Raw genomic sequence first — 72,089 nt, forward strand, 5'->3', positions numbered from 1 at the left:
CACTTACAATTATCGATGTCATTAGGCAGTGGTTGAGGATGCAACTGAGTCAAAGAGTGGGTTTGAGAGTGAGTGAGTGAGTGGTTCAGAAGGGTCGGATGGCGAGAGGCATTTGAAGGATGGCGTTTGCACGATGGGGGAAGAGGTTGAGAGGCGAGTGGTGACTGGAGGCTAGGGTTTTTTCAAGGAAAGTTATGAGGGTGAGGTACTGAGGTAGCAGGGGGGAATAGGTCAGATGATATTTAGTCAAAACGACGCCGTTTTGCTGTGGAAGAATAAAGTCTCGTACAATCTAACCAAAACGACATCGTTTTGACTAGAAAAACGATGTCGTTTTGGCTGAATTTGGGTTGGGTTTTGCCTTTTGGGCTGTACTGCTTCCATTTTTGGCCCTTTTGAGCTTTTAAACCCAATTTTTTTTCCTTATGGGCTTTTTTCTCCTAAATCCTGAACTAAACCCTATTTTATAAAATACTAAATTTAATTTTAATCTTTATCTTTGTTTTAGGCTTTCAACCCTAAGTTTTTTTATTTATGGTTTTTATAATTGTTAGTATTAATTATTATTAGATATTAATTATATGTTATAATATTATACGTTTAACATTTTATCATATTATAGTGTCTAATTATATGTTATCAACTTATCATTCTATTTATTATTTTTATAATTTTTTCCATCACTCAATTTTGATTGTTAGTATTGATTAATGAAAATTATTAATTAAATTGACTTGTACTATATTGTCTAAAATTTAAATATAATTATTATACTAGTATTATTATACATTTATACTTGTACTATAGTAATGATTATTGACAATCACATATTATTGTACTATAGTATTACATGTTATTAACTCATTATACTTGTATTATAATAGACTACTAGTGTCTTCCTTATTCTTATTATAGTCTATAGACTTGTACTATAGTGATTAATTACATATTATTATATTAGTTTCTAACTTATTTCTAACTTAATGATATACTAGACTTAGTATTATATGTTATTATACTAGTATTATTATAATCACATATTATTGTACTATAGTATTACATGTTATTAACTCATTATACTTGTATTATAATAGACTACTAGTGTCTACCTTATTCTTATTATAGTCTATAGACTTGTACTATAGTGATTAATTACATATTATTATATTAGTTTCTAACTTATTTCTAACTTAATGATATACTAGACTTAGTATTATATGTTATTATACTAGTATTATTATAATCACATATTATTGTACTATAGTATTACATGTTATTAACTCATTATACTTGTATTATAATAGACTACTAGTGTCTACCTTATTCTTATTATAGTCTATAGACTTGTACTATAGTGATTAATTACATATTATTATATTAGTTTCTAACTTATTTCTAACTTAATGATATACTAGACTTAGTATTATATGTTATTATACTAGTATTATTATAATCACATATTATTGTACTATAGTATTACATGTTATTAACTCATTATACTTGTATTATAATAGACTACTAGTGTCTACCTTATTCTTATTATAGTCTATAGACTTGTACTATAGTGATTAATTACATATTATTATATTAGTTTCTAACTTATTTCTAACTTAATGATATACTAGACTTAGTATTATATGTTATTATACTAGTATTATTATACATTAGTATACATGTTAATTTTTTATTATACATTGGTTATTATACATTACTATTATGTTATTATACCATAGTTATTATACTTTAGTTATTATACATTAGTATTACACGTTATTATAAATTTATACATTTGTCTTTATAGTATTATACTTTATTATAATAGTATTACATGTTATTATAATCTAGTTATTATGAATTGGTTATTATACATTACTATTACATGTTATTATACCCTAGTTATTATACATTAGTATAATAGTATTACATGTTATTTTTATAGATTAGTGTTTATACATTAGTATTAAATGTTATTATATATTAGTATTACAATTAGTCTTTATACATTAGTATTACAAGTTATTACATCAGTAATGTTTACATATGTCATATACTAAACTATTATTAGTCAATTTAGTCAATTTATATTATAGTATAAATATATTATTTTATAATAATAAACATTTCATTATTTAACTAACTATATAAGTTATAGTTATATAAAATATATGATGCATGTATAGAAAAATACATATATTTTTATAACATATGCACAATATTGGAGGCGTTGTCGGAGGTGGATTCGGAGCAGAGCCGAAGCTAGAGGATAAATTCGGAGGAGGAAGAATCGGAGCCAGATTTCAGAGGCGGAGTCGAATTTTTAAATTTTTGCTCAGTCCTACCTAACATTACTCTTTAGCACTATTTTTATGAGACTTTCAGACAATAAGGATCTCATGTGAATCTACCTGGTTTGGGTATTGAGAATATTTCAGGTATTCTAAAAATATCTCACTTCTGTTTATTATTTTATTATTATTTTTCACTTACTTTTCACTACTATTAATGACTATTTAATATTCTATTATTACTTTTTTTACTACTATTCACAGAATATCTGAAAATACTCATTACCCAAATCAAAGGGGCAATATTTTAACTCGTTTTAAATTAAATAATCCAAATCAAAGGGGCAATATCTTTTTATTTTATATTCCATCCTCGATTGCATAATATCTACCCTTAAATCAAATAAGAAAGAGAGAAAGAAAAAAAAAATAGTTAGAACACCTCGATAAACCATTTTCTTCATTGGGATGAAAAGATATCATGGATATATGAAGTTAGGAAAATGCTATACACCATACTACCATTCTACTTTCATCTCACTAAATATGATGTGACACATTTTATCATTAAATATATATTTATTACATGCTTCTTTATCATCTAATGATAATGAATGTGCCACATACTACTTAGTATGTTTAAAATTAGATGAGAGTGTTGTGTATAACAACATTACTCAGGAAGCAAACTCTTTAAACTTCTAAAACAGAAGTTAAGGAAAATTGTTATTATTATTATTATTATTATAACTTCTAAAAAAAGGGAAAATTAGTATAAAGGAAAATAAGAGTTTAAAAAAAAGGCCAAGTACAAAAAAGTCTTTAATTATACAGTTTTTGTTTTTTTTTATTCCTTTTAAATTTCAATTTATCATTTCATAGTTCGATAATTAAATTGGCCATTCATATTCCGTCAATGTAATTAAAGGCGGTTTTACCACACGATACCGAAAGCCATGTTACACCAATTAACGAACGACCTATTTGATAATATAATAAAACTTAAAAGAATATTTAATACTGTGCCACTCGATTTAATCGAAGAAGTAGATTGATAAGTGTAAATATGTACTTTTTTTTTTCCTCTCTTCTTTTAATTATTTTTTACAAAGTTTTAAATATTTTTAAAAAATAAAAAAATATGAATTCATTAATATTTACTTTCTTAACCATTAAGTAAAAATAAAAGTAAAAAATTTAATCGATTACTTTTATCAATTCAACTAGATTTTTCCTAAACAAAATTAGCCATAAAAATAATTAAATCAAAACAGAAAAAAGTTTGTAAAATAATAAGAGGCCATATATGGGGTGACCCACTGAACCATTCCATATAGTAGTGATTGAGATCAAACCAGTCCTAACTTTGATTGATTTTTTTTTTTATTTTTAAGTTATTTTTTGTATCTTCATTCTCTTTTGTTATATGTCTCGGTTTAGATAATACTCGGTTCTAAAATTTCTATTAATTTTAGGAAAATTATAAGTATTAAAAGTGATAAAAGTATTACATTTTGAAAAATAATTAATTGATAAAATAGTTTAAAAAAAATTTTAATATCATTTTTGAATTTGATAATATGGAGAAAAAAGAATAAAGATAAAGGACGGCGGTATATGAAATTACTATGAGCCCAAAAGCAGCCCAAGATGAGCCTAGGCTGTGTTCTATATGGATCGGCCCAATTTAAACATCGAGTCCAGTAGTCCACCCCTTTCTCCATCCAAAAAAACAAAATTCATGAAAACTGTCTTAAACCCTAGCCTCTCTGTTTCTCTGATCTCGCTCTGTTTTTTTTTTTTTTTTTTGTTCTCCATGTAGATTCGTATAGCGACGAACACCAAAGATTCAAACCCGACACAGCCTCACTCCACAAACCCATTTCAGTGATTCGAAGCATTCCACTCAATGGCATTCATTACTGTATCTAAACCCCACCAATGGACGCTTAGGGTTTTTCCCAACATTCCCAGAACCTCAAATACTTCCACCCTTAATCTACTCCGCTTCTTCTCCTCCACTGATGACACAATCTCCTCCGTTGATCAGAATCCAAACCCAGATCCCGAACCGGGTGCGCCTTCCGACCCAAAATTCGAAGTCGAAAACCCAAAGACGGCAGATGGAGAGCCGAAGGTCTACCAGAGAACTCCACGAGGTGAGCGTCGGAATCCAGAAAAGATAGAGGATGTTATATGTAAGATGATGGCGAGCCGGGCTTGGACAACCCGGTTGCAGAACTCAATCCGGGCATTGGTGCCCGAATTCGACAACTCCCTCGTCTGGAATGTATTGCACAGTTCCACTAACTCGGAGCACGCGCTACAGTTCTTCCGGTGGGTCGAGCGGGCCGGGCTGGTCCATCACGACCGCGAGACCCATCTGAAAATGATTGAGATTTTAGGCCGCGCTTCGAAGATCAACCACGCCAGGTGCATACTATTGGATATGCCGAAAAAGGGCGTCGAGTGGGACGAGGACATGTTTGTTGTCCTCATCGAGAGCTATGGTAAAGCCGGGATTGTTCAGGAGGCTGTTAAGATTTTTCAGAAAATGAAGGAATTGGGTGTGGAGAGGAGTGTCAAGTCCTACGATGCTTTGTTTAAGGTGATTTTGAGGCGGGGGCGGTATATGATGGCGAAGAGGTATTTTAATGCGATGTTGAATGAAGGGATTGAGCCTACTCGTCATACATTCAATCTTATGCTTTGGGGATTCTTTTTGTCGTTGAGGTTGGAGACGGCGAAAAGATTTTACGAGGATATGAAGAGTAGAGGGATTTCTCCGGATGTGGTCACGTATAACACTATGATTAATGGGTATTATCGGTTTAAGATGATGGATGAGGCAGAGAAGTTGTTTGACGAGTTGAAGGGGAGGAACATAGCTCCTACAGTTATAAGTTATACTACCATGATAAAAGGGTATGTTTCAGTTGGTCGAATCGATGACGGGTTGAGATTGTTGGATGAGATGAAGTCTTTTGGTGTTAAGCCCAATGCTGTCACATACTCGACCTTGTTGCCTGGGCTTTGTGATGCTGAGAAAATGTCTGAAGCTCGAATGATGTTGAAGGAGATGGTTGAGAGACATTTTGCTCCTAAGGATAGTTCCATCTTCATTAGACTGTTAACATGTCAGTGCAACTCTGGTGACTTGGATGCTGCTGCAGATGTGCTCAAGTCAATGATTCGGCTGAGCATACCTACTGAGGCTGGTCACTATGGGGTCTTAATTGAGAACTTTTGCAAGGCTGGTGTGTATGATCGGGCAATTAAGTTGTTGGATAAGCTGATTGAGAAGGAAATCATCTTGAGGCCACAGACTTCTTTTGAGATGGAGTCTACTGCTTATAACCCAATGATTCAGTATCTGTGCGAGCATGGGCAGACGGGGAAAGCAGAAATATTTTTCCGTCAACTGATGAAAAAAGGTGTTCTGGATTCATTTGCTTTTAATAATTTGATATGTGGGCATTCCAGAGAAGGGAATCCTGATTCTGCTTTTGAGATTCTAAGGATCATGGGTAGGAGAGGGGTTTCTAGAGATGCAGATTCCTTTAAATTGCTTATCAAGAGCTACTTGAACAGAGGTGAACCAGCTGATGCTAAAACAGCTTTGGATAGTATGATCGAAGTTGGGCATCTCCCAGATTCCTCACTCTTCAGGTCAGTGATGGAGAGCCTATTTGAAGATGGGAGGGTTCAAACTTCAAGTCGAGTGATGAAGAGCATGGTGGAGAAGGGGGTGAAGGAGAACATGGACTTGGTTGCTAAGATCTTGGAAGCCCTTCTCATGAGAGGTCACGTTGAGGAAGCCCTGGGACGAATTGATCTACTCATGCACAGCGGGTGCTCGCCTGATTTTGATTCTCTTTTTACCGTTCTTTGTGAGAAGGGGAAGACCATTGCTGCTCTTAAGGTGTTAGATTTTGCGTTGGAGAGAGACTATACTGTAGACTTTTCAAGCTATGAGAAAGTGTTGGATGCTCTCTTGGCAGCAGGGAAAACACTCAATGCATATTCAATTTTGTGTAAAATTATGGAGAAAGGAGGGGCCACGGATTGGAGTAGTCGTGAGGCTCTGATCAAGAGCCTTAATCAGGAGGGCAACACAAAGCAGGCTGATATTCTTTCTAGAATGATCAAGGATGGGGAGAAATCCCATGCCGGCAAAAAAGGGAAAAAGCATGCTACTGTTGCTGCCTAATTTGCTGCCCTTCATTTTCCTTGTCACTTTGAGGTGAGAATTGAGGCTTGAATTTTACTTTTAGAACGAGGAGAAAAAATCTCCTCCTCATTGGAATAAGTTTTAAACATTGAAATGTTATCTGTTTGTATCTTTGTTACAATTTCAGGGTTGTAATTCGTCTTGACAAATTTCCTGTTTTTTCTTCAATTTACTTTTGAGGTGGTAGTGGTAATAGGAAGAGTAACTGACCAATTTGGTGACAGATAGGGTATTAGCTACATCATGCTTCTTATGGTTTACATATATAACTTCATTTGGTTGGTCTGTGCCACCACATTGGATCCCCCTTGGTCCTTGCAATCATAAGTTTGCTGCTTTCACAGCCTTTTCGAGCTCGCAGAATATCAGCGGAAAGAGTACCTTGCTTCCTGTTTGTACTTTGGCGCCGTGCTGTGCTTGGGAAACTTACTGTGAAGAAGACATAGCAAAGCATTTAGCCCATTACTTGAGCCGTGATTACCTTTGCCTGCGGGTCATTGGATGATGCAAATGCTAATGTAATTTAACTTTTTCAGAAATTTTTGTTTATTGTTATTGTTCTGATTGTCAGCAAATTATATATTGAGTTTATATTAAAACTCAGCTCAATGCAGCCTTTATATCCCAACTTCTTATGCTCGTGTATATGGATCTGAGTACTGCCCATTGCAAAGGTTGAAATTTTGCTTCAAGATATCATTTCTTTATATCAGGCTTGCCTTTTCCTTTTGCCAGCCAAGGCGAGACCCACCCAATGCTGTTACTCCTTCAACCTATGGAAATGCATGTTTGTAATTGGTTGCATGTGTTCTGGATGTAGCTCAATTTGTGAAAAAGTTGGAAATTTCATGTTGAAAACCACACAACCATTACTAATCTCAGCATTTTGTAGGGGTATCATCTTGAGAATGGTTAACCTTTTGTCCCTTCCATTACCACCCTCTGTATAATCCCCCCTTCCTCTTTCCCTCTCATCACCTCTCTTTCCCCCGTACCCAACGCGGCAGGTTCTCAAAAGCCTCCAATCTTCCTTGGTGGGATGTTTCATTGAGCTGGAAGAACCTAACAGCCTAGCCATATACGCCACCATCAATGCAGCATTGAACTTTGCAGGCGAATTTCATATTAAAGACGAGCAAAAACCACTACCTGTATTCGTTTATCAACGGTCGAAGAATGAAGGAGCGAATGATCAATGGAATATCGAAGGCAGGGGAGTAAATAACAGAGTCTAGCCAAGCCACGCAGGTTACTGAGATATTCTGTGAATAGTAATAAAAAAATAATAATTGAATATTAATTAGTAGTGAATAGTAATAAAAAATAAATAAAAAATAATAATAAAATAATAAATAATAGTGAAGTATTCTCAAAACATCTCTAAATACCTGAGAATACCTTAATACTCAAACTAGGGTCTTCATCAAAGTTAAAGCAAATCTAACATGGCAGTTATTTTGTATAATTCACACAACTTAAAATGCTACCGTTAGAGTATTGCCAAGTCCAAATCTTGACTAGAATTTGAAGTTTTAGTTATAGTCAAAACTTTTGGAGAGATTAATCTACATTAGGCTAGCCATCCTAAAATCAAATAGTAATATAATATTATATATTTTAATAATATTTCACAAATTTTTATTTTTTTAATATTTTACAAATATACTTCATATAGTTCTTCAAACTGAATTCAACCACCAGATGCCAAAAAATTCAGGCAAAATATATTACATACTGTTGAAAAATGAAATAGAATAGGTAGAAAATAACAGGACTATTTATCAAAATTGAAATTGATCATATGGTCTTTAAAATAATTAAATAATATAGACATTAAAATAAAATATAGATTTTTGAAATAGATGTAAGATATTACAAAACAGAAAGGGCATGAAAAGTAACATTTATATATAATATATAATGGGTCAAAAAGTTTAAAACTCACACACCTGATATAAGATTAAAATATGATAATTGTTAGAAACGATTAAAATATTACTTTGACTAGTGAATAGTGTTTAATCAAAAATAACTAAAGAGCTTAATTTATTGTAAGAGTTGTGCTACACAGAAACTCACACTCTTACACATTAATTAAAAATATATAATTTTATATTTTTATCTTTATATTTTATATTTCAATTTAATATAAAATACGAGAATAAAAAAATAAAATTATATATTTTTAAGTAGTGTATAAGTACGAGCCTCATGTATAGAATTTTTCTTTATTGTAACTATATATTGAGGTTTAGTAGTTCGACCAGTCAAATGCCAATGCTTCATTTCTTCAGATTCTCCCTCGCCATCGAGTCGTCGTAGCCAGACCACCACCACTCTACCACGCAGTCATCAGGTTAGTGTCTCTGTCTCTTTCTCTTTCTCTGGCCCCCTTTTTTTTTTTTCAATTTTTTGGTTCATCGTCACATTCCATTGTTGCTCTGCTATGTATTTCTCTTTCAAATGTTGCCCTGTCATGGAGTCATTGTGAGCCTGTGAGTTCTCTCCCCTCTCTTGCTCTCTATCTCGTACATTCTTAAGATTTCTAAAGTTTTTATTTGCTTATCTTTAATTATTTGAGGATTTGGGCTTCGTTTTATTTTTTATATATTTATCTACCAGGAAAAACTCGTTGGCCCACCCTTCTGCCTGTAGGGCGGATTGGTGTAAACTTAGCTATGGTCACGCCGTGTGCAAGGCAGAGGGATAGGGCTAGGCAAAATATGCCGAGCAGTGGCGGGTAGCACCCCTAGGTTTGGGCTCGATTAGAATGTGATCTTTAGTAAATTAGTTAAACTGGAATGCTAAAACAGATTTGATTATTAAACAACTCAAACTTGCCAAATCTTGATTCGGCTCATGAACATAGTTTGGAAAAGCTCAACTCAACTCGTTTAGCTCATTTATATGTATTAGTGTATATGTGAATACAGACATACATATATATATATATATGTAATTAAAAAACTTTATATGAATATAAAGTTTCTCGAAATTTTCTACTCTCAACCCAAACATCTTCACGCCAAAACAATTTCAATTGTCAAAACGTCTTACCTATTTTCGTAACAAACAAAAACTAAAATAACTTCTACAAATTGAAAACAAAAACCTCTCACAAAAATTTTCTTCCCGGGTCCACTTCTCAAATCCCAATAAACATATCTCTAAAACATTTTCTCAATCCAAACATATCTTTTTGGGTCTCACCGCTTTTACAAAACCCCATAAAACCCATCTTTAAAAGTTTTATATAAAATTGCATTAATTGTTAAAAGAATATCTTACATCTGAACATCCCCATCAATAATTCATTGGCAAAATGGGAGAGGACTCCCGCTAAAGAATTCACTGGCAACTTCTAGCAAATCATCTATCACGATATCCCATTAATCTAAATAAAAACTTGACCCAAAACTATCTAATGCAGGGCTACTATCCATGAAAATCTTTCAGAGCTTTCTTTAGTTCATTAATTGTTGGAGTTTTGCATAGAGATTATCGGGGAAATGATTGACTCAAAACTAAAATCAGATGTGTTTCCTCTAGAGGAAAGCATGTCTTCAAAGAACAAAACTGCAGCGTCATGAATTTTTTCGAAGAGTTCAATACTGTCCCATCCTCCGGTGTCATTTTTTTGACAATAGCACTTTTCCTTTATTGTTGGAGTGCAGCATGGCATCTCCTTCATTGAGCCACTTTACCTGAGCTTTTTGTTTCATAATGATTTAGGCCTCGTTTGGTTACACAGATAAGATGAAATGAGATAAAAAAATTTGTGAATAGTAGTGAGATAGTTTGTGAATAGTAGTGAAATGGTTTGAGTTAAAATATTTTATGAGGTTTTGGGTAAGAAGAAAAAAAAAAGTCGAATAAAAATATTATAAAATTAAAATATTATTAGAACATAATTTTTTAATATTGTTTTTGAGATGAGATGGGTTGAGACCATCTGTGAATCCAAACAAGGCCTTAGGGTCCACACATGACAATTCGACCAAACTTTTTTTATAAGTAAAATTTTATTGAATCAATTAAATAGGCATAGCCCAAGTTCACAGCAAGTATACAAGATTGAACACCTAGTTACAAGCTAGGAGTTAGAAATAGGTATAAGAAAATCATGAAAACTAGCTCCATTAAAGACAATAGCGGATGCCAATAGAATTAAGGTAGGGATCTTCTAAAGATCTTTTTTGGTCCTTAAAACTCTGTCTATTCCTTTTAAGCCAAATGCACCACATAGGACATAAAGAAGTCATTTTCCACATGGCGGCGATATGGTGGTTACCCGAAATCTCAAACTAGCAAGGAGATCCACCACCCTCCTTGGCATCACCCATGAAATTCGAACCTATTAAAAATCTCCTTCCTAAAAACCTTGTCACCTCACAATGAAGTAATAAATGATCCACATACTCACCACTTTTCTTACATATGTACCACCAGTCCCATGGTCAAGATCTTTCCATGGGAAGCAGTCCAGCCAAAGAAAGCCACTTTGGGAGGCACCTTAGTCCTCCAAATACACTTTAAAAAAATGATCAAGGTTCTGACCTGACATAACCTTGTACATGGATCGGACTGTCAACTTCTTGTTCCTAGGATGAATCCAGAGCATCCTATCCACCTCACCACAACCAATACTTAACACATACAACAAGATGAACAGTGCAGAAATATCACCCTATTCCCTATCATGGGCAACTCAAAGAAAGTGAACATCCCACTGTAAGGAGCCACTGCAGCTATCCAAAAGGTCTTCCACCAAAGTCTCCTGGACGCGAGCAATCCGAAAAGGGAAGGAAATGCAATCTTCAGGGACATATCACCACACCAAATGTCTTGCCAAAATCTGACCCTGGATCCCTAGCCCAACCCAAATCTAAAGTGACAAACAAAATACCCCACCCATTCCTAATATTTTTTCACAACTCTACACCATGCACACCTCTTTAAGCACCCCCCCCCCCCCCCCCCCCCCCCCCCCCCCCCTACAAAAAAAAAAAAAAAAAAAAAAAAAAATCACTTCCATATTTGGAATCAATAATAACCCTCCATTAAGACTCCCCTTCCTGATTATACCGTCATAACCATTTCACAAGGGAAGCCTTATTAAAATTATTCAAATTTCGAACTGTCACCCTCCACTTGAGATCGGGGAGCAAACCTTATCCCAATTAGATCTTTTTTTGGATTAGGAATCCCCACTTACAATTCAAGTTCTGTCAAGAATCTAAAGATGTTATAGGTCCTGCCACAACATTCTCCTTTCTTTATAAGTACAGCTTGCATAGATAATTGATAGTACAAATACAAAGTCATGATAGTTAAAATACCAGAAACAGATCATGAGGTGATCTGTAATGGATTAAAGGACACTTAGTTATCCCATAATAATCATATCTTCCTGTTTTCTACTTCATTTGAGTTGTAATTATCAAATGAAGCTTTTTGGCAATGTGCTTTCATAAATGATATAAAAGGTTCAAATAATTAAAGGACACTTAGTTATCCATAATAATCATATCTTCCCGTTTTCTACTTCATTTGAGTTGTAATTATCAAATGGAGCTTTTGGCAATGGGCTTTCATAAATGATATAAATGGTTCTAATAATGTAATAATGAAAGGTTGATGTTTCTCATTATTTCCTTAACTTTCCAACTGGTGCTAAGTTTCCCACCCCTTTTATATTCCAAACAAGTGATCTGGGAATCATGAGTGTACCAGTTTGATTTAGGGATGATTATTTCCAAGTGGTTTTAGACTTTTCTTTTGAGCTCATTTCTCAACAAAATTATAAGTTATATCCGAATTAGATTCATAATTCTTTTGTTTTCTGATAAAGGCTTGAAGATCTTGCTTGTCGTATAGTCTTTAAAGAAGAGAAGGAATTTGATAAAGATAGGCCTTGTGACCTTTGTCTCTTGTGAAGCTTTATCCCCCATTACAGCCTCCTATATCAAGTCCAACTTCTCATCCTCATCAGATATTTCTTCCACTGGATGTATTTTAAACTGAATGGAGCCTGAATTACAACCTATGACATTTTCCGACGAAAACAAATAAACTCCGTCCTCTTTTCCCTTTCTTGCACGACACTGGGATGCTTTAGTATCCTTTCCTCAACCTTTAACCCCTCCCACAGTGTTCCCTTTCCACTTGATCCCTGGACCAAATTACTTTTTTTTTTTTTTTTTTTTATAGAAGTAATAAGATATTTTATTAAGGCAAGTAAATAAGTATAGCCCAAGTATACAAAGAGTATACAAGTGGAAACACCTAAATACAAGCTAGGGACTAGGAGCTAGGAAATGCTAAAAGAAAATCATGTAGATTATCCCCATTCGATACAAGAACATTTGGCCAAAGACAGATTTCAAAAGAAAAACTCTCTAAATTCTCCTGACGAGCATTCTCTATCACCAAAACACTGCCCATTCCTTTCCAGTCTTAGGCACACATCAAATATGAATCATCTTCCAAATAGTAGCAATGCGGTGGCTACCCATAAATCCTTTCCAACAAGCCAAGTGAACCACTACCTCTTGGGCATCACCCAAGCAATACTTGACCTACTGAAAATCTCGTCCCAAAAAGTCTTTGCCACCTCACAATGCAGAAACAAATCATCAACTGATTCACCATCTTTCTTACACAAAGAACACCAGTCTAAGCAGATTATACTCTCTTCCATGATAGGTTCATGAACTTGTACCACATTCACCATTTTAGCACCCATCTTAACAGAATTAAGAATTCGTTTTCGAATCAGCCTGCACTGTCTACTTCCTTTCACCAAACACTTTCGCCCCATTGTGATTTAACCCCTTTGAGGCCAATTACAAACACTTGGGAAGTGCTGTTAGTGCTTGCTGACTTGCAGAAAAAGGGAACCCTTTCGTATACCACCCTCTGCCTAAATCCTTTGCTTTTCAAAATGCCAATCCAAAGTTTGTCAATTAAGGTTTATATATATAAACTTTGACACATCCTAGCACAACTAGTTTAGGTAACATTAATGGTCACTTTATCCGCTTTGAGGAAACTACCCGTGGAACTTGCAAAAGCCTTCAAAGGTAATCTTAATTTATATGGATCATGCAAATTAATTGTAGGTTTTGTAGGTGAATTTGCAATTGATCTTTTTGTTAGTTGTGTCTCTTCGGATCAATCCAGTTTAAATGAAATTTAAGAACAATATGTCATAACCCTTGTCTCTAATATTTTCAGATATAGTTCAGGCCGAATTCTAACATTAATAACATGTGAAGGTGTTTGGGCTTCTAGTTTGAAGCCGAAGAGGCCTAAGGGCTAGGGGTGGGCAGTAGGGCCCCGCCCCTCGCTACACCGCCCCATTGGCCCCGACCCCGCCCAGGCAAGTCGGGGGATTTGCGCCGCAGATGCGGGGGGCAGGTGGCCCTGCCTGCATCTACGGCCCCCAGCAGAGGCGGGGGACAGAGGGGGCCCAGCCCTGCTATATATATATTAAAAAAAAACCCATAGACAAAACTTTGGGGTTTTTTTTTTTAAACACCCTAGACGAAACGACACTGTTTTGTCATTATAGACAAAACGACGCGAGGCCGTTTCGTCTGGGTTAATTAATCTCCCCCAGCCCCTCCCCTTCTCGAAAATTCTCTCAGTCTCTCTCACGACTCTTATTTCTCTCAGTCTCTCTCCACTCATCTCCGTCGCCGCTGCTGTCGCTCTCTGTGTCCGTCGCATCATCGTCGTCGAAGGTAAGCCCCAAATCCGAACCTCTTAGTTTTAGTATTTTATGTTTTTTGTTTGTTGAGTTATGGAGATTGGAGGAAGGTTAGGATTAAATGGAGATTGAAGATGGGATTTGTGAGATGTGTGCTGTAGAAAATCTTGATTGTGCATGTTATTTGTGAATGTGAATTTTTGTGATTCATGAACGGTGAATCTGTGATTGTGATTTTGAATTTTGAATTATTGTGATTCATGAACGGTGAATCCGAAACCCTAAATCAATTTAGAGGTTTTAATTAAATTCTCTAGGGTTCGATTCAATTATATATATTATATTATATATATGAAGCTAGCGTGTTGGATACATATTCTTAAGTGTCAATCTACGTAATAATATTTTTTATTTTTAAAATAATATTTGTACAATAAAATAATTCACATACTCATATTGGAGGAACTTTAGTGAATATAATTATATTACTTCAGATAATTAAGACTTGAGAAAAAAAAAAAAACCCACGTATATTCATTTCCTTTTCCCAAAATTTTTAGGGATAAAGATCTTGTAGAATTAACAACCTGTTTAGTGGTCATCCATGAATAAAAGTAATTAATTATTATTTAGATAAGTGGACGCTTTCTTTTTTATGTTCTATGTATTTTTAAATAATTTATTGGATGACTTTTTTTCGTTGATTCATATCAACTACCTTTAAATTTAATAGTAAAGGTTTTGTCGCATCAACTTTTTAAAAATTAATAGACAAAAGATGATAAATCTATAAATTGATAAATATTAATGTGTCGTACCATTAAATTTAAAATGGTGTTTGGGATTTAGATAAAAACTCATTTAGTAGTGTTCCTATTACCCCCTGAGAGATGGATGGGTAACACACACACACATATGTTTTTTTCCTCTTTCTAGTGTGTAATAGATAATAAAATAAAATAAAGACATTAATGAAATAATTTATTCATAGTTACAAAACTAGCAAAATCTTTTTGTGCTATTCATAATTCCTCCTTTTAGTTTTATTTTTGGTGCATATTCTTGCAAAAAATGCAATTCAATTAAATAAGCATTGCGCATTATGCGTTAGTGATGAAGGATCTCAGGTAGGAACCCTACATGCTCAGGAGAAAAAAAAAATTAATTACGATGAAATGCATCTTTATATATTAGATGAGTACTTTTGTACCTACATGAATTTGTTATAACAAAACAGATCAGTTTATGCCTCTATGTTGATCCTTTTCTGAAAACAAAGAATTAATTAATTAACTTTGAGTGATTGTTACATGGTTTTAATTGTTTGAACTTGGTGTGATGTTGCTTCATTTCAGATTTTTGTCAGTTTTGGGGAATGGAAAATCCATCAAATTGTAGTGCTAGCTCTCCTACCCCAACACCTATCCCTACGGACCCTTGTCCTGGCCTGCCCCCTTGCCCCCATAAAGCAAGAAACATGTTTCTATAGTATGGACCCACTTTACTAAATTAGAGGGTGGTGATCTCAATAACCCCAAAATTAAAAAAATGACGAATGAGAGTAGTGGGGGTACAACGTTGAAGGGGTATACTAAGTATGATCCTGAGGAGTGTAGAAGACACCTAGCTCGTATGGTCATCATGGATGAGCTACCTTTTCAATTTGTGGAGAGAAAAAGATTCCAAGCATATTCTAAGTATTTGGAACCTAGGGGGCAGTTGGCATCCATACTAAGAGCATTAGTATTGGCTTATGAAAAATATCTAGCTAGCTAAAATTTAGCTAAGGTCCTTATATTTTGAGCCTTATTGACTTAGGTGTTGTTTGGGAAACACATCCCATCCCTTTTATCTCAAAATTTTTCGTAATTTCCTTTCCAAACATAATTTAAACATAATCACTTTTCAATTTCAAATCTTTAATGTTTTCATCTAACTTATCTTAGGTGCAAAAATGACTTTGGGATTTTCTTTTTCTCTCCGTACATTTTTCCTCTATTCGTTAGTTTGAACTGTGTTGATGTCTGTGGGAGATTGACTGAGTGATCTGTGAGTGCATGGATAGGAAAATGGTAGCTTTGAATGTTGTTAACATTGAATTTAAGTCTTTTGTGGTGGCGAGAGATGGTTCTGGGGTGCTTATCACTGAACGTGGCTGGAAGTTTGTAAAAAAACTACACTTGGGATCAATTGCAACAAGTTGGCTCATCAAGACACTGGATGACTGCTTGAAGTTGGGGAAAAGAGAGTTCTACACAGCTCATCGGGAAGGAGATAGGGGCTTTATAGCTCAAAGATGTTCCAATCCTCAAGGAGCATTCATGGCCTTGGTGGAATATAAACAAGGGGTCGTCGAAACTGTATTTTTATTCCTGAGGATCGAGTGGGAGCGGGATGGAGGAGGTTGGCGGAGGTTTTGAGGGAGGCTAGTAAAGTAGGGCATGCTGTTGGGTTGGCATTGCCAGCGTCGACGGCAGCGCTGCCTCAACACTCCAACGTCGACAGTAGCCTGGTAGCTTTACAGAAACCGAGCTTTCTGGACATTGCTTGAGGTATTGTTAGACTAGGCTCTAACTCTGACATGCGTGGGAGGGATGTTGGTTTGGTTGGGGTGGAGAGGAGTGGGGAGGATGGCAGGGGACGTGCTGGCCTCAACAAGGAAAGCATCGTTTGTATCTTGTCAGAAATGTAGGCTCAAATCTGTACTCTGCAGAGTAATATGGAGATAGTGAAACGCAGCGTTGAGGAGGGGGTGGAGGGAGTTGGGCTTGGGTCAGGTAGAAGGGCTTAGTTCTAAAGGGAAAGGGCCCTCTGCTGATGGGCCTGTGAATGCCCAGCAGCCTAACTTGCAGGCCCAACAGGCCTTCTGCGTGGCTCAACAGGCCCAGCCTGTCAAGCAGCAGGTCGCGGGGACAGTTTGGAGGCGTCGACCATCGAGAGCCGAAACTCCATCGTCGTCGGGTGGGTCTCAACCCCCATCGACAATGGGTCAGGGGTCGCCGTCAGAGGTGGTGGGCCTATCGTTGACGTCTAGGGTGCCAAAATGTACATTGGCAGAGTCCCGAGAAACAGAGGAGAGCAAGCGACGTGATGGGAACAACTGTCTGACGCCGGTGATTGCGCAGAAATGGTCGTACGAGGTGGTTGGGGGCCCCGCTAACTCATTTGTGCCCTCACAAAAAGGTTCGATGGAGGTCGCGATGGTGTACCTACTATCCAATCATCGGGACCTGCACATAAAGGTGTGATGGAGGTCGCCGATGTCCCCTCGACGTCATTGCATCGGCTCTGTCCACTAGGGAGTGAAGTTTCAGGGGAGATGGCTGCGGATCCAGTATCGCAGGCCATTCTCTCGTCGGGGAAGTTGGGGTGCGCACAGACTATGCCGCCGGTCACCGTCAAATCTTCAAGCGTAGCTCAAGCAATGCCCCTGGCGTCGAAAGTGGTAGAGGGGGTTTTAGAGGCATTGGAGGTCGAAAAAGATGGGTCCTTTGGAAAAATTTTGGAGGATGGGAAGTTGGATGAGGGGTGTATCACTCGGGAGCTATGGGTGGTGGATATGGAAGGGGGGATTGATGGGGTCTTTGGTCATCATCAGTGGTGTTGAAGGAGGCTGACTCTATGGTTCAATTAGTGGATCAGCTTATGGTCAGCGATATTGAGGGTGATAAGGATGAGTTGGAAAGCCCTACCCCGTTACGCACTATCACTCTAAAGCCAATGTACAATTTAACAACCGATTGGCTGTTAAAAAAAGTAGAGGAAGTTCAAGAGTGTGTGAGAATATTGTTTGCTAGGTATGAAGACCAGTTTATGGCCCTTTTGATTGCGATGGAGGCAGGGAGACCTACAGTTCTGAAATTAGCAGTGAAACGGGACCGAGAGTTGAAATGTCTCAAAAGCTCTATTAATTATGATAACAAGGAGGGAAGTGTGGGGAAGGAGAGGTTGAAGGGTAAGGGGACTTCGTCATTTAATGAAGCCTAAAATCCTTTCTTGGAATGTAAGGGGGATCAATGACGTGAATAAATATCTCCGCATTAGATCCCTCCTCCATAGTTGGAAGGTTGACATTGTCTGCCTTCAAGAGACTAAGTTGTGTGGTGTTGATAGATACATAATTCATAGCTTGTGGGGTTGCTCCTTTGTGGGGTGGTGTTATTTAGCTTCATCGAGAGATTTGGGAGGTGTGTTGGTGATGTGGGATAAGAGAGTGGTGGAGATCATAAGGATTGCATGGGGGTGTTCTCAATGGCTGTATCTTTTAAGAACATTGAGGATGGGTGGATGTGGGCATTAGCGGGGGTGTATGGGCCCAATGTAGATAGAGATAGAAGCTTTTTGTGGGAGGAATTGGTGGGTCTTCATTCCTTATGGGATTTACCCTGGGTTTTTGCGAAGATTTTAATATTGTTTGGTTCCCTACTGAGAGGGCAGGAGCTTCTACGTCATAAGGTGCAATGGAAGCCTTTTCAGAGTTGGTCTTTGACCTGAATCTTATGAATCTTCTTCTGGTTGGGGGGGGCCTACACTTGGTCCAATAGCTGAGGGGTGTCCCGGCTGGACAAATTTCTAGTCTCCTTTTCTTGGGAGACGCAATTTCCGGACCTAGGTCAGAAAAGGCTGCCACGTGTTTGCTCTGATCATTTCCCAATTTTGCTTGATTGGGGTGGTATTCGTGGGAGTAAACGTTCCTTCAAATTTGAGAATATGTGGTTAGAAGTTGAAGGATTTGTAGAGAAGGTAAGGGCTTGGTGGGACAATTATTCTTTTAATGGTACCCCTAGTTTCATAGTGGTGGGTAAACTTAAAACCCTTAAGTATGATTTAAAGAAGTGGAATGAAGAAGAATTTAGACATACAGAAGTGTAGAAAAATATCCTTTGGGATGAGTTGCAGGCTTTGGAGGAAGGGGTAGTTAATGCGGATTCTTTATTAAGGAAGAAAGTGGTGGTGACCGAAATTGAGAAAGTTTTGTTGTTGGAAGAAATATCTTGGAGGCAAAAATCAAGGGCACTTTGGTTGAAGGAGGGGGATAAATATACTAAGTTCTTTCACAATGTGGCTAATTCACATAGGTGCAACAATGTTATTGAAGTCCTCTATTCCGGTTCAAATGTGTTACATTCTTCCGAAGAAATCCAAGACCACATAGTGCAGTATTATGAGGATCTCCTTACTGAAAAAGAAGAATGGTGTCCCAAACTAGATGGTTTACTCTATGATCAGCTAGATTCGGATGTAACAGGTTAGTTGGAGAGGCCATTTGATGAAAAGGAGGTGCATCTCGTGGTGAGAAGTATATGCAGAGACAAAACCCCGGGTCCGGATGGCTTTTCTATGGCTTTCTTTCCAGAGAGTTGGGACATAGTAAAGGAGGAAGTGATGCAGATTTTTCATGCTTTTCATTCTAGTCAAAAGTTTGAGAAGTCACTAAACGCCACATTCATTGTTCTCATTCTGAAAATAGTTGGTGCATATTAATTGAAAGACTTTCGGCCTATTAGTTTGGTAGGTGGGATATATAAAATCATATCAAAGGTGTTAGCTAATCGTATGAGTTTGGTGATGGACAAACTTATTTCCAAACCTCAAAATGCATTTGTAAGGGGTCGGCAAATCCTGGATTCAGTTTTGATAGCAAATGAATGCTTGGATAGTCGGTTGAGAGAAGGCACCCTGGGGGTTCTTTGCAAGCTCAACATGGAAAAAGCCTATGACGATGTGTGTTGGGATTTTCTCCTCTATATGCTTAGAAGATGTGGTTTCGGGGATAGGTGGTGTGAATGGATTAAACATTGTGTCTCGACCGCTCGGTTCTCGATCCTAGTCAATGGAAGATCATGTGGTTTTTTTCAATCTTCAAGAGGTTTGAGACAAGGGGACCCGCTATCTCCTTTCTCTTTTGTTATTGTAATGGAGGCATTGAGTCGTATGGTGGAGGCTGCCGTAAGGGGGGGATTTCTTGCTGGTTATTCAGTGGGCAGCAATAGTAATACCAGCTCCATTTCTCACTTACTATTTGTAGATGATATGCTCATTTTTTGTGATGCTGTCAGTGGCCATATTCAAGCTTTAAGGGTAGTTTTGTTGTGTTTTGAAGCTATTTCAGGACTCAAGGTGAGCTTGGGGAAGTCGGAGTTGGTTTTGGTGGGAAGGTGAATAATATAGCCTCTTTAGCGGAGTTACTAGGTTGAAAAATTGCCTCTCCTTATGAAATATCTTGGACTCTCCTTGGGGGCGTCTTTCAAAGCAAAGAATATTTGGGATGGAGTGGTAGAGAAGGTTGAGCAACGACAATCGGGCTAGAAGAGGCTATATCTATCAAAAGGGGGGAGATTAACCCTTATCAAAAGCACTATTTCTAACCTTCCCACTTACTGTCTTTCTCTATTTCTATTACCGGTGGGTGTGGTGAACCGGATAGAAAAGTTGTTTAGAGCTTTCTTGTGGGGTGGCATGGGGGAGGAATCCAAACTTCACCTTGTGAGTTGGCAAAAGGTGAGTTGTCCATTTGCGAATGAGGGGTTAAGGGTGCGAAATTTGTGTGTATTTAACAAGGCACTATTATGGAAGTGGTTGTGGAGGTACCAAATGGAAGGGAACTCATTGTGGAGAGAGGTTATTGATCATAAGTATGGTTGTGTGGGGAGGGGGGGGGGGGTGGTGCTCTAAAGAGGGTAGGGGGTTTTATGGAGTAAGCCTGTGGAAATTCATAAGGAAGGGGTGGAACACCTTTGAAAAACATCTCAAGTTTGAGGTGGGTGATGGAATACGTACCCGTTTTTGGTTCGATGTATGCAGTGGGGAGAGTCCTCTTTGCATGGCTTTCCCAGTTATTTTTAACTTGGCTGGAAATCAGCAAGCTCCAGTTTCAGAAGTTCTATGTCATGCCAATGAGATGGTAACTTGGAATGTCACTTTTACAAGAAATGCTCAGGATTGGGAACTAGAAGAGCTGGCATATTTTTACAGTTAGTTGTTTTCAGCAAAGAGGGTGACCGTATGTTGTGGACTCACACGAGGAAAGAAAAATTTACTGTTAAATCCTTCTATAAGGTCTTGACAGTCCTACAACCCACTTTCTTTCCATGGAAGAGTACATGGAAGGTATTAGTTCTATCTAAAGTTGCTTGTTTTACTTGGACAGATGCTCATGGGAAGATTTTGACGGTTGATAATTTAAGAAAGTGAGGTATGATGATCATGGAGTGGTGCTATATGTGTAAAAAGAGTGGAGAATCGGTAGATCACTTGCTCTTACATTGTGAGGTGGCTGGGGAGCTATGGGCTGGTATTCTTAGTAGAGCTGGGCTGAGTTGGGCTATGCCCAAGAGTGTGGTAGATCTATTAGCATGCTGGAATAGATCTCATAGTAGTGTCCAACTAGCAGCCGTGTGGCAGATGATTCCTTTGTGCTTAATGTGGTGTTTATTTTTGGAAATGAATGACAGGTACTTTAATAACAAGGAGCGTGTAGCGGGGGAAATCTGGAACTTTTTTGTTTTCTCTCTTTTCCAGTAGTTTTCTGCTATTGTACTGAAGGAAGGGAATGTTCATGAGTTTTTATCTTCTTTCTAGCCTACTAGACTGTAATTAGGTGTTTCATTTTGTATACTTCTTGTGTACTTGGGCATCGCCTAATTTCATTCACATTAATAAAGATTATTACTTATCAAAAATAAATTATTAAAACTTTCCTAAACTTCTAAACAGAGCACAAAAACAATTTAACTTTTCAAATCCTTACAAAAATTATATTAAAAAATTATATATATTTTTTATAAGTAAATAATAACTCCATAAAAAATATTAAAAAATTATATTCTAACAATATTTTAACTTTATAATATTTTTATTCAATTTTTTCTCTCTCATTTCTCAAAACCCCATAAAACATCTTTCTCAAAACTATTTCACTACTATTTAAGATTTATCATCTCATCTCATTCTCCAACCATCCCCTTAATCATTTACAATTCAAAACAGATTTGAGCTGCGGTGTCAGGTAAATTAAACTGGACACAAGGTAAAGATAATTTATCATTTCTCTCTCTCTTCTCCTTAAACACTTAGGGTTTTGCTATGCATTAGTTACTATTCATCCCTACATCTCACACCTGACAACTTTTTCTATATTTTTTCATAAGGTGTGGGGTGTGTAATGAATAGTGACTGATAAAAAGAATTATTCAAACACTTAACCCTTTTCATCTCTATTTCTCATAACCATCCATTTCGCGGACAAACCTGTCCGCTAAATCACATATTCTCACCATTTGCAGTCCAGCGAGCTAACGACGCTGCCCACACCTGTCAACCATCAATTCTCCTCCATCTCCAATTCTCTTCCATTGTTGAGTCACGAGTAAATTTCCAGCCACCACTTTGTTTTTGGTTTTTGGTTCTGATTTTTATTTTGATTTCTTCTCCATATCTGCCCAGTTGCACTGTCCACCTACTGGCTTTAGGTTTAAAGTTTGTGGTTTGTATTGTTCCTTTAAAAATGACAAATGATGCGTATTAGTTTTCTGGGTTTATTTTGTTCCTGTGTGTTCTATTGACCAGGGGTACATTTGCAATTTTCCTCTGTGTTTTGTTAGAAGATGGACTCATGATACACTGTCGCCACTACCTGAGGATTATGATATCTTGCTCCTAGAGCCGTTGGGCGGTTATGAGTTTCAAATTTACTTATTTTCCTTTTCTGCTCATTTTGTGAGGTAGAGAAATTGTTTGACGTATGGTTTGAAATTAGTGACACTGCTTAGGCTAAGAAGAGTTTTGAACTTGTAGACGAATCTCACTAGCCTAATTGGTCTTTGTGTTATTGTTGATTTAACAATGTAGAAGAATTTATTGATTTTGTACACACATAATTTTTATTGTTTAAGGCATTCCCACCATCTTCTAAGGCCAGTGTTTCCATTAACAAAACTACTTTATTACACCCACTGAATGTCATTTTTTTTTATGTTAATCATTCTTAGGCTCTTTTTGTCAAAAGGTATATGAGTGCAGTTCATTGCTCTGAAATTATTGGCTACCCAATCAATCTTAAGTTTCTTTTGTGATTATTGTGCTATTTTATGACTTCTTTTGAGTTAAGTTTTAGGAAGACCTATGCATCAATACTCATGAAAACCTTATTTTAAATGAGTTATTTTAAAACCTTTTTTTTTCTTACCAAAAAAAAAAAAAAGGTAGCACATTGCTATTGTGAATTACTACCTCATTTTATACAAAAGTCAACATGATTATGCATGATGAACTCTCGGTGTTTGATATTATCGTGCAAGTCCATTTTCTTAAATTTTTCGGCTAAAATGCTCCCATTTGAAAGGGTGGGAAGACTTTTTAATAACGATGGGTGTTTTAACTTTTGGCTTAGAGCAAGCAAGCCTAAGACAAATTAGCATGGCATTCTCATAGATACATAAAAGAGAAATTATTCAAGATTGCACATATTGAACTCATGATTTTTATTTTATCATGTGGTCTTTTAAGATATTTGGACAATTCATTAAGAACCATAGAAAACTAATATTTGCAAAATGGATTGTGTTTGTGTACTAGTGTGGTATCAGTGAAGTGGTATCGGATATTTAGTGTACTGTTGTGTGGTATTACATTCTTGACCCAACTATTATTGTCTTTGTTATACCCTCTTTTCTGTTCTTTTTTTTTTTTTATGTTAACAACCTTTTTTTTCTTTTCGATTATAACTTCTATTTTTATTTATTTAAGGATGGATTCCCAGACGGGTGAAGATCCCTTCTCTACCACTACTCTCTTGCAAGAGGGTGAACATGGAATTAACAATGAAACTATGGGGACCTCTACAAATCACAACGTATATGCCCAAGATACTCAAACCCAAGCACATATAGGATCCACTAGAAAGAGATCTCATAGGGGTGGAAACTTCATAGTGGAAGAAGACAATCAACTTGTATCAACTTGGCTCAATATTAGCTTAGATGTAATTCAAGGAAATGACCAAAGAGCCACACAATTGTGGAATAGAATTTATGAATACTTCCACAAGTATAAGAAGCCATGTAGTCCTGAACGCTCTGTGGTCTCTTTAACGAATCGGTGGTCAACAATCCAAAAAAGTACCAACAAGTTTTGTAGGTTCTTATTTCAGATTGAATCAATGCATCCAAGTGGTGTTAACGAGTAAGATAAGGTATAAATGAGTTGCTATTGGTAGTGTTGAATTATTTAATTATTAGATACTTTAAGGATTCTAATTATCATTATTTTTGTCTATCTTCAGATTCAAAAGGCGAAGAATATGTATCGGGAAAACCAAAAGGCAACATTTCAATTTGAACATTGTTGGTATCTACTAAGACATCAACCAAAATGGCAGACACATATGGATCAATTGAGATCGAGGAGGAAATCAAAAAATTTCACACATTCTCCTGATACTCTAGAGTCGATACATCTTGGGGAAGATCATTGCTCAGAGGATGTGTTTGTGGACTTGGAGAGACCACATGGTAAGAAGGCTGGGAAGGAGGAGAAAAAAAGAAAGGCTCATGAAACTTCACTTGTAGAAATGTTGAGTGAATTGAAGGAAGAGAGGAAGATATTGAATGAGGAGAGGCAGGAAGCACTTAGAATTGCAAAGGAAGATCGGCAAGAGTTACTTCACATCAAGAAAAGAAAGCTTGAGTTAGAGATCATGGTGATAGATACAAGCAAACTATCTCCTATGCAGCAACAATATATTCATGAACGCCAATTGGAAATCCTTGCAAAGTATAGGACTACATTGTCGTAACCATTGGAAAACCTTTATGTTTTGGAACATTTGCCATGGATGTTATTGCTTTCAAACAATTTAATTTTCTATGGATGCTATTGTTTTGGAACATCTTTATTTTCAATGGAGGCTATTGCTAACCAATTGTTCAGATATCATTTATCCATGTCAAGAAATGAATACACACATTACTTATTAAAAAAAAGAAGTGAATACATCACACGCAAACTACATAATGGAACGACAAAATTTAAAGTTCTAAATTCTAACGACCTCCTATGCATTTGGCTTAAATACTTGAAAAGGTTTGATTGGAGTTGAGTTTGAGTTTCCAGATCTCTAATGCGATGATGTCCCGAAGTTCTTAAATTCAAGTTTGTACTCCTATGATGTACATTGGTTTAGGGGGATTCTCTATGATTTGTTTGAAAACGGAATTATATGCTCTAATGTATGAATGGTTCATGAATAATTGCAAACCATGCTTGGAACACTCAAAATGTGTGAGGAGCCGCCTACGCAAAAGGGGACAGACCATTCTTAGAGTTAAGTGGAAGGCAAAGATGAGAAATACTCAGCTGGTCTAAGACTTTTAAGGAATTAGCTGCAAGCGATGTAAAGTGTAGCTAGTCCAGCACATGGGTCAGCAAGCACCTTGCAAGCGCTCTGCTGACGTATCCCAAAGTGAGGTGGAGATAAGTGTACTATTTCACTAAAGGTGAGCACGAGAAGGTCACTTACCGAGAAGGCGATAATGAGGAATTGCAAAAGCCAATAACTCTAACAAGATGAAGAGTTACTTGCTAAGGCGAGTAGCAGCCTGGAAGAGACTAGATAAGTAAGGGAGCTTTCCGAAAGTGCTAAAAAAGGTGGTAGGACTGCATGCAAAACCACTACTCCAACTGGAGTGGTTCTGCGATGAAATGTGAAGGCCTGACGACTCCCATCGTTTGAACGTAGCAGTACAACTCAAGCCACGATCGAGACCCTCTTTCGAGGAAAGTCAGAAGACCAAGCATGAGGATCATGCTTGGCAATCTTGCCTCTGTCATCCTACAGTATGACATGGAAGAATTAATGAAAATCCTTAATGCAGATCCAAAGTTAGAGGAGTCAAAAAGGACATATGACAATCCTACCTTATTTAAAGAATCATGATGTGGGACGAGATCTCACTTTTGAGACCTTATTCGTCAAAGAGCTTGTGAAGTCAACTACTTCGGAAAGCGAGGAGTAGAGCGGTGACGAGAGGATTTTCTACATAGGAAGGTAGGTTAGCTTTTAAGACAGTGTTAGAAAATGTGGGGTGAATATTGTAAGTACAAGATATTGCATTATTTCTGTAACTTCTCTCCCCCATTCTATAAGCATGAAGATATATTTCAATCATTATGTTTATGCCTATATTTATGCATTGATTTCCAATATTTTGAATGTTTGAATGCGTTAATTGTTTTTAACACATGACTATGAATACCTATGTAGGAATCCAATATCTCTATGTAAGAATATCCATCTCTGTGTGTGAATGTCTATCTTTGTGTGAGAAGTCAGTAGCATGAATCTATAATCATAGGAGGGGACAGAGAATTCCTTAAATCATTCATACGAAACATTGCGACATGCTTCACACGAGAAGGAGAATGCCTCGTAGGGATTGGGGTAAAACGATGTCGTATTTGGCCTCACCTAATAGTCAGGATTTAGGATCCCAGGGTGTCACGTGTTGATGTCTTCAGGTAATTGGCTGGGTAGAAGCATCCCCGATGCAACAAGTATCTTTGTGTGAGAAGTCTGTGTGACAAATATCTATGAGATAAGTACCTATGTGGTAGAAGAATGTTACTGGGGCTAAAATAGGTTGAAGACTGATTTTTACAAGGTTTTATACTTATATTGAAGACATATTATTCCTTATCATATTAATACTAAGGTGTTTATGTATTTAGTATAAGAAAAAAGGGCAATATCCCATAAGGTGATTCCTTATCATGTTTGAGGATGCACGTAACTATAAAAGTGAGGGTAATTCCTCGCCACACATATATGTGTCCATCCAATCTTTTCATGAAAGTGTTCATAGCATCTTCGGTAGCATTATCTCTTATTAATAGCATTGTCATAGCCTCCTAATCTACCTATGGTTTCATTATTAGAACTATAGATTTTGATGCAGATCCAAATCCCGGCATGATGCCCGAGGAAGAAGAGTCAAACCCACTCGAGTCTTGAGTGAGGAGACCAGTAGCCGCCGTAGTTATCCTACACCTTCTATTAGAATATAAAATGCTAAGTCAGGTGACTACTAGTAATCAGTCCACCACTTTGAGACAACTAACTTTATGTACATTTGGACGATGTAATATCTCTAGATTTAATGAAGGGCAATAGGCCCCTTTTGTTGTAAGGATTAATATTCTGATATTTAAGAGCTAGCATTGTCACCACAACGTATTCTACTTAAATTTCTACGACATAAGTACATATCTTTCACGTGTATTTTCCTTAGAAAAATTACATGTCTATTTTAATTCCTTCTTGGGTGTTGACCGTTAGCCAACATCCTTGACACCACGATCCTCACCCAGACCTTCATGAGAAAATGGGTGCCACAAAATGCATACTCTAAATCTTTTCATGCTGACTCTTGAACTATAGTATAATATTTTCACTTATTTCTTTGTGTTACATAAATTGTTTTTATGAATGTTTCCTTGTTGATGTTATTATGAAACCTTGATAAACAAAAAAATGCATGTCATATGTAAAAATCATCCGACGCCACAACTTCTAAATAATTGTTGGTTCATGCACTTGGATTGGACAATTCTTCCATTTTCTAGGGCATTAAATCAATATTTCCAACATCTCTAGAAATCCATGATTTCAGCTAGCAATCTCACCACTATTCAGTGGCGTTAGTTGTGTAGTGCTTTCAACAATCCTCAAGTGTTTGTCAATAAGATTAGTCATCACACTCTATAGGCAAGCATCTTAATTATTGTGGTCATCTTTTGAAAGAAAGAAAACCAAACCTAAACCTTTCAATTACATTTTTTTGGACATTTGTTTTTAGTACTCAACCATGTAGTGCTTTCATGGATCATTAATTATTTGTCCATAAGATCAGTTGTCACTCGCAAGCATCCTAATTGTTGTAGTTATCTTTTGAAGGAAAGACATCTTGAGGCTTTCACTAACATATATTTTTTGGACAAAGTATGGTTCGTAGACTTCTACTGTCCAATGAATATGGAGAAATAGTTCATGACTCATAAGCAACCTTCTCTAATAGATATTGGGAGGATATACATGTGGTTCAACAAAATAATAAAGCAAGACTTTGGTTTCTTTGAATAGAATTACATATGATGAATTGACAAGGTTGAATAGCACTACGACGTGATGATAGTCCTCTTTCATTATTTAATTGTTCTTCTTTCACAATGAAAGATGAATTTTATTTCCAATTCATCATTGGATGAGGAGTCAAATAGAAAACCGTCAAATTCAAAAAAATGATCCATAGAGATGAAACTAGAAGGTGGATGTAAAAATAAAATAAGCAATGAATGAACAATAGACAGACTTGGATTTAGGTAAATGAAACTAGAACAAAAATGGTAATATTATTGAAAGAATTAGATCATTAAATAAAGAAACGATAAAAAACAATGTTTTTATGCTTTAGAAAAAGAAACAAAAGGTAAGAGCATTGGTATTGGCTTAATCAAAAGTCCAGCCAAATGCAAATTTTGCATATATATCGTTGAAGGAGTGGCTATAACTCCTCAACTCAAGATTTGAGATACAGTGAATCTAATTCATTCTTCAAATTTGAAGTGATATTGTTCACAGGCCAAAGGAATTTTTTATTCCAAAATGCAGAAGAACAACTAAAGCTAACATATGTTGAGAGCTAAAATGGATTAGATAAAATAGCTAAAACATTGATTTTAGCTAGAGTTTTCTTACTCATAACTCCCGCACACCACATAGATTTTTATTTGGTAACTAGAGCTTTGCTATCAAATAAAAATATGTGTGGTGTAAGGATGATGAGTAGACTTTTTTCCTTTAGCTAAACCAATATCATTAATTGAAAGTGGTAATGATGGTGAAGTTATCTTTGAACAAGTGTCAAATAGGTTCTTACGCCTAAAAGTATAATCGGTCTAGTTTGAAGAGAAATTTTTGTTAAAGACTCACCCTACCAAAATCAGATAAAAAGAAATTGGGTTGTGTTTATTTCAGCCCAAGTAAAATATGTGCCCTTCCAATTTTGAAAATGACATATAATATATCAACTATTTAACTTTATTTTCCCATTTTGTTCTTAAAAATAGCGCAACGAAAAATTAGGAAAAAGTAGCAATTAGCATATTAGGGACTTATTCATAAGAAAGGTTTTGAAAATACATTTAAACCACATTTTTGTTCTATTAAAAAATGTGCACCATCACCATTTATCCATTCATAAAGGTTTGCAATCATCATAATAAAATTAAAAACAAAGAAAAAGAGAAAAATAAATAAATGAAATATCCTAACTTCAAACTCCAAATAAATAAATAAAAAATAAAAATAATTTAATAAAAATTGTTACAATACAAGCATCTACCCATAAACCACCTACTTATAAAATAATAGTAAAAAGTAATTTACAACTAAAATAAGACAAAATATATCTAACCACCACCCAAATACTAAATTGAAGTTAACATTATAATTATATTGATACAACCCACAGCTGCAAGGCCACAACTCAACAAATCAGAAGATCCAATCAAACGATTTTGGTGCAAAACAAAATATTAAATATTTTAGTTTCAATAATTTTTTTTATGCTAACCAAATTAACTAGTATAATAGTATATTTTTTTCACCTTAATCATCTTCAATAGGTGTGGACATTGTCTCGGATGCCTATGTGGAATTTTCAACCTCCCTAACAAACTAAATTATAGAAACTCACATAATAGATAACTGATAAAAATATATCAAAACAAATAAGTTTTTCATATGCCTTTATCAAGCTTTTCAAAATCCTCCGCATCATCCATTAAATATCTAAGACTAATTGGAGCAAAAGAATAATGAAGTCAATTTTGTTCACAAATGAGGGTATCTACCATAATTCGAGACAAACTACTTTAGAAGGGATCAAGTACATAATTTACCATGCTAAATATGAATACATAGGCCATTGTAGATACTGGTAGGAGATCAAATTTTTCATCATTTTCCTCACAATTTTTAGATAGGTATTTATCCACTCTTGACTTGCTTTCCATAGAGTCAACTCTACTACTTGTACTAGTTACATCTTCAGTTGAAAAACTTGTGCGTTAATATTGTGGAGAAGAACTATGATGACCTTCTTCAAACTCAACGTATGCATCATATATATAGGTCAAAACACTTTTCACCTTCAATTTCAATTCAATTGCTATTGTAGAATTATGAGTATACATTGTCTCCAACAAATACTAAGATATTGCAACTTGTACTAAGAATCAAGTACAAGTCCAACATACAATAACATATTCATATTATCAAAGTTACCCCAATATTTGTCAAATTTGTGTCTCATATTTATTGCCATTAATCTCAATACATGTTCTTCTTCACACTTTATGTCAATTGTGTCTTGAATTGTAACTAATTACATAAAAAAAAAAAGTTGCAAGTTACATATTGACCACCTAAAAAATGCAAGGCTGCATTATAAAAGAGTTTAAGAAATCTCACAAACAATCTTACATTATCTCAATCATCTTTTTTGGAAAGCCCTAACTTCTTTGACATTATCCTCTTTACCCCATTATCATTGTCATCATCATCACCTTCCTCATCTCCAATACTAGGAATGAACTCCACATCTTCTTCCTCTAACAGTTTAAAAGCCTTTCGAAATTCTTCTGCCCTCTCCAACATAAGATAGGTAGAGTTCCATAACACCTTTCACCTTGGTAATATACTCATCAAACGCTTTCAATCCCTTACATATAATCAATTTTAAGATGTGGGCACATCTAATATGCAAGTATTCATATTCCAAAATAGTGTCCTTCTTATGCTTGGTCTTCTTTTTGAAAAAGGTAATTACTCCATTATTCGAACTTGCATTATCAAGAGTGATCGAAAGTATTTTTGGTCACTTCCAATTAATCAAGCACATCTATATTGTTTTACCAAGTATATAACCCTTGTGATTTTTAACTAAACAAAAAGAGATGATTATTTAGTGTAATTTCCAATCATCATCAATGAAATATGCAGTAAGACATATGTAGTTGAGGTTTTGCAGGGATGTCCACATATATGTGGTAAGAGAAATTTTTTGCCCTTGAAGAGTGCTTCTCAACTTATTCTTTTCCCTTAAATATATTGTACACACTATAACAATATTTGGAGATATGATTCCTACCCACATAGGTTGAACAATAAGCATAAATCTTTCAAAACTCTCTCATTCAACAAACTTAAATGCCAACTCGTTAAGTGCAATCATTTTTACTAGGGCTTGTCTACAAGCGTCAATACTAAAGGCTATCAGAACAAGTCCCACACTAGTAGTCCTTCCCTCCTTGGACTTCCAAACTAAGGTAGTTTGGATCTTATCCCTAACATTATATGGTAAAACTTACATTGATGTTCAATGTAATATTTCATGGATTTTATACCATTCACCTTCATATCACATGCATAATCCGCACAATTATTACGTGCAACTCTAGATTTACTTGGATCACTTTTTTATATTCTTATAAAGTGATTATAAACCATTGATCTAGTTCTACGCACACCAATAGATTTCGTACTTACATTGGGTGGGAGTGAAGGAATGTCTTGCCCTTGTGTTGCATCTTTAGTATTTATCTTCGTAGAGTTGGGAATCAAACAAACTATATATAAAATGACAATGTTCAAATCCAACTATTACAATAAGCATTGCATTCAAACAAACTATGATTTACCATCTATATAAGCATATGTTTTTTTTAAGCATCTCTTTTCTTTTTAAGCATATGTTTTTCTTAAGCAAATTTTTTCCTTCTTTTTTTTTTTTAACATTTGAATTGGAACAAACAAATTCGAATTCACCATTTATAATTCGTTCAAATAAAATTAATCAACTAATACATAAAATTAATTCAACCATCTATAATTGGACCAAGTAAAATAAATCACTACCCTATTGTACATAACCTTATTTATAAAAGTTTTCATTTCTTTTTTCTTGTAATCTATTTCATTTTATAGATAATTAATGAACTAACATATAAAATTAATGAAATTAAAATGAAATAATTCTTTGCAGTCTAAGTTTGCCTTGAAGAACTTCAGTTGGGATCTTAAGCTTAGAAAGTGGAAGGAATCGGCTTGGAGATGAGAGAAATCATGCGGCTAGAGGAAACCGAGAGGTTTCTCATGTGAAGGAAGGAACTCTTGAGAAGTTTTCTCTTTTTGTTTGCCTTAGGACCAACGGGTGTAGGAGAAATGAGAAAGGAAACTACTTACTTGCCTTGGAAGCCGATGTGTAGGAGAAGGAAAGGAGATTTAATTGGCTTCTTGAGGAAGTTATGGGTTCAAGGGAGAAAAGTCAATGGATTTAAATAAAAGCTTATCCCAAAAGCTGGGGAGATGAATGTTGGAGATTAACTGTGGGGAGATATTTCCTTTACCTGCCCATTCAATGGTAAAAAGAGTTTGGGCCATTTCTTGAGCAAATAAAAATTAAAGGGCTTAAAAGAAAATATTGTAAGGTCATAAAAAAAAATCATACCCTTGAATTATTTAAGGAAAACTCTTGTTGCAGGCGATCTGCGCAGGTGATCTGCGCACCTATCCAACGTGGCAAGTGAAACGGTGCAGTTTAGATAAGTTTAATGAAACAAACCGTTTGGGCTAAAGGAATTGGGTGGGATTGAATTTAAGTTGCAGGCATTGACAAAACGGTGAGTTTTGAGCTACAGGCACCTTCTTCTTCTCTGGTTTGAGTCCCGAAGCGTCCTTTTCTCTTCTCGGAGGAGTAGGGGAGCTATGGTGGTGGGAGAACCTTCCATCATGCCCATGCGATCTTCTTATCTAATCTTTTTCTTTATATGCAGACCGAAAAATCGAGAAACAGTCGGGTGGGGAGAGATTATGGTGTTAAGAGTCTGAAGGCAAAAGGACGTATTTCTGGACCATATTGGAAACTGGAAGAGGAGAGAGAGAGACGTGTAGTGAATGTGCATTATGCAGTCTGACTTTTGTGGGTGTTCGGGGCTCTGGCTAAATGACAAATATTTAAACCTAAATGCAGTTATAACGTCACTGTAGCCATCGAAAAATTGTTTCGAAGAGATTTGGGGAAACCTTCAGAAGAGATTTCGGAAGGAGGGAAGTACGCTGGAGGGAGAGGAACTGACGAAGTTTCCTTCTTTTCTTTTGTTTTAATTGCTTTTATTTTTTTGCTTTCGATAATTACGTAAATACCCCTGTTGCCTGCCATGTCACACTTGGGTACGCAATTGGTACGCGGTTCGCTTGTACCCAGCAGAATTGATTATTTAATAATCCACATAAAAAAATAAAAGCACACTCATCTTAAAATAAAAATAATAAAATAATAAAGTCTTTATCTCAAAATATTTATCTTATGGAATTAATAAATGACGTAAGGACCTACATAGTAGGGTTCGGATATTACAGTTCGGTCTCGGTCTCGGTCTCGGTCGTGCGGGGTAATTTCGACACGTTTTTTCTGTCTGGGGTTGTTGTGCTGCGAGATGGGGGCGGCGTTGCTGTTTATGGAAGGGAACAAAGTGGTAGCAGTTTCTCCAGGGGCTGGGCAGATTGGGTTTGTGTTTCAGATTTGGTCAGATTTGGGCTCTATACAGTGATAAGGATGGCTTGCCAAAGTACTATGGTCAAATTAAGAAAATTGATTTGGCGTCGGACTGAGATTGTGGTAGTACGAGGAGACAGAAGAGAGGGGTAGCGAGGAAGAAGAAGACCGAAGAGAAGGCTCTACGAAATCACATATACCTCTTAATTCTATGAGGTGGAGCCTATTCAAATTACTGTATATTTTCTTACGTGGCAACAAGTGAATAGCAAGGTGCATTTGGACGATTTAGGTTGCGTTTAAATGTTGAAATGAATTGAGTTGAGTTGAGTTAAGATAATAAAATATTGTTAGAATATTATTTTTTAATATTATTATTATTTTAAGATTTAAAAAAATTGAATTGTTTATTATATTTTATATTAAAATTTAAAAAAATTATAATAATAAATTAAGAAAAATTGAAATAAGTTAATCATTGAAGAAACCGAATCCCATTGTGGAAAGGTGGTGTTATCCTTTTGTCAGGAAATATCTCCATCCTTTTGTCCTTTAAGGTGGAGGAGATGAAGTAAACTACGTGCCTCCTCCATCGCCCTTTCAAATTCGACGGTCATGATCGAACAGCTCATCTGTAATTTTATCACAATGCGAGGGTCATTGTTATCAAAACCTAATTGGATATTTCTACTCACACTTCTCGCTCTCCCATAAATATCTTTAGGTTATAACCAAGAGAGCCTCCATCTCCTCCTTTGAACCTTATCTGTTGGAAGTTGGAGCTATAGCAAGGAGACCAGCCATGTCTGCTACCGCCTCTTCCCTTGCACTCCCATCTCTCACACCCAAGACTCTTTTCCTCTGCAATTCCAAACCCACTTCCCTCTCTCTGTTCTCTCTTTCCCCTTCTCCTCTCACCCTTCGTTGTAAGCCCATTTCCGTTTCCGCTTCCTTTCTTCGCTCTGCGCCTGTCTTCCACACCCCGCCATCCCGGTTCGTCCGGAACGTCACCCTTTCGTCCGAGTTTGACCAAGAAGAGGAGGTCGAGGAAAGAGGCTTCTCCCCTGACCTCAAACTCTTTGTGGGTAATCTTCCTTTTAATGTTGACAGTGCTCAGCTCGCCGGGCTGTTCGAAAGCGCTGGAAATGTTGAAATGGTCGAGGTATTATTTTTTTTCCATACTTTATTTTTCCACTCCAAGTATGTGTATGCTATAAAGGTTGGTTTTTTACTTAAAAATAAAATTTTGGTTTTTAATTTTTGATTTCTTGTGTGTGTCAGATTCAGTGGTCTGCCTTTCTTTTCTTTTGGATTAAATTTTTTCTCGAAATATTGGCTGTGGGAAAAGCAAAATATATTCTCGGGATTCTAGCATAAGAAACCTGCTTAGATAGATGTGCTGAAGTCTTTGTTATTTTAGGTGATTTATGACAAGACTACCGGAAGAAGCAGAGGATTTGGGTTTGTGACCATGTCTACGGTTGAGGAAACTGAAGCTGCTGCTCAACAGTTCAATGGCTATGTAAGCACATGTTCCATGTACTTGGTTTTATTAGGCGTTCTAGTTCTTTGGTTTTGAATCTTATTTGGTGTGACGCAGGCTCTTCAGAAGTTTCATTGTTGTAATTGCTGAGTATCAAATTTCCAGTTTACTTGTCTTGTTTTATATTTCTTGAGCACTGGGTGTATGGGTTTATTGCATCTGAGCAAAACTTCCTGACATTTGACAGGAACTCGATGGAAGAGCATTGAGGGTGAATGCTGGACCTCCTCCACCTAGGAGGGAGGAATCCTCCTTTAGAGGTTCCAGAGGGGGGTCAAGTTTTGGTGGTGGCCAAGGTGGGCCCAGTTCTGATGGTGGCCACCGTGTTCATGTGGGTAACCTTGCATGGGGTGTTGATGATTTGGCGCTTCAGAGTTTGTTTAGTGAGCAAGGAAAGGTCGTTGAAGCGAGGGTGATTTACGACAGGGAGAGTGGCAGATCAAGAGGTTTTGGTTTTGTAACCTTCAGCTCTTCCGCAGAGGTCAACAATGCTATTGAATCCTTGGATGGCGTTGTAAGTATAGTAGCACCTTTTCTATTGTTATATTTCATATGATGGGTGAATCTGTTGTTTGATGTATGTGCGTGTTTCTTTTATTTTTTAGTTACATTGAAGTAGTTGGTTGATCATTATCAACTACTTCAATGGTTTTAGATTTAGAGATTAGATGATTTTAGATTAAAGATGAAAGTTGAAAAAAATAATGTTAGAATATTATTTTTTGATATTATTATTGTTTTGAGATTTGAAAAAGTTGAAATGAGATTTGAAAATGTTAAATTGTTTATTATATTTTTTGTGAAAATTTGGAGAAATTTTAATGATGAGATGAGATGAGACGAGACGAAAGACTGGCTGAATTCAAACGAGACCTCAATCTTGCTCCGTTCTTTTCGGTCCCTTTTTGTCCATTGTTAATCAACATTTACCAAAGCATATTGTAGTGTATAATTGAAATAAGTAGTTGGTCAGGATACGCTGATAATTTACGGTTGTCGTAACTTATCACCTGAAGTTTGGTTATATTGGGTGCACAATTGATTAAAGTTCCTTGTAAGTAGTAGTTCTGTAAACAGAAAGTGTGGTAAAGATATTTTTCTGGATCTCATTCATCTGTCTGGGCGGATTGGAAGATTCATTAATTTTGTGTTATATGCTCGTAAATCTTGGAAAACAAGTCCTGTTTTTTATTATGTGAATTTATATTATGAGTAGCCAGATAATTAAAAGAAAGTTTTATGAGAACACCAATATAGATAACCACTAATGTTGTTTGGCATATTAATCTGGGTATGAAAACTTGTTTGTTTTTTGACACGTGCATTGCTCATTGATCATCATTTATGTGTTGAACGGATTATGATATGCTTTCCCAAAGTAATATGTATGTGTGTATGCACACATGTATGTATGAATGCATCTATTTATATCTTTATCTATGGAGTACCTATTCTCAGAATCACGAGTGTCACTCATTCCTTGAGAGTGAAGCTCTCAGAGTTTTGAGCCATTTTTGACATATCTTTTAATATTTTAAAGATAGTGAATAAATCCAAAAGTCTTGGATCTGGATCTCATTTTCTTGCCAAGTCAAATCACCAATCTTGACTTGATTTGGATTTGGTGCTTTCAGCTATACAGGATCGCAATAAATTGTTTACATTTTCTATCCAACAATATTTACAATTTTTCATTGTGAAAATTTGTTGGTGTAGGACTTGAATGGCAGAGCACTACGTGTGAGTGCAGCGGAAGCAAGGCCAAGACGTCAATTTTGAGTTTTGAATCTTTTACAAGTCGAGCAACGAAAAAATGGGGTATACTCTTTTAACTTATTGGAATATAATTTGGATCTTTAAAATTACCCTGATAACCATTCCCTTCATCCTTCATCCCGAGTGTTTATTTTGATATGGTAAGCATCTTGCTAGATATATCTTGTTTTGGAGTTCTGCTACATACAGTCACTTTTGTATATTCTTTGCACACACTACTGATGTGATTGGCTGAAGTAGTTATTTTATATTAAAAAAAAAAGTTTCTTAGCCAATCACATTGGCGCGCAAAAGTGACGTGACTGCACAGAGTTTTTCTTTGTTTTATGTTTGTTCCTTCTTTAGCTGCACAGTTCCTCAGATACAGCGTGCCTATCCAAATGAATATGAAGTTTACCCAGTTATCTCGTTTATTTATCTACTTTTAACGCAAATCTGCATATCTTTTGTCTCAGGGACCTGGGAGTTGTGCAAGTTGGAGCCTACTGCTGTTCATCAAGAATTTACAGAAAACTAATTAGTTTTTGGGCGGGCCTACAGATGGACGAGAGCTGATAAACGTGCTCTGATCTGAAGGATTGTTAATTTTGTATGTTCTGAATGCCATAATCCAGACAGGAAACTGATGTGTTGAGACATCTTTTTGTCACATATGGTAGATCCAGTACAAGGGTATATGTTATTTGGCTTTCCCAAATGCGTTTTGAGTTTTGGATTTTAACAGGTTATTACTCGATCCTGGAAATTCGTAAACTTTTGCAGGCAAGCATAAAACATTGTGAGAATAACATTTCGAGGTAGGTAAGCCGTAAGCCAACCTGAACTCTTTATTGGTTCACCACTTCCTTTCAGGCTTTTTCGGCTTGAAGAAATGACCATTAACCAGTTCGCTAATGGCGGACGGAGTAAAATGAATATCGTGAGGGATTTCGAAATTTGTTTGTTTGTAGTTCATTTACCATTATCTAGCACAAAATCCTTTCATATGCTGGGTGAACCAAAATGTGTATTTGCAAGGAAAAATGCTAGGGGGGCCGTTGGCTCCCGTGTTTTTTGCCCGATTAGGTTTTTTATTTTTTTCAAGTTTGTTTGTTTGTTTTTTATTTATTTAGCGATTAAGAAAATATTATTGAATAATATTGTAATTTTTTTTAAAATATTTTAACAGTGTGAAAAAAATAATATAAAAAAAAATTTATTTTCTTAATTATTAAGTAAAAAAAACTAAAAATAAATAAAAGAACTCAATCGGCCAAAAAAAATAAAAAAGGAGTCCAAAACAGGCTCTCCCAAAATGGGTCTTAGAACAAAGGTTACAAAAATGAATTATAGAAAAGCATTACGTAAAAATAATTTTATAAATTAATATGGATTTATCCGATTTATTAGATTTATTTTATAATAAAAATAATTTTATAATCTGACGAATTATATTATACAAATTGTTTTTATATAATTCTTTTTTATAGCCAGAGTTTTTTTCTTTAAAAATTCAACGAGGGTTCGGATATACCAACTTTGGTTCGAGAGATGAGTCAATCAGACTGCATTGAGAGAGATTTCGACTGCAATATGTTGACTTCCCTTGTTCACTCTGAAAGTCCAAATAATGCCCCAAAGAATGAAAACAAGGTCTGATGTGGGGGTGGGGAATTTTTCTCCGTACCCCGCCCTTGCATGGGCTGGGGCGGGGTCTCCCGTTCGCTGGCCAGGGTGCGGGGGTGGACCCCCACCCGTTCGTACCCCCACATCCCCCTACTAGGCCTTTGGCCCAGTACATTTTTCTGGGCCCTAAATGGCCCAAAATCGGTTTTTGAGCCCAGAATTCGTTTTTGGACCACTTTGAGCTTATTATTTAGATTAAAAAATATATAAATTTAATAACAAAAAATATATATATATATATATATAAAATCATAGATTGAACTATTAAGTAGATATTAAGTTTCAACTATTAACTAATTAAGTAATAATTATCAGTAAGGCACTATGCTAAAATAAATAGTTTACAATTATACAAATTAAGAGAACTAATAAACTATTACACTATTACAAACTCCTTTAAAAAAAATAAATATTACAAATTGTAGAATTAACTATTGTAGCAACATTATAATTAATTGTAAATTAATAAAATCATAATTTTTCAATTTGATCAATTTGATTTTGAGGTGGAGACGTAGCGGTGAGTTCACTGAGTGGTGAGTTGTGCTGATTGCTGTGAGACTGAAAATCAAAATTATAAAAGTTAATAAGTTATAAAACTTGAAATATTAATAAGTTAAAAATAAAACAAATTAGAATTAAAAAAGTTATAAAGATGAAACAAAATTTTAAATGTAAAAAACAATTAAGGGAGAAATTGTGCAAGCCATGGCAATGGTGGGTCCAATACAAAGTCATACTGTATCGGAGGTAGCCATAGACGTCGTCTCATGTATCACTATAAGTATTAAATTTGAAATCAAATTAATGAATACCAATTAAATGAAAATAAATAAATTAAAATAAGAAATTAGAAAATGAAATTAAAATAAATATTAGATCCAGACTGATCATCACCCTCCTCCTCGACGTTGGCCTCCTCATACTCAAAAACATCCAGAACATGAATTGGAGTTCCCTTCATCTAATTCTGCGTGCAAATCAAAGCCTCCACAGTGGCAAGAGCTAATGAATTCCGAAATGAATCTAATACACGCCCTCCGGTGCTAAAAGCTGACTCTGAGGCTACTGTGCTAACAGGGATGACCAAAAGTGTGTAAGCTATCTCTCCAAAGTTGGGATATTTCACGTCATTCACCTTCCACCAACTTAATATATCGAAATCTCGTGAAAATGGTAGAATCTTTGCTGCTAAGGATCTGTCTATCTATGACTGAGCCTCTACAGAACTCCGGAGGAAGGGGGTTTGCTCATACCTCTCACCCCACTCCAATCTACGTCTTTTCCCAACCTCGACTTCAGGAAACTGTGAGCCTGAGACTGATGGGGTAGGTGTAGGTGCAGCAATATTACCACCCTGCATGGTGGAAAACTCATTAAATAATCTAGTAAGGGTTTCCCGAACCCTTGCCGTAATAAGCTCCGCCCATACTTGCCCGTACGCAAGGTCCAATCCAAATATCATGCCATCCAACTTATACCTCGGGTCAAAGACAACAGCTACACATAACAAAATATTAGCCCTAGTTAAATCTCCTCAATACTTGTTGTACTTTGTCCTTATAATCAATGCCATCTCCCGCAGCCTAATGTGACCACCTGAGACCATGTCATCTAATTCTTCTTTTACCCTACATATTTATTGACATACAACATTGGATGTAGAGTACAAAGTTCCAGATAGTCTCGTGGTGACATCGTAAAAAAGCCTCAAAAACTCTACAAAAATAGCTACAATTTTTCAATCATTATCTACGGGTTTCCCCAATCCCCCGTGATCATCAAAATATTTAACATATTGGATGTCTTTGTCACCCAATAATGTAAATACCAGCTTATATTCTTGGGCCGCCTCTAACATTAGAAATGTTAAGTTCTATCGTGTAGGCATATCAGTACAAATGCCTTTCTTAGATATTAGGCCTGCAGATCTCGCAGCTACCTTGAATTTCTTTAACCTCGAAGGAGAAGATCTCACCCATCTCACAGCAGTCCTAACCCGAGCAATAGAGTCATGAAGATCCCTCAAACCATCAGTGACAATCAGATTCAAAATATTTGCTGCACATCTTATATCCAGACACTCACCACCCATGAGTGTCTTATTTGCCTCTCTAAGATAAATCTTCAAATGTCCCAATGCAACATCGTTAGACGAGGCATTATCGAATGTGACTGTAACAACTCGGATCAACCCCCACTCCTTTATTGCGGTCTCCAAGCCCTTCCTAATTGTCTCACCCTTATGATTGGTGATTTTACAAAATTTTATAATTTTCTTTTGCAATGTCCAATGACAATCAATAAAATGTACAGTAAAAAACATATAATTAAAATTTTGGGTCGATGTCCAAGTGTCAGTGGTGAGACAAACAAATTGATCCGCCAATTGACCTCTCAACTTCTCCTTTTCAATGTAAAAATATTTTTTTACATCTTTTGCCACCGTGTGGCGGGAAGGAATATTAAACATTAGTTCCAAGTAACGAGAATACGCTTGGAACCCTTCCTATCAACAATTTGAAAAGGTAGCTTGCCCATTATGACCATACGAGTTAGGTGTCTTCTACATTCATCAGGATCATACTTAGTATACTCCCTCAAAGTTGCACCCCCACTAGTCACATCCGCCATTTTTTGAAGTTCAATTTCTAGCCTAGATTAGCTTTTCTCTTGTAATGATCTTAATATTGGACTTCTTTTGCATTACTCTTCTAAGTGCACCTTTAATTGTGAGGTGCCATGTTTCCTATAGTGACATCCATAAATTTTCCCACAATGGTTACACTTGCCTTGGGTGTTACTTGAGTCACCACTCTCTAGTTTGGTGAAATGACTCCAAACTATTGAATCAGGTTTCTTGCTGGGCTTGGGGGTTGGGCAAGGTGCTGTAGGGCTAGGGGTAGGGTAGTAGTATGAGTATGAGGGGTAGGTGTAAGTGTAGGTGTAGGGGTAGGAGTGCCCTAGGTCTGGAAAGGAGAGCTCGTACTAGAATCTGCTGGCATATTTACGAACTCAAGCAAACAAAAAATCTGAAATTATAGAAAATATAGCAACTATATAATGAACATAAAAAAAAAGTAGAATAAAAAAAAGTATCACTTGAAATTCATATATATATATATATATTCAGAACTACTACGAAAACACGATAAAAAAAATAAAAAATATTGAGTACTTTGGTTATAAATGTAGTAAAGTATATTAACAATATAGTTTCTTAGACTTGAAAGACTATAAGCATGACAACTATATAATGAACATAAAAAAAAGTAGAATAAAAAAAAGTATCACTTGACATTCATATATATATATATAAATATATATATTTCATCATAATTCATTATATTGAATTCCGAAATACCCTAGTGCATTCTTTTTTTTTTTTTTTTTTTTGTTCAATTTGGTAGGGAACATGAAATTATGTTTTTAAACCCCTAAAATAATTTTTTAAAACCCTAGTGCATAGCAATTTTAAAGATTAAACCCCTAAATTAATTTAGGATTTTCAATCTTTGAAACCCCTAAATTAATTTAGGGTATTTCGAAACCCTAAATTAATTTAGAGGTTGCAAAGATTGAAACCCCTCAATTAATTTAGGGTTTCGGATTGGAGCCCTAAATTAATTTAGGGCTCCAATCTGAATTAATTAGACACAAATAATATTGTAAATTCAGTGATTCACACGTATTACATAATGCAAACAAAAACAAAAAATAAAAAAATAAAAACAAACGGACGGGAGTCATTCAAAGTTCAAACCACATGCACAATCTAAGCTCCACAACACACAATTCATAAAATCCCATCCTCCATCTCCGATAAACTCCATCCTTCTTCCAATCGCCATTAAATATGTAAATCACAAAAAATTAAATTTTGAAATTGGGTTTCTTACCTTCGGACCTTTGGTGACGGAAATGAAGAAAGAGGGACCAGTGCGGGAAGTAACTCAGAGAGAGAGAGATACTGAGAGGCAAGGCCGCGAGAGCGAGGGAGAAGTGAGGCACTGAGGAAGAAGGTTTGGGAATCGGGAGAAAGAAAGGGGGGGTTGGGGTGTTTTGATATTTTTAAACCCAGGCATGCCTGGATTTTTTTTCTTTTTTAATATATATGTAAATAATGTAATTATATATTTATATAGATATATGTATATATGGGGCGGGGGTCACCTCCATCTTGCCCCCACCCCTAGATGTTGACCCAGATGCGGGCGGGCAGCTCCGCCCCTTGCATCTGCCAGACAGAGTGATCCGTCCCGCTGCACGGAGGTGGGGCGGAAGTCGGGTGGGACCCCGTTACCCACCCCTAATTTGAATGTAAAAAAAATGTCCTAAAGTTTTAGATTCGTTTGGTTTGAAAATATCTGAGCGAGATATTTTTGGAGAAATGCCTTGCGACAACGGACACTTCAAATTCAGATCGAAAAAGACGGGAGAGATATTTTATAATTATATTTTTATACCACACATTTTTTTTTCTTAATAGGTGTATACGGTAGAAAGATGATGAATAAAAAAATTCTGTTTTGGGAAGACTGTAATTGAGATTCTCATTTAATAGAGTATTGATACAGTTTTAGGAGGTACTCTTTTTGAAAAAAAAAAATGAAATTTATTATTAAAAAATATTTTTTTATTTATATACTAGATTTAATTATTTAAAAAAATACAAAATTTATATATTTTTTAAATTATAAATATTATTTCTCTGATGAATAATGTGGCCTCTTCCCTATCCTCCCGGCCCAACTAAAAGGCCTAACCAAATGACTGGTCCAAATCCCTACGCACATTCTCTACCTAAACTTATCCCTTCCTCTTCGATGCTTTTTTTTTTTTTTTTTTTTTCAATTCAATTGTGTTGACTCTTTAAACAATTCAACTCTTGCTTTGTTTGGATTCGAAATTTATCTCAATTTATTTTATTTCATCATTATAATTTTTTTAAATTATTACACTAAATATAATAAATAATTCAACATTTTCAAATCTTAAAACAATAATAATATTAAAAATAATATTATAATAATATTTTATTTAACTCATTTAAAATCATCTCAACTCATCTCTGAATCGAAACAGGGCCAGTCTTTTAAAACGCAAGCCTCCGATGACTAGGGTCTTATTTGGATGGTGAAATTATTTTATCTCATCTCATCATTACAATTTTCTCAAATTTCAATTATGTGTTGACTCTTTAAAAGTTCGTTTGGATAGTGTAATGAGATGAGATTAATTAAATAAAATATTATTAGAATATTATTTTTTAATATTATTATTATTTTGTGATTTGAAAAAATTGAATTGTTTATTATATTTTATGTGAAAATTTGAGAAAGTTGTAATGATTAGATGATATGAGATCGTTTCTCTATCCAAACAAGCCTTTAAGGTTGCGCTTGGATGTTGAGCTCAATTTAGCTCTTTATGAATAGTAATGAGTTGAGTAGTGGATGAAGTTATGTGAGACTCATCTAAACTGAGCTTAAAGTGTGTTTAGATGTTAAGATGTGTTTAGTACTTTTTATGAAAAATTGAAAAAGGTTGTAGTCACACGTATAAAGATGTATTAAGTTAAAAAATGTTGTAGGTCCCACGTATAAGGAGGTTTTGAGTTGAAATGAGTTTAGTAATTTGAGAGTTGGGTGTTTGAATGGTTGTATTGGTTCCCATACTCAGCTGAGCTCAATTGAGTTCAGTTTAATTTTAAGCTGAATCTAACATCCAAACATCGTTTATGAAGCGAAACAAGATTTTTACATCGAGTGAAGTAAATGGAATTTAAAATAGTATCATTTTGGTGTAAAATATAGAAATTTTAGTAACTTTACATCATATTGAATAATGAAATAAATTAAAATATTAATGAAATTAGTTAAAATATTCTATATTTTAGAGTAATTAGATATTATATCCATTTCACTTGAAATAAGAATTCCTTTGTAGATAAACATATAATAAATGGGCATCTGTTTAACTAGGTTTTTAAAGCAATTTCCATTTTAACAGTCTTAATTCTCTTTTCTTGATTAGTTTCCAACCATCTAATCATTTTCATTGTAAAGATTAATGCACAAAATTATATCTCGCAATTCTCATTTCACTTAATCTCATTCCCAAACATATAAACATAAAATTCATCTTATTCAAAATTTTAAAACACCAAAAATTAATGCAATGGCGGGATTCCATTGCCATGTTGGTTAGGGTTTTTCGGCTCCCAAAATGGGCCGCCTCGTCGCGGCTAGGATGACCCCTCATGGTGGCTGCCAATTTTTCCTTAAATTTATTTTTTATTTTACTTGTTATATTATACATAAATATTTATTCACTATTAATCAAATCCATTAAAACTATCTTAAAAAGATTTTACAACCATTCACAAACACGACTCTACAATCTCTACCATTCATAATCATATCTTACACATCTAGACATCATGTCCCAAGTATTCTATTCACCATGTATTAAATGTAAAAAATAATTAGGAGGGACTTTTTTTTTTTTTTTTTTTAATTCTATTCTTAAGTAGGAGGAAACATCTTGTACATGAGACCAATTATTCAAGTGTCCCACATGAGTATTAACGTGTTAATTAATGTACGAGGAAATCAATACTAGATGACATTACTGTGAACATATCCACTTCTTAATCTTATTGTCCTCAGGAGATTATCACATTTAAATTGCATGCATCTTTTAGGATAATGATATTGGGCATAGAGTGGTGCTATATCCGCCGAGGGTGTGGGTCCTGCTAAGGCCGAGTGTTGTTTTTATTCATTTTTTTAAACCCTTAACATTTAAAATAAAAAATTCACAATATCGTTAAAAAATATTTTCTTAATCATTAAGTAAAAAAAAAAAGTTGTGGAGCCTATCATCGGGATCCAACTCTCTCGGTGACTTTAGTTTTTCACCTTGGCAATCGACTTTGTCGATTTTATTTTATTTGTATCTTTTAAAAATTCTGGATTTTTTCATGAGAGAAGTTTGTTGGATAATATTTCTATTTCACAAATCGCAAAAAATAAAAAATAAAAATTAAAAACTCAGTCAAAAAGTTTTCAATTGGTATGCTTATAACTCGTATTGTCAATTATTATGCCAACTTTCATTTTCCATTTTTTTTTTCTTTTATATATCCAAGTAACACTATCTTAAATCATTGATCGAGTTATAAGCCAATTAGAGCAATTTCATTGGCTTGGTCAAATGAGGAGGTTAGTTAAAATTTACATAATTGATGTCAAAAAATCCCACATTGAATTGGGCAAATGTAAAATAATTTAGACCTTTGTTACAATGGTTGGCCAAATATGGAGAATCACAATTGATTTACCAAACATTAAAATACTAATTTCTCACTCTAAACAAACATTAAAATATTAGTTTCACTCCAAGCACAAATACTATTTGGTTTGTAATTAAGAAATTTAGATAGAATTTTAAATGAGTTTAATCAAATATTTTTTGTTATTAGCATTAAATGACTTTTGAAAATAGGATTTTTTTAATATTAATTTAATTACAATATAATTATTATTAACCATTTAATTGGTAGAGATACAAAATGTGATAAAAATAAATTAAATAAAAAAATTATTAAATTAATAGTATTTTATTATTATATAGAGAGTGAATGGATAATTCAATGTGGGGATTGAATTTAAATGGAATAAGAAAATGTAAAAAAGTGTGATATTGAATAAATTTTAAAGATGAATTTAATCAAACCAATAAAGATGCTCTTAGTATATTATTTCTTTGTAGTAAAATAGACAAGATTTTTGGAGTCTAATCTGATTAATATCATTAAAAAATGGGAAACGATATTCTCACTGAGGAATATAATTGAGAGAAGTTACTGATTTTAATTTTTTTCATCAAGTATTTTTTAATGAGTTTGTAAATTTTTTTTTTCTCCTTTTAAAAAATGATTAGAGGGTTTAAAAAATATTTAAAAAAACCAAAAAAAAAAAAATTGCACACTGGGAACTTTTCCGAGGGTCTGTTTGAATATTGAGTTTAATTGAATTGAGATGAGATGAACTTTTTATAAATAATTGTGAGTTGAAATGGTAGAATGAGTTTTGTGAATTCTACATAAAATGAGTTTAGGTAGCGTTTGGACGTTGAATTGAGTTGAGTTGAGTTGGGATGATAAAATATTGTTAGAATATTATTTTTTAATATTATTATTATTTTGAGATTTGAAAAAATTGTAATAATGAGTTGAGATGAGTTTAGAGATGTAATTGCACTCTTAAAAAAATATAAAAATGCTATCACTGTAGATGCAAAAATAAAAATCTAGAAACTAATTTAACTTCACGTATTCCGTCAAAATCTATGTTATAACAAAAATATTTTATAATCTAATGTAACATATCAAATATAAATTTATTTTTATAAAATTTATATATAAACCAAACATTTATCTCGAAAGAAAATTATTATGAGAGGCTAGAGCTTTTAAATACCCATGAAAAATAAAGATATTCTAAATAAATAACTCATTCAAATTTAGGCCTCATTTGTTTTTCGAAAACATCTCATCTCATCTCATCTCACTTCATCATTATAACTTTCTCAAATTCTCATATAAAATAAAATAAACAATTCAATTTTTTTAAATTTTAAAATAAAAATAATATTAAAAAATATATTCTAACAATATTTTATTTAACTTTTTAACTTTAATCTTATCTCATCTCATCTCATCTCTAAAAACAAACGAGCCTAGTGCATTAATGAAGTGGAGTCGTCGTCTAGAAGCGACGAGGAGTCGCAATACATCAAGTTACGATTCAACGGAGCCCAGTGACCAATATTTGGAAACACCCTTGCATGGTTTGAAATTCGGAGATGAGATAGAAGTCAACGAGCCGCGACACGTCTTCTTTTCTTTTCGAAGCACGATTCCTTCGTCTGTCTGTAATGTGTAAATGGTAAAAAGATGTCCTCAATTCGACAGCTCCCCTCTCTTGATTCTCAGTTTTGTCAAATTTTATTATGAAAAATGCTAGGTCTATCCGATGGGTGCATTTTTTATTTTTATTTATTTTTATTTTCATGATCATTAAGACCCGTTTATGTTTTATCTCATCTCATTATTATAATTTTTTCAAATTTTTACATAAAATATTATAAATAATTCAATTTTTTTTAAATTTTAAAACAATAATAATAATAAAAAATAATATTCTAACAATATTTTATTTAATTTTCAATTTTTATCTTACGTCTCGTTTATTTTTACAGATGAGATGAAAGTTAAAAATTTAATAAAATATTATTAGAATATATTTTTTTAATATTATTTTTGTTTAAAGATTTGAAAAAGTTAAATTGTTTATTTTATTTTGTATGTGAATTTGAAAAAGTTCTAATGATTAGATGAAATAAAATAAGTTGAGAAGTTTTGTGAAAACAAACGAGACTTTAATTCATCTCATTTCATCTCAACTCACTATCCAAATACACTTAAGAAATTGATTGAATTAGTTTTTTTCAATGCTCTAACCGTTAGGTTTCATCGGTGTAAAACCACCCTTTTATCATCCTCAGTTTGACGAAAAGTTTAAGGTTATACAGAAGAGATGAAAAATTTGAGATAATTTATGAATAGTAATAAAATAATTTGAGTTAATATTTTTATGAAATTTTAGAAAAATAGAGAAAAAGTTGAAACCCTCTTGTATAAAAAAATGATTAAAATATAAATTTTTAAAATTATTTTTGTTTTGAAATTTAAAAAAATTACATTATTTTCTGTGTTTTGTTTAGAAGTTTAGAAAAATTATAGTGAATAGGTAATTATTAGATGAAAAAGTTAAAAAGTTAAAAATTAGATATTTAAAAATATTTATGTTTGAATAGTATTCGACTATTAAGATGAGATAAAATAAGATAAATATAAAAAGTGGCTCTACAGCCACCGCTCCCAGCTCCTGCTGGGAGCCACCGCTAGTCTTAGCTTGTTTTTTTTTTTTTTTTTCATACGTGTATTTTTTAATATTTTTTAATTTTTTTTAAAAAAATAACAAAATCACAATATTATTAAAAAATATATACTTAATCATTAAGTAATTTTTTTTTTTAAAAAAAAAAAAAAAAAAAAGGGAGCGGGAGCCACCAGCGGTAGCCCCAGCGGACATATATCATTTTCCAAATATAAAATGAGATGGTTTGAAAAGTTTCTAAAATCAAACGAGGCTAACTCTCTTATATTTCGGGAAAAATTAAAGCTAAATTAGTACATCCTGACTACTGCTTCTTTCATTTTTCTTAAAGAAGTGTTCTACAGTCGGCAGTTTATGTCGTTTTCTCATGAATGATGCTAAAAGATGGAAACTCTTCAAACACAGGAACGGTTTATAATATTAGAAGAACACTATACTTTTATGAAGTGTGCCTTCCAATCCAATATATGCCTTTACCTGTTTTTCTATTTCTTTTGGTTCTTCATACACAACTATAAAGTTCCACGAGCTTTACATTCTCTAACTTAAGCTACAGGTTAAGTCTTTGGCTGAGACGAAGATACAGAGATAATTTTCTTCATACCGTGATCGTAAGTTTTCACTTCTTTCTTCTTGAATTGCTCTGTGGATCTTGTGTTTTGTGTCCTTCATTCTTTCTTTTCCGTTTTCTGTAATTGGAACAGTCGTAATAATTAGATGAGATGAGATGAGTTGAGAAGAGTTGCGAAAACAAAGGAAGCGTAAATGAGTTTTTCTTCTGTTTGACTGAATTCAACACTGTGCAGGTCCTCTTGAGTTTCTATTTTGTTATTTTTGTGGCACTAAATGATGTAATGAAACTCACATGTTCACTAGCAGTTTGTAAATGAAACAAGACATTCCTTTTAGCTTTTGCAAAAACTTGTTACACATTTCCTTTCGAATGATTATTAAGAAGACTATGTATGAAAGAAGTAGAGTTCTCTAATCCATGTTTTTGACTTTTGTTGCGATTAACTACTTGATAAATGCGGTGCTTTGGTATGTATTCAGGGAAGACGAATCCCACTGATTGAAAGCACATTTCTGATATGTTTCCCAAATGCCATGGCTTTGCTGGGTAGATCAAGATATGCATGCTGTAAGGTTTGTCTACTAAAATCCTCTAGCACGAGTCATGACATTCAATGCATTTACTGTTCATCTATATGTGGATAATTCTCCTCATAATTCTTTAACAATTTTGTACTGAAAACTTTCTTACTTCCTTGAATTTTCAGAGTACATGATCTTCTCAAAACTGCAAATCTCCACATCACCGCCCAAAAATAGTCTTTTGATGCGAAACTACTTGATCAATGGTAAACGGACACCTGATTTGAGCCTGATGGGGACTATGAAAGATTCAACAGGAAAGCCCTTTGGTGGAAGAGTGCTCTCTAGAGTCTTCTCAGAGGATTATGATGTGGTAGAGAAGATAGTACTGGATCCAAGAGGAACTTTTGTGGATAGATGGAACAAAGTCTTTTTACTGGCTTGCTTGATTTCACTTTTTGTCGACCCCTTATTTTTTTACCTACCGGTGGCTTATGAAGAAGCATGCATTGATGTTAGTGTATCCCTTGAAGTGACCCTCACAGTCATTCGGTCCCTGGTTGATGCATTTTACATTGTTCAGATTGTTGTTCGGTTTCGAACTGCATTTGTTGCTCCGTCCTCTCGAGTCTTTGGGAGAGGAGAGCTTGTTATTGACCCTTCAAAGATTGCTTCAAGATATCTTCATAAAGACTTTTGGCTTCACCTTATTGCCGCCATACCCCTTCCGCAGGTATGTAGGCAGTCATAGCTAAATTTTATGTTTGGTTGATACTCCTCTGATTTCAGGAATTCTCTTAGTTTTTTGCACACCATGCTTATGATCCACTTCATTGCCTGAAATAGAAAGAAAACATACAGAACATGGAATTCATAGAAGTTACTTCAACCCAAACCTGTTATTTTTCAAGAGTCTGAGAATTCGTTTCCTCTTCTATTTCTGTTCCTTTGCAATCTGAAGGTAGATAAAGGCCCATTTGTTTGTAGGGAAATCTCTCCTGAAAGTGGGGATCGGATAATAGGCTATTCTAGTCTATGAAAAGGAAATTATGAGTCCACTTCTAATTAGATTGTATAGGTTTTTGATAATTTATTGCCTCTCCTTCCATTTTCCAAGTTAAGCTTAAGATGCCACCATCAGAGAATGCTTACTAGATTTGTCACTCCCCGATGTGAACTTGAGTTATTTAAATTTTCATATTATGGCAGGTGTTGATTTGGGCTGCAATCCCAAGCATAAGAGATTCGGAAATGACCCTTTCGAGTGTTGTTCTTCGTTTCCTTATCATTTTCCAGTACCTTCTGAGGCTATATCTTATCTTTCCCCTCTCATCTCAAATTGTCAAGGCCAATGGGGTTGTGATGGCAACAGCATGGGCTGGAGCAGCATATAATCTGATGCTCTATATGTTGGCAAGTCATGTAAGTTACTTCTATAAATCCCTATCTGGACAGAAACCTGTCATCCAATAATTTCTCCTGGACATACTGAAAATGTTTTAGAAATTCTCCATTATCTGAAAGATCATCCTACAAAATCCTTACTATGGTTTATGTTTCTTACTTTGGGGATTTTTACAAGCTTGATTGTCTGTTAAATGAGAAGCAATCAGAACTAACTTGTAATTCTTTGTTTCCTCTCTATCTTTCTGACTCTTTGGTTGTAGTTGCCATTGATTTGTTCAAGCAGTGGATAATTTGATTCCACTTATTATTATTGTTTTTGATAAGGTTTTAGGATCTTGTTGGTACCTCTTATCCCTTCAACGACAACATGAATGTTGGAAGAAAGTCTGTAGTCTTCAACAACAAGATTGCAAAGAGGGGTTTTTTAGTTGCCGTGCAGTGAATGAAACAAGTAGAAATGCCTGGTTTAAGACCAGCAACATCTCAATTCTTTGTGGTGCAAGTACTGATTTCTTTCAGTTTGGTATTTATTCTGACGCATTGACTGTTGGAGTTACAGCCACGAGTTTTTTAAACAAGTACTACTACTGTCTTTGGTGGGGCCTGAGGAATCTAAGGTAAGCCTGGACTACACATTACTGTGTGAAACAAGAAAACTGTTCCATGATGTCAATCCCTATCATTTGAAGGCACTACTATCCTTCCAAATGGAACTATCACAAAAAAGTAAAAACAGAAAAAATGGGACTATCATGACAGTGAATCAATGCCAATCGAGATAATAGATTCATCTAAGAAGCTATTAGAAACAAGATAAATTTAAATTTATATGCCATGCAATGCAATGTGGAATGCAGGTAAATATATATCAGGTCTCTCTTTTTTTCATTGTCTAACTATCAAATATTGCAGCTCTTTGGGACAGAATCTCTTCACCAGCACTTATATTGGAGAGATTAATTTTGCTGTTATCATTGCGATACTTGGATTGGTGCTTTTTGCTCTGCTTATAGGTAACATGCAGGTACGTGTAGCTGGTAGAGGACTTTCTGCTGGCCCTAGAAAATCATCTCTAGAATATGCTTTGAGATGCTTGCGTTAGGCCTCATAAAAGTTTGATAACTAGATACAGTTCTATGTTTTCTGTGGGAGGTCCACCTAGAAGATGCTCTATTCATATCATTTCAAAGTTTTCTTTAGTTATGTTGAGTGACTATAGCATAAGCTTTTTCAACCATAATCAATTTAAAACTTCCATTAAGCTGTTGGACTCAAGTTTCTGGAAATCATTCTTTATGGTTGTTAGGATTCACGTCCTCCCATGTAGTTATTCAGGCATGTTCTATTTCAAAAATTCTGAAATTCTGCTGTACCTTTTATCTACTCAACAGATGTACCTCCAATCCACCATGGTAAGACTGGAAGAGTGGAGGAGTAGGAGAACAGATGCAGAAGAGTGGATGCGTCACAGGCAACTACCACAAGATTTGAAGCAGCGTGTGCGAAGGTATGAACAATACAAATGGGTTGCAACTCGGGGAGTTGATGGGGAAGCTGTTCTTAAAGGCCTTCCAATGGATCTCAGGCGAGATATTAAACGCCACCTCTGTCTTGATCTAGTTCGTCAAGTAGGTTTTCATTTCTTCTCTTATTTCCATGAATGAATCAATTTTGTGAGCTTCCCAATTAGTTCCTTGATTGCAATTCTCTTTTCTCTAGTACTTTCTAGTAATTTGATAATGTGTGGACTGTAAAAAAATATTCTAGTTTTCTTATCAGAGTATAGTGCATGCCTTCAGATTCACTTCAACTCCTTGGATGTCTTTCTTGCTTCAGATAATACCTAAATACCATATCCTCACAATTGCCGTGGAGGGATCCCTTTTACTCTTCCTTTTCTGTTTTATGGATCAAATGGGTCACTGTAAACTCATAACACTGAACAAAATAACCACCATTAGATCTAGTTCTGATTCTGAACTTATAAATGTAAAACAGGTGCCACTCTTTGATCAGATGGATGATAGGATGCTAGATGCCATATGTGAAAGGCTGAAACCTTACCTATGCACTCCTAGAACTTGCCTAGTTCGTGAGGGCGATCCTGTCATTGAGATGCTTTTCATTGTCCGAGGTCGCTTAAATTCTTACACCACCAATGGTGGTCGCACAGGGTTCTTCAACTCATGCTGCATTGGTGCAGGCGATTTTTGTGGTGAGGAATTGCTAACCTGGGCCCTGGACCCTCGTCCAAATGTTCTGCTTCCCTCGTCTACACGAACTGTGGAAGCTATCACCGAAGTTGAAGCTTTTGCTCTCATTTCTGAGGATTTGAAGTTTGTAGCCGCCCAATTCCGAAGGTTACATAGCAAGCAACTCAGACACACATTTAGGTTCTACTCGCACCAATGGAGAACATGGGCTGCCTGCTTTATTCAGGCAGCTTGGTTTCGATATAAAAGACATAAAGAAGCAGCTGAGCTCAAGAAAAGGGAGATTCTAAAGACCTCTGTACCCAAGTCTGCGGTAGAAGAGAGTACATCATTGCCCCCTCACTGCTCAGGGTTAACCATATATGCAGCAAAACTGGCAGCAAGCACTAGGAGAGGTGGAAGCATGCGGCGTGCCTCAGAATTTGACATTCTAAGCTCATTACAGAAGCCGGTTGAACCTGACTTTACCATTGAAGACAGGTAAAGAAAAATCCTCCTACATCAGTAAGCACTGGTAAGGGTGTAAATGTATTTAGATATGTTGCATAATATCTTACCATTCTGCAGGTTACAGAACTTGCAATTTTAGCAAAGCCTCAGTAGTAAAGTCTTTCCATTGATCATTTTTTTGTAAACTTTGTCTTTAGGATTTTGGCCCAAGCTAGTAGTTCATTAGTAGCCCAATTCCATGTATGCTCCACGAACAGCTTACAGCTGCAATTAAGGTATTAAGATTACACATCCATGAATGTAAAACTAAGTGTGCAATAGTATACAAAATTTGATTTGATCAGTTATGTGGTTGTAAAATGTGATTGTTGATGCCTGAAAGAGTAGCAATTGACAAAGAAAATAACTTTTCACTCGGTTTCTGAATCTACATCGGATTTTGACATATATATACACAGGACAATAATGACTTTTCCTTACGACAATTCTTTGATTGTCGTGGTCTGTAGATGGAAAGGAAGGGACTGATCTTGATTCCCTTTGACTAAGCAACCGAAGTTCCCAATGAGCTGTGTGGTTGATTACGTGTCACGCTTCAAACTCAAAACCATAAACGGGCAGAGTTCTGCCTATATTTTTAAAACTTTCTCCTTGTTTACAAATATATATCAAATACACAATCTCTAAACTATTCACAACTATAATACAATAATCCTCAAAAATCCATTCACAAGTTCGGTCAGAGTCATTAAATTTAAAATAATTACAATATAGATACTCCAACAAAAGCTGTAAAATAGTTAAAATATGACCACAAGAAAACTCTTTGTACACTCACTTCAAGCAACAAAATCATCAAGCCCCAAAATTTCCAACCTCAAGTGACTAAACCAAGTCCATTTTAGAATCTTTGGCTCAAAAGCTATCACTTCAAAGGAAAGAACTTCTTACAACTCTGAAAAGTATGTGAAATGAAGTGGTGAGCTGCCACGTGTTTAGTAAGTAGCAATTTAATGGAGGTGTGGGAGTTGGCAATTTTCTTGACTATAAGAGAGGGAATAAATTTCTAATAAAATAATGTGAGCAATACAATTTTATCTCAACCAATATATTTAGTCAAATATCATATTTAAGGCCACATGATAATAGAGAAATCACCAATATACCACAAAGATTTCATGCTATGAAGACATCAAGCTGCAAGGGACGTCAAACATGTCACAAAAACATTTATATCATGGGCTCAAGAATAAATAACATGCTCATATTTAACTTTCAAATTTAATAAACCACATAACATTTCTCAAACATTCCAATCATTACAAAATTTGCACAAATACCACAAGAGCCAAAATAGCATAAGAATGTGCACAAATTCAAAGTTTATACAAGTTTGAAATATAATACCCAAGTGCACAATTTGAAACAAAACCGACAGTTCTTTTATTAAAAACCCATTAAAGAGCCACTTACCTTGATTTTTAGTCAAAATAATCTTGATATTCCTCTGCCAACGGTCACTTGGAACCCATTTCAAGGCCATTATAATCCGTCAACTTCTACTTTCAAAATGATCTCACTTAACTCTACAATTTCACACAATCCTTAATAACTTGAATTTAGACTTGTTCTAAAAAATTATCCTCCAAAATTCATAAACTCCAAATTTTTAGGTTGCAAATATGCTACCGGACAGCATGTAAATTGGCCTTTATCCCCTTATTATTCCAACGTAAAGAAGGTGTACACTCAACCATATAACAGTGACATAAATCTAGATTAATTCTAGTTAATAGTCACCACCAACACTTGAATATTAAATTCATATTCAATACACCCTCACAGCATAATCAACTAAGTATACTCTCAACGATTCACAACACCAATCTTATCAAATTTCATATTCAAAATTTATTAAATGTACTATTTATGAGAGATGAGAATTTACTTAATATTATCATTAGTGGTGATGAAACAGCAAGGAGCAGTGGCTGTGAGTGAATGGATGTTACACACACAGAATATATATATATATATATGTAGAAAAAATCTATTCATCATCCCAACTCTCATCATCCCATGATGTGGCATTAGATGATAGGTTCACAAGTAAAATGTAATAAATAATTTACAATCACCTAATGCCATATCATAGGATGATGAAAGGATGATGGAAGTTGGGATGATGAGTAGCATTACTCATATATGTATGTATGGTTTAGAGAAAGAGAAAGATAGAGTTAAAGAAATAAAAATAATATATATATATATATATATATACGCGGAGGGTTAGAGAGAGAGAGAGAGAGAGATGATGGTTGGGGGGAGGTTCGAGAGAATCGGGGAAAGAGATAGAGGTTGTGAGAGACTAGGGCTAGGGGGGTAGAAAGATACGAGGGATTGAGAGACGGAGGTAGTGTGGATTGAGAGAGAGAGAGAGAGACGAGATGATGGGGGGAGGGATTTTGTCGTGCGAGAAAGGCGGCTGGGCCTTATGTGTGGGCTATGTAATTACAATCTTCCCTCTCAAGAAATTTCGCTCCGAAACTTGATATATTGTCCGTAGAAAATTAATGAAGGTATTTGGCTTGCATTTTATCCTCTCATTCTTATGATGCTTCTTGTAAAGTTTGATTTCTCCAACGAACTTTTACAAATCTTATTATTTTGGAGCGTAACACTTACTCTTTGGAATCCACAATTTGAATTGGGGTTTCTTCGTATGACAAGTCTTCTTGAATTTGCAATGATTCATAATTCAATATGTACGAAGGATCAGATACCTATTTTCGTAGCATGGAAACTTGAAAATATTATGTATTCTAGAAAGTGCAGGAGGTAATGCAACTTGATAAGCATCTGGACAATTTTCCTTACTTACCAAATCTCATAATATCCTTCATCGGCGCAACTCGTAGAAATATTTTATCTCCAACCTCAAGTTCCACCATTTTCCTACGTCTGTCCGCATAACTCTTTTATCTACTTTGAGCCGTTTGCAACCGGTTCCGAATTAATCTTATCCTTTCACAAATCTGTTCTACAATCTCTGACCCTAAAATCTTTCTTTCACCAACCTCATCCCAACAAAGAGGAGATCTACATTTCCTCCGATAAAGAGCCTCATTAGGCGCCATACGAATGCTCGCATGGTAATTATTATTATAAGCAAATTTTACTAAAGGTAGATGGTCAGTCCAACTCCCTTTAAAATCTATCACACAAGCCCTTAACATATCCTCTAAGATTTGGATAGTTCTCTCAGACTGTCCATCTGTCTACGGGTGGAATGCTATACTAAAAGTTAATTTCATACCTAAGGCTCGTTGCAATTCAATTTACCCCATAATTGTAAGTAAAACGTGGATCTCTATTTGAAACGATGGCTACTAGCACACCGTGTAACCTTACAATCTCTCCTATATAAATTTGGGCAAACTTGTTGAGAGGATAGTTCACCTTAATTAGAAGAAAATTCACTGATTTCGTCAGTCTATCCACCACTACCCAAATTGCATCTTCCTTTATTCGACCTCAGTAACCTTGACACGAAATTCATAGTTATATGCTCCCACTTCTATTCTGGAATAGGAAGTGGTTGCAATAAACCCGAAGGTCGTTGGTGTTTCCACTTTCACCTGTTGACACGTTAAACATTGCTCGACAATTCTGGCTATTTATTCCACCAATATGTACCCTCAATATCTTTGTACATTTTAGTACTCTTTAGGTGTATGATATAACGAGAATTATGGGCCTCTTCTAAAATTCCTTTTATTTTTGGATCATTTGGCACACATAGTCTGTCTCTAAATCTCCAGATACTATCATTTGACATGTTGAATTCAGGCTTCTTTTCATTTCGTACTTCCTCCATGATCTTTAGAAATCTTACATCATTGCCTTGGCTCTCTTTAATTTTCTCAATTAAAGTGAGTTGTACACTTAATCTAGCTAGGTAAGATCGATAATTCTCCACTAAAATCTCAATCTCATACCTCTCTAAATCCAACATGATTTGCCTCTGAGTGGTCACTAAAGCAGCTGTAGCACTAAAGGATTTCCTGCTAAGTGTGTCTACCACTACATTTACCTTACCAGGGTGGTAGTTGATTGTACAATCATAATCCTTAATTAATTCTAACCACCTTCGTTGCCACATATTTAATTCTTTTTGAGTAAATAGATACTTTAGACTTCTGTGATTGGTGTAAATTTCGCACTTCTCACCATACAAATGGTGCCTCCAAGTTTTTAATGTAAATACTACAACAACCAGCTCTAAGTCATGAGTAGGATAATTTAGTTCATAGCCCTTTAACTGCCGGGAAGCATATGAGATCACTTTTCCTTGTAGCATCAGCACACAACCTAATCCTTTATATGAGGCATCACTATAAATGATAAATTACCAAAATCAGAGGGTATGGTTAACACTGGGGCAGTAACTAACTTATGATTAAGCTCTTGGAAACTATTCTCACATCATGAGTCCACTCGAACTTAACATTTTACCTTGTTAGTTGAGTCAATGACATTGCTATACGAGAGAACCTCCTACAAACCTCCTATAATACCCTACGAGACCTAAGAAATTGCAAACTTCACTTACATTAGTAGGCCTAGTCCATGTAGTCACAACCTCAATTTTACTAGGGTCTACCATAATTTCATCTTTGTATACGACATGTCCTAGGAAAGCGACTTGACCAAGCCAAAATTCACATTTCTTTAATTTGGCATACAAGTGTCTTTCCTTCAAAATTTGTAGTACCAATCTTAAATGCCCTTCATGTTCCTTTCGACTCTTAGAATAGACCAAAATATCATCAATAAAGACAATTACAAGTTGATTTAAAAAATCTTGAAAATCTCTATTCACTAAATCCATGAAGGCAGGTGTGGCATTGGTCAACCCAAATTGCATAACTAAAAATTTGTAGTGCCCGTGTCTTGTCCTAAAATCCGTCTTTGGCACATCTTCCTTTTTCACCTTCAATTGATGATATCTAGAACGAATGTCAATTTTAGAAAATACTTGAGCTCCTTCTAGTTGATCAAATAAGTCATCAATGCAGGGAAGGGAATATCTATTCCTTATAGTAACCTTATTTAACTCACGGTATTCTATGCATAGTCTCATACTCTCATCATTTTTCTTCACAAATAATACTAGAGCTCCCTAAGATGATATACTTGGACGAATGAACCCCTTATTTAATAACTCTTGCAATTGTTTTTTTAAGTTCCTTTAACTCCATTGGTGTCATTCAATAAGGTGTCTTAGAAATGGGGTTGGTATTAGGGGTAAGATTAATAGAAAAGTCTTATCTCTCGATCCGAGGTAATTCAGGTAAATCCTCAGGAAATACTTTAGGAAAGTCTCTAACTACAAGTATATCTAAAAGTTTTAATTCTTCCTTTTGGACATCTACTATGCTAGCCAAGAATCCATAACATACATTCCTAAGTAACTAGTTGGCCTTTAAAACCGATATTATTCGTAATGGAGTCTTGGTGGAAAATCCTTTATATCTAAACTCAGACTCTCCAAGAGGTTTAAACACTACTTCCTTTTCAAAAAATTGAATATTAGTATGATATGTAGTCAACTAATCCATTCCTAAAATGACATTAAAATCATGCATATTTAAGACTTTCAAGTCTGCTAACAATTTCCTACCCTCAATAATAGTCATGCATGATCTATGATTTTCAATGCCGACTGCAGTTTTTTTTGGTTTGCCTATTTTTTCTTTCGGCACTTTCTGTGAGTTTCTATTGATTTTTGGCACTCTGGTTTTTGGCACTTCGGATATTTTATTTTGGGTTCCATCATGTCATCAGATAAGTTAGACTCGTTCCCTATTCACTTTACTGGTAAATATTATTTTGCTTGGGAATTTTAGTTTTAATTATTTGTCAAAGGGAAAGAATTGTGAGGTCATATTGACAGGAGTAATCCCGCACCTAGAGATGTAAATGATTTGTCTAAGTGGGAAATCAAGGATGCTCGGGTTATGACCTGGATTCTTAGCTCAGCTTAGCCTCACCTTGTTCTCAATCTGAGACTGCATAAAACTGCCAATGATATGTGGAAATACCTTAACAAGATTTACAATCAAGACAACAGGGCTCAGCATTTTCAATTGGAGTATGAGATGGCTAATTTCACACAGGGAAGTCTCTCCATTGAGGAATATTTTCTGGCTTTTAAAATCTGTGGGCTAACTATTCAGACATTGTTTATGCTAATGTTACCGCTGCAACTCTCTCTGCTATTCAAGCAGTGCATGAAACAAGTAAGAGAGATCAATTCTTGATGAAGTTTCGTTCTGACTTTGAAATTGCACGTTCTAATATGATGAATCGTCATCCTGTACCATCTCTGGATGCTTGTTTGAGTGAACTTCTTCGTGAGGAGCAGCGTATAGTAACTCAGGCTGCCATGGAACATCGAGCAAATGTTAGTATACCTGTTACTATGGCCTATGCAGCACAAGGGAGGAATAAGGGTAGAGACATGCGTGATATCCAGTACTTTAGTTGTAAAGCTTTTGGTCATATTGCTCGGGATTGTCCCAAGAAGTTCTGTAACTATTGCAAGAAATAGGGTCATATCATCTCTGCTTGTCCCATTCGTCCTAAAAGGAAGCAATGTACTGCTTATCATGTCTCCGCTCGCCAGTTGTTCCTATTCATGCTTCTATAGTTTTAGCAAATCCGAACACACTCACTCTTGAAATAGTACAATAGATGATCATTTCTACTTTTTCTGGTTTTGGGCTCTCAAGTAATCATAAAGTTTATTCTAAGTAATGCTATTTTGACTTCGGAGCCTCTAACCATATGATCAATACTATTTTTTCTCTTTCCAATGTCAGAAATTATGATGGCACTCTAAAAATTAACACCGATGATGGCAGTTCTCTGCCTATCAACGCTGTTGGTGATCTTTTCTTTTTCCTTAACTAATATTTTTGTGTCTCCTGACCTCTCCACAAATCTTATTTCTATTGGACAATTGGTTGATAATAATTGTAATGTTCATTTCTCTCGTTCTGGTTGTGTTGTGTAGGATCAAGTGTCAGGAAAGATGATTGCGAATGGGCCTAAAGTGGGTCAACTCTTTCCTCTCCACGTTTCTCCTTCCACCATAATCCCTAGTTTTCCTTGACTTTCTTTTGCCTGTAATGTTGTTAGTTCTGGAAATAAGATGTGGCATAGACTTCTAGGCCACCCAAACTCTGATGTACTTCGTACTTTGTTTCATTCTAGTTTATTGAAAAATAAAGCATGTTCTTCATTTGATCTTTCTTTTGATTGTACATCATGCAAACTTGGCAAAAGTAAAGTTCTACCTTTTCCTCATCATGTATCTCGTGCTTCACAATGTTTCGATATTATTCAAAGTGATGTTTGGGTGGTTGCACCTATTGTTTCTCATGTGCATTATAAGTACTTTGTTACTTTCATTAATGACTTTAGTCGCTTTACTTGGGTTTACTTCCTATGGGCTAAGGCCAAACTTTTTTTCAGTATTTTAGTGCTTTCTTGCACTTTTTAAGACTCAATTATCTGCCAGCATCAAGATCTTGCGCTCTGATTCTGGTGGAGAATACATGTCTAATGAGTTTCAGGACTTTCTTCACAGCAAATGAATTACCTCCCAGCATTCTTGTCCTTCAACATCGCAACAAAATGGTGTTACTGAGAGGAAAAATCGTCACCTTTTTTATATGGTAAGAATCTTTTTACTTAAATCATCTATTCCCCCTCGTTTATGGTGTGAATTCCTTTTTACTGCAGTTTATTTGATCAATCGCTTACCCTCTTCTACTTTACATCATGTTTCTCTCTCTCTCTCTCTCTTTTAAGTTGTTTGGCCATTCTCCTTCATATTTTGATCGTCGGACATTTGGTTGTGTTTGTTTTGTACATCTCCCTACTCATGAACGACATAAACTTACTGCTCAATCTGTTAAGTGTGTTTTTCTGGGTTATGCTATACCTCAAAAGGGTTATGTTTGTTATGATCCCAATGCTCGTCGTATATGGGTTTCTAGGAATGTGGTTTTCTTTGAAAATCAATATTTCTTTCCCTCTCATGTTGAGTTGCCATCTTCATCTTTATCTCCTATGTTTAGATTCTCTGATTCTCTAATGATTGTGAAAAGGTTTAAACCTGGTTTTGTGTATGAATGACGTCGTCGTCATGAGTTTGGTTCCACTTCATCTGTGCCCCCTCTCGATCTCGACCCAGTGCCTGAACCTGCTCCTATTTCCACCACTCTTCGTCAGTCTACTCGGCCTTCTAGACCCCCTAATTGGTATGGTCTCTTATCCCCTGTCTCTCTCGTAGCTTCTTTATCCTCTATTTTCATTCCTTCTTCCTACAAACAGGTTATGGAACATGAGTGTTGGTAAACTGCAATGCAAGTGGAACTTCAAGCACTTGAGGAGAATCATACTTGGGATATTGTTTCTTGTCCTCCTACAGTTAAGCCTATTAGGAGTAAATGAGTTTTCTTTGTAAAGTTTCGTTCTGATGGGTCTTTGGACCAATACAAAGCTCGTCTTGTAGCTTTGGGTATCAAACAAGAATATGGGTTGACTATGAGGAGAGATTTGCTCCTGTTGCCAAAATGACCACGGTTCGAACCATCTCATCTATTACCGCTTCACAGTCATGGAAATTGCATCAGATGGATGTGAAGAATGCTTTTCTTCATGGTGATCTTCATGAAGAGATCTACATGAAGCTTCCATTTGGTATGATTATTTCTTTTCCTCATGATGTTTGTAAGTTGAGCATTCTTTGTATGGGCTCAAGCTACAGGCTCAAACAGGCTCCCCAGGCCTGGTTTGAGAAGTTTCGTAGTACACTTCTTATCTTCAGCTTTACACAAAGTTAGTATGATTCATCTATTTTTTTCCACACGTCTGATGCGAGTATAGTTCTTCTCTTGGTTTATGTAGATTATATTATCATTACTGGCACTGAATGTGGTCTAATTACTAAGTTTCAGAAGATGTTACATGCAACTTTCCATATGAAATATCTTGGCCAACTCACATACTTCTTAGGACTGGAGGTTCATCATCGGGCTAATGGTATTTTCTTGAACCAACATAAGTATATTCAAGATCTTATCACATTGGTTGGTTTAGAGGACATTTCTTCTGTTGATACACCTATGGAGGTAAATGTCAAATACAAGAAAGATGAAGGGGATATTCTAGATGATCCTACTCTCTATCGGCGCTTGGTTGGAAGTCTTATCTACTTAACCACTACTCGACTGGACATCTCCTATGCCGTTCATCAGGTCAGCATGTCTTCTCCTCGGCACCTTCATCTTGCTGCAGTTCGCCGCATTATCCGCTATCTTCGAGGGTCGCCTACTCGTGGATTATTCTTTTCCACAAACTCATCTCTTCAACTTATTGCCTACAGTGATGCTGATTGGGTTGGGTGTTTAGATACGCATCAATCTACTAAGAGTTTGTGTATGTTTTTGGGTGATGCCTTAATTTTTTGGAAATGTAAGAAACAATATCGTGTTTCTAAATCTTCTACTGAGGTTGAGTATCGTGCCATGTCTATTGTTTATTCTAAAATTGTATGGTTACATGGTCTTCTAGACCCCGATAATGCAAGAAAGGTAAAAAAAATTAAAAAGTATGAACCTTGCTCTGATGCCATGTCAAAACACTCAGAAACCAAGAATACCAAGAGAACGTTTTTTGGAAAAACTGGCTCTTTGTGTTCGGCCCCTTTCATTATCAACGTAATCCCAATCTATACAAGGAAGTAGTTAATATGCTATACACAGAGTCTAACTAATTCATAATATTCAGCATCTATATATGGTAAGATAATCTGTACAACTAATATTAATACAGTCCTAAATTATATAAATTCCTAAAATTGTATACGTTAACAAGTACAAGATTTGTTATTATTGTACTACCTGCAGAAGTTGAAACTTAACTCATAATCAAGTAGTTTTGGCTCTCTATCATAATTCTTAGCAAATATCCTAGAAACAAAGAAATGAGTTGATCCAGAATAAAAAAGTATGTTGACATTTATGGAAAGTAAATTGAGTATACCTGTGACCATCTCGTTCGTAGCCTAGGCATCTTGCGTTGTCATAGCATATACTCTCCCTTGAACTTATTTCCCCATATTACTATTATTTTTCTGAACTGACTGTGGTTGTTTATTATTTGGATATTGACGAGAAAAATGACCTGGTTGTTTACAAGTGTAACAAAAATTAACCCCAGTAGTGCACAGTTGCCCTCCATGATATTTACCAGATCGTGAACAAGGTCTTCTACTCATTTGCTAGGAAGGTTGTCCCTTTTGATCACCCCTATTAAAAATTCTTTTTAAAACCTTGCCCTTGGTCCTTTCCTGGTTGGGCACTAGCTTGCAAGTATGTATTCTTGTATACATTGGAAGCATATCTCAGTCTAAAATCTTCCTTTAATGCCATGGCTCTCCTAACTATTTCAGTATATGTGTTAGCACCTGAAACCAGTATGAGGTGACGCATTCTATCATTCAAACCATTATAAAATTTTCAAACTCTTTCCCCTTTATTCAGAATCAAGTGAGGGGCAAAATGGGAGAGTTCAGTAAACTTAGCAGTATATAGCTCTATAGTCATGGGCCCTTGAACTAAGTTTGAAAATTCACTTTCCTTTTGATCCTTTACCACTTCAGGATAATAGTTATCATTGAAAGCTTCTTTGAGTTTATCCCAAGTAATGGAAGTACCTTTGCCAAGTTCTTCTTTTAATAGTAATTCTATACTATCCCACCACCTCTTAGCAATATCCTTTAAGGTGAAAGTAGCATATCGAACCTTCTGTGTGTCAATGCAATTCAACACTCTTAACATTTTCTTCATTCTCAATAACCATTTTTCTGCTACCACTGGATCTGGCTCCTCAGAGAAGGTAAGAGGGTTGTATTTTTTAAACTCTCCAGAAGAGCAACCCTCTCTTAGATTTTCATGTCTCCTAGTACTTCGTGCAATTCTAGAATATATTCTATCAGCCATTTCATCGATATCATATGTGTTAGTTGCAACAGACATTTCCTACTCTAAATTACATTTCGAGGCCAAAATTTCAACAATAGACTTCTTCTTTTGCCTTAGCAGCATATTTAACCTATTTTATCACCGAAATGAGTTATATATATAAGAGCACAATAATAGGTCCAGCAAACAATACTATACCAAAATTTATCAAAAATCAATAAACCTCTAATCAACTTTAGACTACAATCAACAAAACTACCATTATCAATTGGCATCCAAACCAAAATATAATGAGGATCAAGTCCTAATTCTACCGTATCTTTAACCTATGCTCCAAAAGTAATCACCATTCTTATTCCTTTCCCAAGTGTTTACAAAATCATAGACCTAAGCTCAGATACCATCTTTGTAACGTCCAAAACCCAAAACTATAAACGGGCAGAGTTCCACCTATATTTTAAAAACTTTCTTCCTGTTTACAAATATATATCAAATACATAATTTCAAAACTATTCACAACTATAATACAATGATCCTAAAAAATCCATTCACAAGTTCGGTAAGAGCCATTAAATTCTAAATAATTACAGTACAAATACTCCAACAAAAGCTGTAAAATAACTAAAATATGACCATAAAAAAACTCTCTGCACTACGAAAACCATCTTCAAGCAACAAAACCATTAAGTCCCAAAATTTCCAACCTTAAGTGACTAAACCAAGTCCACTTTGAAATCGCTCAAAAGCTATCACTTCAAAGGAAAGGACTTCCTACAACTCTAAAAAATATGTGAAATGAAGTGGTGAGCTACCACATGCCCAGTAAGTAGCAATTTAATGGAGATGTGGGAGTTGACAATTTTCTTGACTATAAGAGAGTGAATAAATTTCTAATAAAATAATGTGAACAATACAATTTTATCTCAACCAATATATTAAGCCAAATATCATCTTCAAGGCCATATGATATTAGCAAAATCACCAATATACTACAAATATATCATGCCATGAAGACATCATGCCACGAGGGCATCAATTTACCACAAAGATATCATTACACGAAGACATCACGCTGCGAGGGACGTCAAACATATCACAAAGGCATTCATATCATGGTCTCAAGAATAAATAACATACTCACATTTAACTTTCAAATTTACTAAGCTACATAGCATTTCTCAAACAATCAAACCATTACAAAATTTGCACAAATCCCACAAGCAGAGCCAAAAAAGTATAAGAATGTGCACAAATTCAAAGTTTACACAATTTTGAAATATAATACCCTAGTGCACCATTTCGAACAAAATCAACTGTTCTTTTATTAAAAACCCATTAAATAGCCACTTACGTCGAATTTTAATTAAAATAGTCACGATATTCCTTTTCCAACGGTCACTCGGAACCTATTTCAAGGCCATTATAATCCGTCAACTTCTACTTTAAAAATGATCTCACTTAACTCTACAATTTCACATAATCCTTAATAACTTGAATTTAGACTTGTTTTAAAAGATTATCCTCCAAAATTAATAAACTCCAAATTTCTAGATTGCAAATACGTTATTGGGCAACATGTACACCGGTCTCTATCTCCTTATTATCTCAATGCAAATAAGATCTACACTAAACCATATAACAATGACATAAATCTGGATTAATTCTAGTTAATACTCACCATTAACAATTGAATATTAAATTCATATTCAATACACCCTAACTCCATAATCAACTAAGTATGCTCTCAACAATTCACAACACCAATCTTACCAAATTTCATATTCAAAATTCATTAAATGTACTATTTATGAGGGATGAGCATTTACCTAATATTGTCATTAGTGTTTGTGGGTGGAAGTTACACAGAGAGAGAAAATACATATGAGTCCTACTACATACAGTCACTTTTGTGTACTCTTTGTACACTCCACTGATGTGATTTGCCAAAACAGTTATTTTATATTAAAAAAGTAGTCAATTATATTAGTGGAGTGTGCAATGAGTACGCAAAAGTTACTGCACATAGAATTTTTTACTATATATTTGTATGTACGGTTTAGAGAGAGAGAGAAAGATAGAGTAATATATATATATATCTATGTATATATACGTCTGACCAACCACTTCTTTTTCTCTCGATTGGTCATAAGTCTCGCCTTTGCGTTTTAAATTTAACAAATAATTTTTAAAACGAGCTGAGTATTTTAAAATCTTCCAAATATTTTAAATGAGGTATTTTTAGTATTATTGAATCAAGTTTAATTTTCAAGTAAGCCTCTTTATATTTTTGGAATCCCAAAATAATATAGTTTTAGAAAATTATTTTATTTAAATGATTTTATTTCTTTAGGAATATTAATTTGTATTCATCATTTTATTTTATGTTAAAAACCCTATTTATTTAGATGGATTAAAAACCCTATTTATTTAGATGGATTTATTTCACTTAGAAATTTTTATTAAAGTCATCATTTTATTTTATGATAAAAAGTATTATTTTTGGAATCAATTTATCAAAAGTTGTATTTTTACATTTAGTCTAATTCCCTTTCCTTTCTATTTTCTTATTTCAAAGTGTTTAATCTCCACCGTTGGATCTAAGTTAGGAACTCCTAGATGTAGGGTCTATATTAATTCCTGCAAAAGCCCTAATTTCTCCAATTTCTTCTCTTCTCTCTCTCTCACCTCCCTCCAGGCGTCACCCCCTGTGACTCTCTCTTCTCCAACACCTCACTGCGCACCAGCCATCACCGCCGTCGTTGATGGCACAACCTTGGACCTTTGCCGTCTTGCCTCGTTGATGACTAGCCCCTCCTCCCTCACGACCTCACCTCATCAGGTAGAAAACCCTATCTTTTTCTTCCCCGATTTTTCTTCTTCTCTCTTTTGGAAACCCATCGCCGCCGCATCCTTAGCCGGTAGTGCCACCTCCAGCTACCGACGTAGCAACCCACAATGGCCCAGTAGCCCACCATCGTGCACCCCCATCCCCATGTCTCTTTCTCTCCTTCTCTTTTTCTCTCGGCCACGGCCATGACCTCTGAGAGTTCCAATGCTGCTGCATCTCCTCTCTAGCTGTCGTCGTACAACCACCCTTGAAAGCCGAGTCGAGCCTCATTACACCCCATGTCACCGTTGTTTATCCTATCTTAGCCTAACGCCTCTGTCCCTCTCTCCCTCACAATCTTGTCAGCCACAACCTTGTCGCCACCACCTACGCCATTCCACTACCTCCATCAGTCACACCACACAACAACCCGAAGTCACTTCCGTAACTTAACCCCCCAAAGCCATCGTATCCCCTTGCCCCTATTTATGACACACGAAACAGCCCTTGCCACCACCATGAGTCTCCAAGCCATGACAAACATTGCAGGCTACCCAAACAGCTGTTGTTTTAAGGTCATGGTAGTAACCACCAAGCCTCAACTAGCTCATTCCTTACACATATGTAGCCGCCACCACGAGACCTTGCCTGACAGCAAGCGACACAACAATTTCAGCCCCCGATTTATGGTATATTTTCCATCCCTTACCTTTGAAATTGTTGTGTTTGTGAAGCTTAATTGATGTTGTGGAATGTGCTGTGTGGTGCATTGTGTATTGTGAATATGCTGTATTGTGAACTGTGAACAGAGTAATTTGTTTTGTGGCTATGTGGTTTGAAGTGATGAGCATTATTGTGCAGTTTGTGTTGTGGTTGTGTAGTGTAAAGTGACAGGGTTGTTGTACAGTGTGATGTAGTTGGTGATATGGCAGGATGCTATGAAGTGTTGGGATTGAATGCGAAGTTGTAATTTGATTGTGAATGGTGTAATTGTGATGGTGTTGTGATTGTGAAGTGGTGGGACTATGGTGAATGTGCTCTATGTAGTGAAATTTGCATGTTAAGTGATGGGATTACTGTGCAGTTTGGAAGTTGTTGTGAATTGTATGAAGTGATGGTATGTTGTGTGAAGTGCGGGATAAGCTATGTAGTTGGACTGGTTGTGTGAAGTGTTATGTTGGTTGGGTTTGAGTTAGATGTTAGTGTCGGTGTGTATGAAGCTTGTTTACACAAGCAAACATTTTAGTGGACTATATGTTGATCTTAGGTGATAAAAGGGTAGGGTACATGTGTAAATTGGTTGGACACATGTGTTGGACAGATGTACCATATGTAGTGGATAGTCTGTCTTAAGCATGAGTATACGGTGTTTAAGCCTTAAGGTTGGTTTAACGTTGTGTATGATGCATGATTTAGATTATGATCAAGTGTTGGTTAGATTATGCATGAATGGAGGAAGAGATGTATGTATTGACAAGGGTTGAGTTGTATAAGTTGGTTGGTTTGAGTTATGCATTGGAATGGAGAGTTTGGTAAAAAGAGTGTGATGAAGGTGATAATATGTCTTAACCTTTAGAATGAATCGAGGATGTTCACTTTAAAGGATAAGAACATGAAATAGGATGTTATGTTTTGGAAAGGTGACCTCAAGTGGGTCCTAAGCTATGGGTTTGATAATTTAGAGAAGAGTAATAAATGCATAGAGGATGGATTTGATAATTGAATGGGTCTAAGTGAAGGAAGTCTAAGTCAATTGTAGTTTTATGTATTTCTAATTTTAAGTTGCATATGCACTTAAAAAGGGAATGATGTTAAGGCTATGTATGCATGTAGGTTGCCATTAAGGTTGGTATTATGCTTGTAACTGTTAGGGTTTCTAGGTTAGGGTCGGTCTTGGTTTCAGCATTTTTTGTATGGTGATTTTAGCAGTTTTTGCATGAAAATTTGAAAATCCAAATGGTGTGTACAAGTATTTCATCAAAGTTGGTATTATGCTTGTAACGTCCAGTACCTTGATAGGTTAGAGAGTTACTTCTTGTCACTTAAAAATAACATCTCGCAATACAGATATAAACTCCAAAGTCTTAATAACACATAAAACTCTTTGTTTCAAATCAACTACTCCAATATCATTAAACTAAGACACCACAAAGTCACAAAATAAATGTCAACCTTCGAAAATACCAAGTTAATAGAACAAAACAAACCCATTGAATAAAACTCTCCCATAATCAAATTACCCTCTTAGCACTTAATCCATTACGCTCAAATAGTTTTGCCCATGCTCCAAATCTTGATTCTCAGCTGAAACATCCAAAGCATTTGAAAATATTGTGGAGATAAGGGGTGGGTTATCAACAACTCAATAAGCAGGGAACATATACTATTGTGTAAACATAAGCTAATAACAAAATGCAGAACAAAACATGTTAACAAAAATAGTAAAGCGACAATTCAGAAATATAAATATTCAAAAGTCCTTTGACATAATATAACTGAAACTTCACATCAGAATGTAACTCCATGTTTAACCCTTATGGTAGGGTTATGCAAAGCTAGGCAGCCAACTGAGCAGAAACAGAATGTGAAATCTTTCCATTATTATACTCGGAGCCCCGAGTGTGCACACAATAAAGACCACGCAGAAAACTATTTGTTTCCAAAATGGTGCACCAGACCAGAAACAGAGAAGTTGGTACCAACCCAACAGAGATCACAGTTTTGCACTGGTGGTAAGGTCAGAACAGAATAAAAACAGGATATCCTGCCCCAAGTTCTCAGATGTCACATAATATCATAACTAAGTATTGACTAGATTCAGATCCCAATAGATTCAAATCATCTTCATTTAATCATGCACAAATTTTTATATTCACTGACTTTATATAACTGAGAATAGAATGTCAAAAATAGTTGATGTTTACACCAGTCATGACAAAAAATATTTTTCTCTTCTTATACGGATTTCATGAGTAATGCAGATAAATTGACTGAGATTATTTTCAACGTTCTTTTCATAACAAAATATGCATATTTTTTTTTTATAAATCAGCTTTAGTCCATTTCCTTTTATACAAAATCTAGTATAAGAGCCTCGCTTACCTGCACCTTTTTAAGTTCTCTGAATTTTCTCACAACAGCGCCAAGTGAAATATCAATCGTCACCTATAAATAGGCATGTAACTTGCATCAATTTCCAATCATGCATAACTCTTTAATTAAGCACGTACTTTACAACTAAAAACCTGAAATGCCCCATATATCCTAAACCTAAAATTCTCTTTTCAGCCTAGCCCACTATAAAAGATTATAGTGGTGTTCTACCAATATTAAAATCAATCCAACTTAAAAATCTAACCCAACAGAAAATCAGCCTACTTAAGATATTTTTTTTAGTTAACTCTTTAATTTTTGTTTGTTTTCTTTTATGGTAATGTTTATCTTTAGTAACGATTTTATTTCGGATTCTTAGGCTAAATTTTAACCATAGTTATCTTATTCTGTATTTTATTGTTTAGCCTTAATTACAATTTTAGCATTTTTCTTGAGCTATTTAAGCCCGGTTTGTGGGCTTCAAAAGGATATTCAATTTATTTTATGATAAAACCCTAATATTAGAGTTTATCTTAGAGTTTCTCTCTGTTTGCGATTTTTCTCAATCTTGATCTCTAACTTCCATTGTTTAACTTGTTATTTTAAAAGGTGTGATCACCAAACAGTGTATCTCTTGGAATGACACCCTCTAACATGGTGATGGTTCCCTTGAGGGATGATGTTTAAGGAATTGTCAAGAGATACAACCTCTTGATTTAGTCAAAAGGTTGTGTGTGACTAGTGAAGTGTCAAAAGACACAACCTTTTGACTAAAGTTTTGTCACTTCTTAAGGTTGTAACCTTTGGGTTACCATTAGATTACTAATGGTTGTATCATTTGCCAACCGGTGTATGATGGCCTATAAATAGAGGCCATTGGTGCACAAATGAACTCACTCAATTTCCGTTATTTATCACCAACTTGTGGGACAACTATCCTCACGGGAGTGTCACCATATTGTCAAAATTTCACTTCTATTTGTTCTTAATAATTTTACAATGGTATTAGAGTCAGGTCATGTCAGAGGGAATTTTTTCACACATTGTGAAGACGATAAATAGGTAAGTGTTTGGTTTGGCAACCACACTTGCATATTATAATTATCTTCGTTTGCTTGAAAATCCTAGAGAGAGACTTTTTCAAATCATAGTGGG

The 72,089-nt window shown here is 35.3% G+C and overlaps 5 protein-coding genes and 2 long non-coding RNA genes across 11 annotated transcripts; 4 read left to right on the forward strand and 3 right to left on the reverse strand.

The window, feature by feature from the left end:
- The first annotated feature begins 4,023 nt into the window (after positions 1-4,023).
- LOC121264675 (pentatricopeptide repeat-containing protein At2g37230) lies at positions 4,024-7,144 on the forward strand. Of its 4 annotated transcripts, none has more exons than XM_041167963.1 (2): positions 4,024-6,528; positions 6,685-7,144. In XM_041167963.1, the coding sequence occupies exon 1, from the start codon at positions 4,195-4,197 to the stop codon at positions 6,493-6,495; it is 2,301 nt and encodes a 766-aa protein (XP_041023897.1). In that variant the 5' UTR covers positions 4,024-4,194; the 3' UTR covers positions 6,496-6,528; positions 6,685-7,144. The 4 variants fall into 4 exon arrangements, with proteins under 4 accessions (XP_041023897.1, XP_041023896.1, XP_041023898.1 ...); XM_041167962.1 differs by having other exon boundaries at positions 6,741-7,144; XM_041167964.1 differs by having other exon boundaries at positions 6,838-7,144.
- A 16,793-nt stretch (positions 7,145-23,937) lies between these two features.
- On the reverse strand, positions 23,938-24,294 carry LOC121264681. Its single transcript, XR_005940544.1, has 2 exons — positions 24,171-24,294; positions 23,938-24,123 (listed from the first exon to the last, which is right to left on the reverse strand). It is a non-coding gene; the product is annotated as an uncharacterized LOC121264681 (long non-coding RNA).
- Positions 24,295-34,540: 10,246 nt separating this feature from the next.
- Positions 34,541-37,856, forward strand: LOC121264679 (29 kDa ribonucleoprotein A, chloroplastic). Its single transcript, XM_041167970.1, has 5 exons — positions 34,541-35,002; positions 35,261-35,362; positions 35,571-35,897; positions 37,100-37,201; positions 37,615-37,856. Exons 1-4 carry the CDS (start codon positions 34,643-34,645, stop codon positions 37,160-37,162), a joined length of 852 nt encoding a protein of 283 aa, XP_041023904.1. The 5' UTR covers positions 34,541-34,642; the 3' UTR covers positions 37,163-37,201; positions 37,615-37,856.
- Positions 35,718-36,374, reverse strand: LOC121264680. Its single transcript, XR_005940543.1, has 2 exons — positions 36,257-36,374; positions 35,718-36,023 (listed from the first exon to the last, which is right to left on the reverse strand). It is a non-coding gene; the product is annotated as an uncharacterized LOC121264680 (long non-coding RNA).
- An 11,344-nt stretch (positions 37,857-49,200) lies between the features above and the next one.
- LOC121264676 (protein CNGC15b-like) lies at positions 49,201-54,304 on the forward strand. 2 transcript variants are annotated; one of them, XM_041167966.1, is made up of 9 exons: positions 49,201-49,403; positions 49,846-49,938; positions 50,073-50,620; positions 51,097-51,309; positions 51,619-51,911; positions 52,207-52,318; positions 52,686-52,715; positions 52,746-52,922; positions 53,293-54,304. In XM_041167966.1, exons 3-9 carry the CDS (start codon positions 50,078-50,080, stop codon positions 53,989-53,991), a joined length of 2,067 nt encoding a protein of 688 aa, XP_041023900.1. In that variant the 5' UTR covers positions 49,201-49,403; positions 49,846-49,938; positions 50,073-50,077; the 3' UTR covers positions 53,992-54,304. The 2 variants fall into 2 exon arrangements, with proteins under 2 accessions (XP_041023900.1, XP_041023901.1); XM_041167967.1 differs by having other exon boundaries at positions 49,202-49,403; positions 52,686-52,922.
- Positions 54,305-62,602: 8,298 nt separating this feature from the next.
- LOC121265860 (uncharacterized mitochondrial protein AtMg00810-like) lies at positions 62,603-63,775 on the forward strand. The gene is made up of 2 exons (XM_041169532.1): positions 62,603-62,729; positions 62,937-63,775. Exons 1-2 carry the CDS (start codon positions 62,603-62,605, stop codon positions 63,773-63,775), a joined length of 966 nt encoding a protein of 321 aa, XP_041025466.1.
- Positions 63,776-64,549: 774 nt separating this feature from the next.
- On the reverse strand, positions 64,550-65,068 carry LOC121265861. Its single transcript, XM_041169533.1, has one exon. It carries the CDS (start codon positions 65,066-65,068, stop codon positions 64,550-64,552), a length of 519 nt encoding a protein of 172 aa, XP_041025467.1.
- Positions 65,069-72,089: the final 7,021 nt, after the last annotated feature.

Source organism: Juglans microcarpa x Juglans regia, chromosome 5D (assembly GCF_004785595.1).
Source record: "Juglans microcarpa x Juglans regia isolate MS1-56 chromosome 5D, Jm3101_v1.0, whole genome shotgun sequence".
Lineage (NCBI taxonomy): Eukaryota > Viridiplantae > Streptophyta > Magnoliopsida > Fagales > Juglandaceae > Juglans > Juglans microcarpa x Juglans regia.

Coding starts and splice junctions, on each gene's coding strand:
- LOC121264675 (XM_041167963.1), top strand. CDS start 4,195: ATGGCATTCATTACTGTATCTAAACCCCACCAATGGACGCTTAGGGTT.
- LOC121264679 (XM_041167970.1), top strand. CDS start 34,643: ATGTCTGCTACCGCCTCTTCCCTTGCACTCCCATCTCTCACACCCAAG. Junction 35,363..35,570: donor CTCAACAGTTCAATGGCTAT/GTAAGCACATGT, acceptor GACATTTGACAG/GAACTCGATGGAAGAGCATT. Junction 35,898..37,099: donor TTGAATCCTTGGATGGCGTT/GTAAGTATAGTA, acceptor TTGTTGGTGTAG/GACTTGAATGGCAGAGCACT.
- LOC121264676 (XM_041167967.1), top strand. CDS start 50,078: ATGATCTTCTCAAAACTGCAAATCTCCACATCACCGCCCAAAAATAGT. Junction 50,621..51,096: donor CCGCCATACCCCTTCCGCAG/GTATGTAGGCAG, acceptor ATATTATGGCAG/GTGTTGATTTGGGCTGCAAT. Junction 52,319..52,685: donor TGCTTATAGGTAACATGCAG/GTACGTGTAGCT, acceptor TCTACTCAACAG/ATGTACCTCCAATCCACCAT.
- LOC121265860 (XM_041169532.1), top strand. CDS start 62,603: ATGACCACGGTTCGAACCATCTCATCTATTACCGCTTCACAGTCATGG. Junction 62,730..62,936: donor CTACATGAAGCTTCCATTTG/GTATGATTATTT, acceptor TGGTTTATGTAG/ATTATATTATCATTACTGGC.
- LOC121265861 (XM_041169533.1), bottom strand. CDS start 65,068: ATGTCTGTTGCAACTAACACATATGATATCGATGAAATGGCTGATAGA.